This window comes from Peromyscus maniculatus, chromosome 21 (genome assembly GCF_049852395.1).
Source record: "Peromyscus maniculatus bairdii isolate BWxNUB_F1_BW_parent chromosome 21, HU_Pman_BW_mat_3.1, whole genome shotgun sequence".
Taxonomy (NCBI): domain Eukaryota; kingdom Metazoa; phylum Chordata; class Mammalia; order Rodentia; family Cricetidae; genus Peromyscus; species Peromyscus maniculatus.
This window is the reverse complement of record NC_134872.1, coordinates 31045632-31117720: the sequence shown is the minus strand read 5'-3', so window position 1 is coordinate 31117720 and position 72089 is coordinate 31045632. Positions and strand designations below refer to the sequence as shown.

The 72089-nt window shown below is 39.1% G+C and overlaps 1 protein-coding gene across 1 annotated transcript; it reads left to right on the top strand.

Moving 5' to 3' along the window:
• Positions 1-20865: 20865 nt before the first annotated feature.
• On the top strand, positions 20866-46654 carry Slc5a7 (solute carrier family 5 member 7). Its single transcript, XM_042265990.2, has 9 exons — positions 20866-21082; positions 22314-22547; positions 25659-25772; positions 26468-26623; positions 31426-31574; positions 34866-35009; positions 38442-38595; positions 40941-41158; positions 42869-46654. Exons 2-9 carry the CDS (start codon positions 22370-22372, stop codon positions 43496-43498), a joined length of 1743 nt encoding a protein of 580 aa, XP_042121924.1. The 5' UTR covers positions 20866-21082; positions 22314-22369; the 3' UTR covers positions 43499-46654.
• The last annotated feature ends 25435 nt before the right edge of the window (positions 46655-72089 follow it).

The window sequence follows — 72089 nt, the reverse complement described above, 5'->3', positions numbered from 1 at the left end:
ATGAAAGGAAAAGAAAAATGGAGGCATGATGCCGGGAAAGCAGACTTCTGGTCATTTTCTTGAGGACTTCCTTTTCTGATTTCCTGTGTCATTACTTAACAGCTAGTCTTCAAATGAAGCTGTAAATTTTTTCCTTAGCTTCAGTCTGCTTCTTCATAAGGGAGACTCTCCAGCCTCACCTTTATCAGTGTGCCAACCAATCCACAGTCACCTTGAGGATTACCACACTCTCCACACAGCTATCATTTATGGCTGTAAATTCTTAGAACAACAGCTAAGGCCATTGCCATTGTGACTTATGAATTGACTTCTCTCCAGTGAGCTCTTTCAGGCAGGATTAAGAAGTAGAAACCCATCATTTTGTGAATCCCCGGTGTGTATAATGAAGCCGTTGAAAGTTAGTGATGGTAAAGCCTGCTTGAAAAGACAGATGCTCACATTTTACAAAAAAAATCTGTCCCTAGCAGTGTTATAAATCCACCACTGGTAAAATTATTGCCTATGACTGATGTTCAAATAACAAGAGATGAATTGGTCTATTTTTCTGATGTAAGTGTTCCTCTCAACTAGATTGTACTTGTAACTCTTACCAGGGATTACTTTTCTCCAATAGAAATATATTTATCCTTAACAAATCAATTATTAAGACATTTAATTATCAACAGGTATTAGCTAATTGGCAGATATTTAAATGAAAAGAACTTTTGAACTGGAGGTCTTGTTTTTCGAGGGGAGGGGTTCATCAAAAATTAGTGTATTTTTGTACTAACAATTAGAGGATTGTGGTAAAGCCCATGATTGAAAAAACGTATTTAAATCATGTAAAATGTATTAAAAAACACGCAGCAAGAATTTGCAGGACCAAGTACCTTTTTCTAACAGTCTAATGTCTCCTTTGTTCTGATTCTCAGTTTCTGGTAAAATGCTGACAGCTTGCTACAGCAGCTCAACTGTGCTGAAGTTAACCAACAGAACACACACATGCACACACATTAACTTGAGCAAAATTTCCAAATGTAACAGATGTCACACATTTACACATGGGTGGAGTTCCATCAGATAATGGATTAAACAAGGTAGAAATGATAAAATGATTGATTCTTCTTGCCTTTTACTTTTCCAGTTTGATAGAGAAATTAATCTTCTCTTTCCTTCAGGTGTTATTTAAATACAAATGCCCCCCACGAGCTCATGTGTTTGAACATTTGGTCCTCAAGATGGCACTCACTTAGTAGGCTGAGGAACTTTCAGGAAACAGAGCCTAGATGAAAGAAGTGGGTCACTGAAGGACTAATGGCTAGAGCCTAGCCACAGTCTAATTGAGTACCCTCTTTTCTGCCCCCACTAGAAATGTTATGCTCACTCCTATAGCTGAAGACCACTCCCATAAATCCAATTTTCTGTCCATAATGGACGGTGTTCCCTGAGCACTGAGCTGAAATACATTTTTCTTCTCTAAAGCTGTCTTGTCAGTTATTATGTTAGAGAAGCAAGAAAACTATGGAAGTCACCAACTGACCCCACTCTATGGGTAAACAATGTAAAACTGAAGAGTACTATCTGCTCCCACCCTCAGCAATCAAGAGCAGGTGGTAAGGTCTACGGCCACACACAAGTGAGGCAGTGAGTACATAGTCTACCTCACCATTCACCCGTGGAAACGAACACCCATTCGGGCAAGCTTTGATATTTCCTCTTGTCAATTTGATCTTGATCTGCAGTCCTCTGAGCAACGAATCTTTGTGCAAGTCTGTGAGGGCATTTTTGGGAAGGATTTCCTGAGTAGCAAAGACTCTCTCCCAGAGGGGATGGTACCTTCTGGTGGGCTGCCATATGTAAAAAGGACCAAATGCATGTTACCAAACTGCATTCTAAATACTTACATTTATAACCACGGATTAGTGCTTCTATCAGCCTTCTTCAACGGAATTTCTTTTTTTGCAGTGGGCAATACCTTGTGCAGACAGTAACTGGCCAAAGTGCTGAGAGTTTGTGACTGTTACACTCAGTGCTAAATGGGAAAGGTGTAGCAACATCTCCTAAGCTCAAAGAAAGTTAGTGAGGAAAAGGGGAGGAAAGCATGTAAGAGCCAGAATCTGGGGAGGGGCACTGTGAGATGCTGTCTTCTGGACATGACATGGCCCTTGTGCTCGGAAACTCCCATCAGCTGTAGATGTCCACACAAAACCTGCACCACATCAAACTAGTCACTACTTTAGCTTGGATGGGGGAAGGACTCTTAAGAGTCCACCCCTAGCTGAGGAGCTATCGACAGCTGATGGCTGCTTGGGAAGTGTGCAGGATAGTTTTATGTCAACTTGAAACAAGCTAGAGTCATCTGAGAGGAAGGAACTACAATTAAAAATGCCTCCATAGTATCAGGCTGTAGGCAAGCCTGTAGGGAATTTTCTTAGTGTTTAATGGCGGGGGGGGGGGGGGGGGAGGGGGGAGCAGCCCTTTGTAGATGGTGCCATCCCTGGGCTGGTGGTCCTGGGTTCTATATGAAATCAGGCTCAACAAGCCATGGGGAGCAAGCCAGTAAGCAGCACCCCTCCACAGCCTCTGTATCAGCTCCTGCCTTCAGGTTCCTGCCCTGTTTTAGTTCCTGTCCTGACTTCTTTTCATGATATAGAGATGTAAGACAAACAAAACCTTTCCTCCCCACGTGTGTCATCATCCTCGTGGTGTTTCATCACAACAATAGTAATCCTATCTAAGATGGAGAGAGAGTGATTTTCCCTTACCGGTGTAGCTTAGGTTGCCCCTACTCCAGTAGACTGATGTACACTCATGGAAATCTGAGCAGCACCATTCAGGCTCTGTGGGTTATGGGGAAAATAAGAGGAGGGCATGAGTCTTGGAGTAAGATTTGAGGGCCAGAAAGAAAGGGGCAGTTTGGGGAATATGATCAAGACACATTGTATGTATGCATGTATGAAATTGTCAAGGAATAGGTGAAATATTCTAAAAAGGAGGCTAGAGAGACAGCTCCGATGGTAAAACAAAACAAAGCAAAAAACAAAAAACAAACAAAAAAAAACAATTGCTGCTATTATGAGAGGACACAACTTGGGTTCCTAAAACCCACATGGTGGCTTACAACTACCTGCAACTCCAGTTTGGGGCGGGGGCAGTGCTATGATGCCCTCTTCTAGCCTCTGTGAACCCCAGGCAGATATGAAGACAAAACACTCATATGTAAAAGTAAATATTTTAAGATATTCAAAAAAGCATTAAAAAGTTCTTCAAACAAAGCTCATTACTGTTTGCCTGGCTGCCTGCTCTACTTGCTGGTGAGTGCTGTAGCTGCTGCCAGAGCCACAGTCCTTCACTGACACCAGAATCCAGCTTCTGGGTTTTCCAGGATACAGGAAAGATGAATAGCTCTCCACAGGATTCCTCCAGGCCCTTAGCACCATACTGGGATTGCTGAGCCATTCAGCTTCATGAACTGAGAAACTACCAAGTTCATATTCTCTCCAATATGCAGATGGTCATTGCTAGCCTACACAAGACCCTGTAGCTGGTAAACCATTATAATGCATTCCCTTTGTTTGTGGTTGTGTGTGTGTGTGTGTGTGTGTGTGTGTGTGTGTGTGTGTGTTTTCTATCAGTTCTGTTTCTCTAGAGAACTCTAATATACCGTTGTTTCAACTTTCCTGAGAAATTGGAGGGTATAAGGTGTTTGGGTTTACCAGACTCATGACCTAAGCAAAATAGATCTGCACACTGGCTCTAGGCTATGGAATGTCACTTTACTTCCAAGAAAGCCAATGTTACAACATAGAGCAAGAATGAAATGGACACTTACTCGAAGCATGTCTCCTTAACTATAATTAATGATAACAAACAATACAAATTTATATTCCCATAATTAGCATAAATTATTGGTTTAGATATAGGGAAAAGGATCATATTTGTTCACCTGGAATTGCACACATAGAAGGAACTGCTTTTGAGAGGTGAACCAAAGACAAACAAAAATGTGGGGCACAATTGAGGCCTATATGGTGTTAATGACAGCCTGTCAATACAGAATATATAGACTTGAATAGTTACTGAATCATTTACTGTCCCAAACAAAAGTCCTTTCTATAAGTTATGTCATAATATCTTGTGGTTTTCTTTCTTTTTGTTTGTTGCTTTGTTTTTCTTTTATAGTCCTGAGGATTGAGTAGGGGCTTGTACATGATGGGCACTCTGGGCAAGCTCACTACCTTTGAACTATTTCCCCAATCCTGCCATGGATTGTTTTATTTTGACTGTAGTCCAGATGGGGCTTCAACTTTTGATTCTCTTGCCTCCACGTCCCCCCAAGTAGCTGGAACTACAGGTCTATGGCATCAAGCCCAATTCTGTTTTTATTTGAAATATATTCTCAAATTGGAAATTTTATGGGAAAGAAAAAGGTTCATTTATAATATTTGGCCAAGAATTAGAAACATACAGTTACTCTGATGGTCTGTACCCCATGTGTTACAGGAATAGAAAGCTCTGACTCTTTGTGGCAAAGTCAAGGGGAAAAAATTTAGTTTGCTCTCTCCTTACTGGGTTGACAACATGACATGAGAAACTGCTCATCCCTGAGTTATAGTTTTGTGATACAGTTTACATGACAAGTGAAAAAGTTAAAGCTATTACACACATCAGCCTACAGAGAGGTGAGCTCAACATGCATTTGTTGAGACAATAGATTACATCACCACATTTAGCTTGCGTTTTCCTGGGACAACTGTAAAAATGTTTCAGCATCCTTCTATCACTAAACTGGGGACACTATTTCTTTTAGGCCACCACAACAGTGAATAAGAAATTGGCCGATGTATTTTCTCCTAATTACCTCTTCCCTTCAAAAACTAATGATTCATTTGTACAAAATGTTAAAAATAAATCATGTTCCTTCTCATATAGTTATCTTAGCTTGATTTTAATTTCCTTAAGTGCAGAATATATGTCCCATGACTAGATAGAACAGAGATCTTTATCCTACTATAGAAAAATACTGAAGATTTAATAATGGCCCTGCCTTAAGATTACTTGGTTTGTTTTGAGAATTGATCTCAGGATTCTGAAATCATCACAAAGTCTTTTGGGACTGAATAAATAAGCTCTACTGCTAAAAAGGGGGAAATTGAGAGGTCTAATAATAATTTTACAGTGGATTAGCATTGTAGACAAAATTATAAATTCACGTTGTCTTCACATTCTTCTCTGATGGGAACTCTGATTAGTCATCAATCAGCAACATCAAGAACATTGAAAAGCTACAGTAGCTTGCTTAGTAATTCCATTTTCTACAAAAGCAAGAGTAGAATTTTATGTTTCATTCTACAAAACGGCAAGAGAATGAACATGATGAGCCTGAAATATCCACTTTTAGTAGAAGAAATGTTTAACAGTCAACAAAGCAAACAAAATGCTATAATAGTCAGTGGTACAAAATAGCCAAGTCTGAAAGCTCATAATTCTAGAGATATAATAATATAAGTAATTCAATTGGGATTCTGATAAAAAAAAGTGTAAAATCAATGTCTATGAAAATATTAATGTTAGTGAATTAATTCATTAATTAAGTAAATAAGTTGAGAGACATAAGCAAACCATCTCAACAAAAGAATTGCAAGTCATCTATATAGATACCCCATTTTTAAGAGGATGTATATCCCTTCAAGTAAGGATTGCATATATACCACACGGATACATGCTCAGCTATGATCATATCAGCATTATTTGTAATAGCCAGAACCTGGAAACAACCTAGATGTCCCTCAACTGAAGAATGGATAAAGAAAATGTGGTACACATACACAGTGGAGTACTACTCAGCAGAGAAAAACAATGACATCATTAGGTTTATAGGCAAACAGATGGAACTAGAAAAATATATCCTGAGTGAGGTAACCCAGACTCAGAAAGACAAACATGGTATGTACTCACTCATAAGTGAATACTAGATGTAAAGCAAAGGATAACCAGACTGCAACTCACAACTCCAGGGAGGCTACCTAGTAAAAAGGACCCTAAGAAAGACATAGGGATCGCCCAACAACAGAGAAATGGATGAGATCTACATGAGCAAATTGGGGGTGGGGGTTAATGGAGGGCAAGGTTGGGGGAAAGAGAGCTTAGGGGAGCAGGAGGTCCCAGATGGATCAGGAACAGAGTGGGAGGACAGGGAGGGAGATACCATGATGAAAGAAGACCCCAGGGGAATAGGAAGAAGCAGAGTGCTAGAGAGGTCCCCAGAAATCCACAAAGATATCTTCACTGTAGACTACTAGCAATGGTCGAGAGAGTGCCTGAGCTGACCTGCTCTGGTAATCAGATGGCCAAACACCCTGGCTGTCATGATAGAACTCTTATCCAGTGTCTGATGGAAGCAGATGCAGAGATCCACGGCTGAGCCCCATGTGGAGTTCCAGGAGTCCAATCAGTGAGAAAGAGGAGGGATTATATGAGCAAGAGATACTGAGACAATGATTGGAAAAAGCACAGGGACAAATAGCCAAACTAGTGGAAACGCTTGAACTGTGAATCAATGGCTGAGGAGCCCCCATGGAACTGGACCAGGCCCTCTGGATAAGTGAGACAGTTGATTAGCTTGAACTGTATGGGAGGCCCCCAGGCAGTGGAGCTGGGACCTGTCCTTGGTGCATGGGCTGGCTTTTTGGGCCTGAGGCCTATGCTGGGACACTTTGCTCAGCCTTGGTGTAGGGAGGAGGGGACTGGACCTGCCTTGGCTGAGTCTACCAGGCTGGGCTGACTCCCCAGGAGAGACCTTGCCTTGGAGGAGGTGGGATTGGGGAGTGGTGGTGGGTGAGAGGAGGGAGGATGTGGCAATTTGTGGCTGATATGTGAAATTAAGTTAATTATAAAATAAAATTTTTTTTTAAAAAAGGATTGCATATAGTGACTTTCTTGCAAAAGCAGCAGTATGAAAAGCAGGATATGAGAGTAAATTTTCAGTTGAGAAACATAAAAAACATTACCTCAGCCTAGTTCAGCTTAAACACGGATAAGTTGTATAGATGACAGCATATTCTTATGTTATTGTATTACACATTTTACCTCTCTTTAAAAGTATTTTTCTTCTTCGGACACCTGATCAGAGTCCAAACATGTGAAAATTATTAAACTCCCATTGAGAGACACTCCACAAAAAAACCTCACCATTATCCTCAAAACTGATGATGTCATCAAAAATAATAATAGACAATGAGTCTGTTGGTATAGACTAGTTCCAGCTACTCAGGAGGCTGAGACAGAGGGATTGCTAGTGGGAAGGCCTGCCTGAACTATTGAGTGATGGGTGATGTTGCTCTGTATGCTGTGAATATATTACTCTGATCGGTTGATAAATAAAATGCTGATTGGCCAGTAGCCAGGCAGGAAGTATGGTGGGATAAGTAGACAAGGAGAATTCTGGGAAGAGGAAGGCTGAGTCAGGAATTGCCAGCCAGACACAGAAGAAGCAAGATGTGAAGGCAGAATTGAGGAAAGCTACCAAGGCACATAGCTAAACATAAATAAGAATTATGGGTTAATTTAAATGTAAAAGCAAGTCAGTAATAAGCTTGAGCTAATGGCCATACAGTTTATAAATAATATAAGCCTCTGTGTATTTACTTGGGTCTGAGCAGCTGTGGGACTGGATGGTGAGAGAGATTTGTCCTGACCACAGACCAGGTGGGACACAGGGAAACTTCAGCTACAATTGAGTAAGTTCAAGTCTAGCCCAAGCAGTTAATTAGACTCTCTGTTTTTCTTTGCATTTAGTGTTTTGATGAGACATCATGATGAAGGTAACTTAGAAAAGAAAGCATATGTTGGGCTTAGGGTTGCAGAGGGTTAGATTTCATGATGGAGGAGCTAAGGCATGACAACAGGAGCAGCTGAGAATCACACATGGATCCATAAACAGGAGGCAGAGAAGACTACACTGAGAGTGGCATGAGGTCTTCAGAACCCCAAAGCCCACCCCCAGTAAATCTCTTCCTCCAATAAGGCCACATTTTCTAATCCTTCCCAAGCAGTTCCACCAACTGGGGACCAAGTGTTTAAACATTTGAGCCTAAGGGCCCATTCTCATTTAAAGTGCCACATTGTCAAACAAAGTAAAAAGTGGGTTGAGTTCAGTGGTAGAATGCTTGCTTAACACACACAAGGCCCTAGGTTCAATAGCCAGTACTGGGAGTATGAAGAACTGGTCAACACTTCTACAGTCTACAGGGTCTAAACAAATATGTTGACTCAATGCAATGCCATATCCTGGATGATATTATAGGGAAGAAAAAGAATGTTAGGGGAAAACTAAGGAAATGTGAAATATAGTATAGAATGAAGAGGAAATAACACATCCTTACATAATCAAGATGACCTTCATGTTCTTGACCTTCTATGTGTCAAGAGCTAACTGCCAAGCAGGTGTCCCCATGTCTGACTTAAAATATATTTACACAGGACAACTATTAAAGAAAAAAAAATCCAGAATAATTTTTAAATAGTTTCATCTAAATGAAATGAAAAGATAATCTACCTATAGTTGTGGGATGTCACATGCTTTTGATTGAAGAAAATAAATACATTAAAATATATAAAAGACTTAGAAAGCCAGGGAAGGGAAAGAAAAATAAGTCACAAGCAAGGTGGAAAAAAATGATCATAACAGAAATAAATGAAATTGAAAAGAAGAAATAAAGAGAGAAATTCAAAGTTGATTTTTTTTGGAGAGGGTAAAAAAAATCACACAGGCTAACCAAGAGAAAAGATGAAAGAACAAAATTTGTAACTCATAAATAAAACAATACACATAAGTGTAGAGCCTATAGACATAAGATAACAAGGAAAGCTGTAAATAACTTTATACAAAGATGGTAACCAAGATGAGATGAATTAGTTCTCTCAAATATGTTCTGCCAAAAACCATACAAGAGTAATAAACAATCTGAGAAGAACTATATATATTAAAGGAACTGAATTGACAGCTTATAACTTTCTATAACAAAACTCTAGGCCTGCATGAATTACTGAGAAATACTACCGATATTTAAAGAAGAGACTGGATCAATTTTCTTAATCTCTCTCCAAACAGGTATGTAGAATGAATATTTCCTAATTCATTCAAAAAGGCCATAAATTCTCCAATATCAAAATCAAATAAATATTTCTTAATGGTAAATTATGATTCAATAAATTTAATGGCATATATGCAAAAATCTTCAATAAAATATAGGCAAATTGAATAAAAATGTTAGAATAGTTTACAACCACTTACTGTAGGCTTTATACAAAATGATCAAGGCTGGTTCAACATCTGAATAATAACTGATGTAAGTCACATGATACTTTAATACAGAAAAGGTATTTGAGGAAAACCAATATTTGTTTTTAAAATAGCAAAAGCTCAGTTAACTGATAATAGAGGCAAACTTCTATAAAATAGCTATGGCTGTTCTCTGGTTAATATTAAACGCAGTGGTCAGAAGGGCCAAGGTTTCTATTTAAGACCAGAAAAACTGTGCTAATGTAGAAACTGAAGACAAATTATTCTTAGCAGAGTTTATTTGATCAAAGAGTGATTCATGAATCATGCAGTACCTTGACTCAGTAAAGATTCAAAGGGGTCCAGCCAACAGTATGGGCAGAAAGGATTTATAGAAAAGCAGATATAGAAACAAATTCATTAGTTATAGGCAGTCATGTTCTTTATTTGGAGATGGTGTTGGTGTCATTTATCTTAAACAGGAAGGTTCTGACCAGTTTGCAGTCTGCAATTAGTTGAAGCTTAATTTCTGTTGTAAGACACAGCTTTTTGTTATAAGACTATTAAGTTAGGTTGTAGCTTATTTACATCTACATTGGGCCATACTTCATTGCATACAAATTTAAAGAATTGAGGATGCTTTAAACCAAATTTAATGTAATTTATCAGAGGCAAGGAACTGCATTCTCACCATTGTGTTTTAGTATCATGCTAGAGGTCTTAGACGATGCAATAAGAAAAGTTATTAAACAATACACAGAGTGAAAAGCAAATCAAACTGTCTTTGATTCCAGAGGACACAGTAATATTTGTAAAATAATCTCAAAGTTTACCAAGAAAGCTCTTCAAACTAAAAATCAATTTTAGAAAAATTGAATGACACAAAGTTAATGTACAAAAGTTCAGTCTTTCTACATCAACAATGATGAGATAGAATTTGACATTTAAAACATAATAACATTTATATTCTCATCTAATAAATCTAAATACACACACACACACATATATATATATATATTTCACAAATACGTATAATAAAAATTACTACAATGTAAAAAAGAAATGAAAGAAGAAATTAACTAATGGGGGGGCAGATTCCATGCTCACAGACAGGAAGTCTCAGTATCACCAAGCTGCTAATTTGCTACCTAGTTTATCTATAAATTTAATGAGATAACAACCAAGTGGTCAATGCTGAAAATGTATATACAGGCAACATTATATGGACCCAACAAGTTATATTTATGATTATACAATGTATGTATGAATACAGATATGCATTCAATAACATTTGATGAAAAAAGAGGCCATGAATTTGAAGAAGACCAGAAAGGGATATGTGGGAGGCTATGGAGAAAGGAAAGAGAAGGAAAAATGTTGTGATTAAATTATAATCTTAAAAATAAACAAACAAAATCCATAGGTGTGATTGTGAATAATAACATCGTCTAAAGTTTTTCTTGGAAGGCAAAATATTCAGAATAGAAAACTCAGTGTTGAAGGACAAGACATTCACAGGCTTAATGTTTTCCAACTTTATGACCCAGTATAAAGTAAGTTATCAATATGGTGTGATGAGACGTGTTCCCAAGCCATGGAAAAACATGGAGAAATATCAAATATATATATAGTTAAGTGGTAGCAGCCAGTGCAAAAGTCTATGTGTGACAATGGAAACTATTTGATATTCTGTAGGGAAAACTAGAGCAACAATGAAGACATCAGGGCCTAAATAGTGGCTAAAAGGAAGTCATCACCAATAGGAAGCAGGTCTAGGACATTCAGAGCATTGAAACTGCTCCATATGGGACCAAAGACATCATTAAAGCTTCTTCTAAACACAAGAAAGCACACCACACCAAGAATGAATGCTAACATTGCTGTGAGGTTTAGATGATAATAAATCAACATAGTTTTGTCAGTTACAAGAAATGTACCACTCAGATGAAAGACATTGAACATAGGGAGGTGATAAATGGATGGAGCACAGAGAATATGGCAATTTGTGTGCTTTTCTGCCTTTTGTTTTTCTGTAAACTTGTTTGAAATACAAGCTCTTAAAAAATCCAATACCACAATCCTAACAATCCCAATCAATGCCATATTGTGTTCAGGCATCTCACTGGCTATTCTGTTTTAGCAATCACTTATTTAATTCTTTTGACAACTCATCCATTATGTATCGCAGAAAATTGTATTCTCTATAAATGAAATCTTACACAATCGATAAAAGACACATGCATAAATAACGAGTCTTTTACAAAAGCCTAATTTAAATTTAAGGGGGAGAGTGTTCCCAAAGACAGTCAAAGGGAAATACTATTCTACTTTTAACAAGTAAGAGCCTTCTCTCTTTAAAGTAACAGTCACACAATATAATTAAATATATTCACATATACTTGAGGAGAAACCAATATTCTTATAAACTATAAAAAGTCAATTTTATGCTTATATTTTAACTGAAAAAGAAAATAACAAATAATCTTTTACTATAAAAGCACCACGAAAATCCATTTTTGTAATAAGGGTAGAAATAGATTATGTAAGAAAAAGCTCTGGGTATTTATCCTAAACACTAAATAGCAAGCACATACTTTGTCCAACGTCCATCTTTTTTGATTTTTTTTTAAAAAAAAGCATTAAATAATTGTTAACAAAATACTCATATCTGTCATTATAGTGGGTGACTGAGCTATAGTTATGACATCTTGTGGGAGTATTCCTAAGAATGCTGTTAAGTGCTGAAACTGGTAATTGGGTACACTGGTCTCTGGTCCCTTGGAGCAGCCATAAATTCCTATACAACGTGTCCCTGGCCTCAAGGCTATGAGAAATGCCTGACTACTGAACCACTATCTCTCTGCTTCTGTACACAGGCTTACTTGCTGCAGGTGTTCCCAGCTGCCTTTTTGTCTCTGTCACATTTATAGATTTTGCCTTAACTACTCAAACAAACTGGAGGTCTCGGCTGCTTCCCACTATGCTGCCTGGAACAGCCCCAGGGGTGGTAAGTAAAGAGTCCATATCACTTAGCCAGGCATCCCAGGAGTTTTTATCATTTTTGCCTTAAATGAAGTAAAATAAACTGGAGCCCTTGTGCAAAACTTAAAACCAGTGAAAAGGTTTAGATATGCTATCCTGTGTTTGTCTGTGTCTGTGTCTCTGTGTGTGTTTGTTTGTGTCTGTGTTTGGGTGTCTGTGTCTGTGTTTTTATATGTCTGTGGGTGTATGTGTGTGTGTGCTCGTGTGTCTGTGTATGTACGTGTTTCTGTGTATATATGTGTATGTGTGTCTGTGTCTGAGTGTGTTTATATGTATGTTTGTGTATGTCTCCATGTTTGTCAGTGTGTTTATCTGTTTATGTATATGTGTGTAAGTGAATGTGTGTGTATTTGTGTTTGCATATATGTCAGTTTCTGTGTAGATATTTGTGTGTCCGTGTGTAGGTGTGTTTCTGTGTGACCATGTGCATCTGTATGTGTGCATGTGTCTGTGTACATGTGTGTCTGTTTGTATGTCTGTGTGTATTTGTGTGTATATGTGTATGTTGTGTCTACGTATGTGTGTGTATACATGAGTGTATTACCAAAAAGTGGGATATGTGCACTCTTGGGCTTTAACTCCAGAAGAAACTTTTTATATTAATCTTATATATAACTGGGGTGTGAGTATAACTGAGATATAGTTTACCATAGACAGCTCAAATGTTGCTCAGCCTTAATCAAAGAAGCATCTCTTCGGTGAACAGGAGTAATTACAGAAACTTATACCTGCATAAGATGTGAGAATAAGTGAAAGGTCAGCTTTTGTATGGATCCTCCAAGATTTAGCAAACACTGTGGAGGCAAAGAGAGGGATATAAGAGCTGGAAGATAGAGAGAAGAGCTCCAAATGCAGCTTCTGGGCAAGACAGCCTTTGCAATTACAAACTTAAAGAACTTCAGGTGCTTGTACTTGGTCTGCATAAAAATCAGCCATAGATGGAGGTGGGGTTCAGAGGGCCTACTCCTCACTGCTAAACTATTTGCTACTGATAGATTCAAGGAGAGAGGGAGTCATTGCCTTCAGTTTCTTTTGCACCAATGACCCCACCAGCTCTCAATTGATAGTTCCAATCCAAATGCTCTCCCAAATGTCCTTGGCTAAAGTTAATGAGTCACAAAACAAAACCAAAAGTCGTAACCCTGGGAAAGTGATTGGTAGAATTAGGGAAAGGAGTATTGGTGGAGGGAGGAAGGAAGAAGATAGGAGAGTATGGGGAGATAATGCAACCAGAATACATTAAACATATGGAGGAAATTGTTAAATAAATTGATTGTAAAATGAAAATATGCATTATATTTGTGTATTATGTCATAATGAAACTTACTGTATAATTAATATATGCATATAAAAACTTAAAGTATACAAGAATTTTCATAATAACTTTATAGCATGCTTGAACTAGAAATAGTCTAGATTTCTCTGAATGGACAAATGTATAAACCAACTATAACACATCAATTCCACAATAACATTGTAGTCAATATCGCAAAAAGTTATGGCTGAGAGAGTAGAGTGCTTGCTTAGCAAGCATCAGGCCTAGATTCAGTCTCCCTCATCCTCAAAAGAAGGAAATGATAATAAATGAAGCAAATTGGGTCAATTTCCAAGGATTTTTATAAGGAATGAAGCCAGTCCTTTAGGGTTTACTTGAAATATTTAATTTCTATCATACTTTTTCTTTTAGGTTTATTTATTTTTATGCATGAGTGTTTGCCTGCATATATAGCACATATATTGTCTTAATTAGCATTACTATTGCTGTGATGAAACACCATCACCAAAAGCACCTTAGGAGGAAAGGGTTTATTTGGTTTACATATCCTGATTCCCACTGAGGGAAGCCAAGGCAGGTACTAAAACCTGGTGGGTACCTGGAGGCAGAATCTGATGCAGAGGCCATGGTAGAGTGCTACAGTTACTGGCTTGCTTTTCATGGCTTGCTCAGCCTGTTTTATTATAGAAACTAGAACCACCAGTCCATAGTGGTACTACCCACAATGGGCTGGGTCCTCCCACATCAACTGCTTATTAAGAAAATGCCCCATAGATTTGCCCACAGTCTGATCCAATAGAAGCATTTTCTCAGTTGAAGTTCACTTCTCTCAGATGGCTATAACTTAAAGTTGACATAAAACTAAACAGCATAAATGTATACCAAGCGCACACCTGGTGCCCACAGAGGTCAGAAAAAAAAAAATGTCAGATTCCCCCAGAACCAAAATTAAAGATGTCTGTGAGCCACCATGTGGATGTTGGGAATTGAACTCATATCCTCTGCAAGGCCAAAAAGTACTCTTAACTGCTGAGTCAAATCCAGTGCCTTCCATTACATATTTCAGTAATAAAATTTTTGAAATGCAAACTGAGCAGTGATTGCCACAGCATGGCATGAGAAGAGTATACCAAGATAGCTGGTGCCCAAAGGCCACAGGAGGAATACTTGCAGAGAACATTCCCTTATCTTGATTCTGTTGATTAGTGTGCAGACCTTCACATGTGATAACATGGCCGATAAATGTGCACAAACACATGTGCACCAATAAACACATAGGTGAATGAGTAAGTCTGAGTGAGATTAGCAGGTTGTATTAGTATGCATAGATATGAACAAGTAGGGAGGGGAAGTCTGTGTAGGGTTACACCTTGACTGGTGTCACTGTCCTGATTCGGAGATGGTGGTACTGTAGTATATATCCTATTTTTCCCAGATGTGATCAGAGGAGTAAAACAGTAAAAAAAATAGGATCTTTGTATATCATACCCAATAACTGCGTGTGAATCTAAAATTGTCTTAATATGAATTTCAATGACAGTTATTAACTGGAAAATTTTTTTGAATATTTGAAGAGACATTTCAGCAGAGGCTTGAGGGTAAACCCATGAAAAGATGCTTTTTAAGTGTATCCTTTGAGCAATGCAATTTACAGTCTCACAGAAACTGTGAGTACTGATGTGGATATAATTCCAAAAAGACAAACAGCCAAAAGTGAGGCAAGGGCTTGTAGAAAATGTGGCTTTCATGAAATGTTAGCAGGGATGTAAAATGACCCCCCCCCCAAATAGTTTGGTATTATTTTAAAAGCTCTCAAAACCATAACATATAATGCAGTTTACCTCACATTTAGGTTTCTGTCCAAAGAAAATAGAAATATAGAAATAGGTTTCTGTATAGACAAATACATACATACATACATACATACATACATACATACATACATACGTATTCCAAATAATATTGACAACTAAAATGGCTTAAAAGTGGAAACAACTAAATGCCCATAAAAAGGTGAATGAATGAACAACACTAGATGTAAGCATACAATGGGAAACTATGAAGTAATGAAAATGATAGGGTGGGCTTTTTAGTGATGAAGTTCCTTTAGAATTACTTTTGTTCATAAAAGTAATCCTTCTATATTCCTTTTAGAGACTACTGTAAAAACTCATTGGTTCACCAAGCTGGACTTTGGAGCAATTATTACTTTGGTTTATAATAGGTTTCTTTCTCTGGTGAACGGGGTGTGTGTTATTTGCCTAGGAAATATTTCTAAACAATTGATATCTCTATTTTTGTTTTAGCTATTTTGCATTCAAGAAAACCTGTCAAACATTAGCTATCAGGGTTGGACAGATGACTCAGTCATCAAGGTGACTGCTGCAGAAACATGAGGACCTGAGTTTTCATGCCCAGAACCCAGAACCCAGTAAAGAGCTACACATAACAGTATGTACCTATAATCTCAGCATTGGGGAGACAAAAAGGGGGTCCCTCGGCTGCTGGTTAGCTAGTCTTCCAGAATGGGTGAGCTCCAGGTTCAGTGAGAGATCCTGTCCAAAACATTAGATGGAGAATGTCTGAGGAAGACACCTAGCATTGACCTCTGGTCTCCACACATACTGGTATATATACACACATGTTTACACACAGACACATATACACAAACATTAGCTAGCAGGCAAAACACAGCTCATGCCTTTACAATAATTAAATAAGGACATTTTTCAATTGAATTCACAATGATATTCTCAATGGTGTATATGTACATAGCTACTATAATGGCCACGTTTGCCTTTTCCAAACACCAGTTTTCTCATTTAGCTTCAGATTAAATACTTTTCTAGTTTTTCCCAAAAACTAGGTCTAACACTTTTCCTTCTGTTGAAAGGAAATGATTTGATTCTGCTAGTTTCTACTATTTTATTCCAGGTGTGGTACTAAGAGCCTAATATGTAAAGAATGAAACATACCCCCGCCCCCCGCCCCTTCATGACAAAATAATGGAAATGTGTTACTTCATGACCGAAGTACCATGGAGGGTAATGTAAAACACAGCCTGATATTGATGGAGCTCATAGAAGGTTCTCTTCCATGTTTAGAATGAGGCTGAAGCAAAGAGGAGAATTAGCTTCACAAGAAGTGGCTTACTCAACTGGAGATGAAACTTTCAGCAAAGACTGTCTTAGTTACTATTCTATTGCTGAGAAGAGACATCATGGCCGAGACAATTCTTATGAAAAGAAAGCATTAAATTGGGGGCTTGATTACGGTTTCAGAAGCTTAGCCCATGATCATCATGGCACTAGAGAAGTAGCTGAGAGCATTACATCCTGATCCACAGGCAGCAGGTGGAGGAAGACAGAATGGGCCTGACATGGGCTTTTCAGTGACACAGCTCCACCAACAAGGCCATGATACCTAAGGTATCCACCTTCTAATCCTTCTCAAAACAGTCTGACTCCAAGGTGACAAAGAAGTTCAATATTTGAGTTTATGGGGCCATTCTTATTCAAACCACTGGAGCCTGAGTGTCAGGCAGAGGAGGCAGAAGAGGTCAGACAGATGGAGCTGATGCTTTCTTCTACACACATCTTTCCCAAGCACATTATTTCTACTCTCCCTCCCAGCTGTACCTCCAATGACACAAAATAGATTTGCTGGCAATTGGTTGAGAGGACCCTGAAACACTATATATATATATCCATTAAGGAGGAAGGAGAATTTGTCTACCATGCATGCAATATAATAAGCTGCTCAAGGCTAAGGCATCATGAATTTAAACAAAAAAAAATCTAAGAACAATAAAAGGCTGCCAAAATGTCCTCTGCTTGATACATGTTATTGAGCACCAAAAGGAAAATATTCATTGCACTAAGTGCTTTTAAGTACTGGGCAGATAGCCTATGACTTACCTTGGAATTCTATCCTAGTAAACCCACTGGAAGTTGAAAATATCATAAATTTAAAGTGCCATGCACTTAACCCACTGCACATTGTAGCTGAACCTAATTAACCTTAAACATACTCAGAATCTAGTTGAGCCATGTCATCTAGCAGAAAGCCCATGTTATCATGGAGGGTTGAATATCCCACGTGGTTTAAAGAATACAAAGAACATAGTGTACTGGTTATCTGCACCTGTGACAGTGGAAGGCATTTCTCTCTCTGCTGCTGGCCATCAGGAAAGAATGTCTTGTGACGTATCAGTAGCCCATGGAAACATCCAAATATGAATATGAAATATGAATGCTTTCATGCCATTGTAAAACTTGAAAGTATTGAGTTGAGTCAGTACTAAAGCAGTAGCTGAGAGCTTATTAACCTGATTAACAAGTTGCAGGCAGAGAGAGAACAAGACCAGGCCAGGAGTGGGCTTTTGAAACCTAAAAACCAACTCCCAATGAAACCCCCTCCGACATAGCCACATCTCCCAATCCTTCCTATACAGTCTACCAACTGGGGACCAAGCATTCAAACATATGAGTCTATGGGGCCCATTCTCACTTAAACCACCACGCTGGGGAAGAATCACAAGGAAAAATTCTCCCAAACCTTCCTCTAGGACTTACAAAATCAGAATTATTACTGGTATATAATTTCTAAAGCTTTCTATGATTATACGATTCACTGTGGTTTAAAATGATTTGCCAATTGCAATTGAAAATGTAGCAAATTAAAACTTATAAAAGGGTCAAGCTAAAGATATGTGGAAAGCCCAGGAAGTTATGGACTTGTGGGAAAGGGGCACACAGAATCTCACTAATGCATCTAGATTAATATTCTCATCATGTTCAAATTTGCACTGCAAGTCATAGCCATCGATTCTAAAAAAAAGATTTTTTTAAAATATAAGTGCTTCTGATGCCTCTTAGCCATGAATGATGGTGTGGGTGGCAAGGCTACCTACTTGAAACTCACTGAGGACAAGGATCCAGCACCTCTCACAATCTTAGTACATAGCAGCCTCTGCTGTGTGAACAGTGTCCACTCCTCCAAGAACAATTTGTCAGTCATAAAGGCATGTCTGTGCTGCCCTTAAAATCTCTGTGTGGAGAGAAATGCTGTGTCCTCCTCAGCAATGAAAATGAGAGGCTAAATGGGGCATTTATCTGTATTCCTTTTATTTTCATGTTAAGGACAAGAAGGTTTTTAGGGCAGGGCACCATATTTCATTTGCTACATATATTCTCAGTTCTTAGAACACTGTTTGGAGTGCAAAAGGTACATAGGAAATGTATGGTAACTAAATAAATGATTTGCAATGCAAAACTGCTTTCCAGCTCCTAAATCTGGAATTGATCTCACAGGGGCATGTAATTCCCTTGTTCCAGGTATGCACACATACTCCCAGGAAAGTAGAGAAGAGGTATACAGTGAAAACAAAAGACAAGCGTGTGTCATGAAGAAAATGCTTCAACAGAAGTACATGTGCAACGTCACTCTCTGGTCAGACAATGGTGCTCACCAGACTGGGCAGATGAGGACATGTCTGCCCAGAGCTAGACTCAATACATCAGTAGTTGTCATTTTCAACTGGTGCTCTTCGTCATGAAGGACAGTTTCTCTTCCAGGCCTTTTTTTCTTTTTTTCCACTTTCAAGGTCACTGTCACTACTGAGATCTGCCAGTCAGTCTAGATCCTGGCATACTTGGCTTCTCAAAGTTAATTAGGTCCCCTAGCCCCACCTCCCCCAGAGTGTGAGCCCTGGCTGTACTCCGGATTCTTATCCCTAAGCCCTGGTGATGTTCTCTGCGGACAGCTACTTTTCCTGTCTCTCTGAGCCTGAGTCACACTCTCTGACCTTACGTCCCATGAACTGGCACAGAATTCCTGATGCCTGCCCTGCTGCAACTGAACTATTTGTGCCATTGCCTTAAAGAACATTCCAGAAGGAAAACTGTGGAATAATCTGTGGCCTAAGTCCAGAATCAGAAATTGATTTGTACATATCAAAAATAAAACAACAAATAAATGAATGGATCTCACGTAAAAACACAGTGGTTACATAAAATTGCACGTCTGTCTTCCGACAGTTCCTTTAAAATGCTTTAAAATGCCCTTCCTGAGCTCAAATGATGTCTGTTCCAGAAACTCAGTCAGCTGACCATAAACCTTAGCTATGACAACTGTTCACATAGGCCTCTGCCCTGCCCTCACTACAGTCTGGATTCCATTGAGCCTTCTCACCTAGGTAAGAGAGCTGGGGGAAGTTATTGTTTACACAGAGAACAAAGGAACAGGGGGTGTGTACATTTGAAAGACCTTCTCTAAATCCAGTCTAGGATGGGTGCTGATCTGCAGCTTGGCCTAGAGAGGTGGATAGCAGCTAAGTATTGAGTTCACCCCATTAGCTATCATATGCACTGTTTCACCGTTTAATAGACTGGCTTGGTGGCATGTAGAAAGAAGTGAGCATGTGGCCCCAGGGCTGAGACTTTGTGGCTTTCGGTGTTTTTTTTTTTTTTTTTTTTTTTTTTTTTTTTTTCTCATACCCTCTTCATGACAACCTTCCTGCAACACACATACACTTAAAATGATGTGCAGCTATCTCTGTCTACAATGTACAGCTATTGCAAGATAAAGCCATCTGCAGATAGGTACAACAGACATATAAGCCATCCAGTCACAAAATACCAGATATATAGGTGTGCACTAAAGCTGTAGATGTGTTTGAAGTGACAGGCTGAGTGCTTTTGTAAAACTAGAATAGAATATGTAAGGAAAGATGCAACTGTCTTCCTTGGCTAGAAACGATGTTTCCAGGGTATACACACCAACTTTGTTTTAAACAACTATGCAACTGTGAGACACTTTTGTTGTAACCCAATTTTTAAGTGAAGGGAGTATGGATATAAAAGAAAAGGGAAAGCGCTGACTAGTCTAAACCTTCTGAATAAATCCTCTACGTGAAGCCAATCAACAAGGGCTTGAAATCACCCCCACTGAGGCCCACAAAAGACAGTGGGGGGTCAACTGCCCAGACAGAGCTTTCATGGAGACACCTGAAGGCAGGTCTGTGAAACCTCCACTCTATCTCCAGGTGAAATCCTCTGAGTCCATCGCTGTCTTTTGCATCCCAGGGGGATAGAAAAAGTGGGCAATTAGACTTGGGAATGACCTTAGGGTCTGGAGCCCTCCATTCTAGAGGAGCAGGTGACTTGACTTGGGATGGGAACATGGACTTGGGCAAGTGCTGGCTCTGAGCCAGGCTTCTTCTCTCCTGCACCCGGCGCCACGCTAGGGCACAGTCCGCAGCTCCCGCCCAGCACCACTTTGCTCTGACGTCCGTCTCCAGAGCTCTGACGATCGCCCCCGCCCGCCACGCTTATATAGAGACTTTTCCCAATACTCCGATCGATCGCCTTGCCCCTCACAGCCCTCGCCGGGCTCCCTATCAACCCCCTCCACTCACCCTGAGCCTCCCTCCCTCGCTGTCCCACACAGCCGCGGGATCAGGGGGCGCCCGGACCCCCAGAGCAGCTCCGGGTGACGCCCAGGTAAGAGCCCAGAACAAGAGCTGTGGCCGCGCCCTCGGGGGCCTGAGAGGAGGGACGGACTCTGCCTGGTGGGGATGCACCCCTCTGCTCAGCTGAAAGGCACTTGTGGCTCTCGGGCTGCTAGCGGCTGCAGACTCTCCGGGTTCGGGAGACCCGGGGGGCGGGGGGCCAAGGCAGCTGAGCGCCAGGGAGTTTGGGTGGAGGGGGAATTTGGTGGCTCTGCGCTCACAAAGGCGGAGCCCTCGGGTCCCAGCTCCCTTGTATCCGGGAGGTGAGGGCTTGCTTGCATCCAGTGCCTCACCACCCACTTGCAAAGCGCAGACTCCCACAGAAACTTGAGCGTGTGAACTGGGTGCAGGAAATAGCCCAGGTAGTGCGCGGAATGAAAGAACAAGAATTCCATAAGATGAATCTTTAATTTAGAACTTGACACCAGTCCCTCTTCGTTTCGCTCTTCGCTCTTTGTATCTGTGACTGTGGTTTAGACATTACCTTATTTTAAATCCTTTTCTCATAGAGACCAGGAAGGGGCGGCCGGGGTAGGGGTTTGGGGTGGGGCATGATATGAACTAAGGACAAAGGAAGATTGACAGGGCCGAGGGTCATTCATTTAAACAACGAACACATACGTAGTAAATTAAACCATAGCTGATGCATTTTAAATAAATTTTCCTAGTACCACCCTGCCCCACTCCCAGCATATTGGGTTACTTTTGGACCTGTTTCCTGAAGTCGCCTGAAAGGATAAGAAGCGGATGAATAATGAACACACACACACACACACACACACACACACACACACACACACACACACGCATGTTTTTAGAGTATTCCTTTAGGATACATTTAAATTAATAAACACTTATGAAATATCGACTTAGTTTCAAAAGGCAAATAATCATCGCAAATGATCTCTTGACAAAAGGAGTTATAATACAAATCAGACTTAATTTTAACTTGGAAGAACTTATAAAATACAAAAATTATTATAATTGTATTTATGGTCATTCCTTTTTTTCCCCACCTGTTTCTTCAAAATTCAAAGCATTAACTTATTCAGTAGAAGCAGATCAGTGTAGTGGACACTTGTTGGCCATGACTAGTTTCACGGGAATTTCAATGCAGGCATTTTTTTTTTTTAAGGGATGTCTGGAGCCAGCTGCTTATTCTTGGCAGCCTGTGCAGGCATAGTGCTTGGCTGCTTAATAATGCATTGCTGTATTTTCTACAGAAGGTTTGATGAAGTAACCCACTGTGGAAGGACCTGCACATTACCTTAAATAAAAAATGGCTTTCCATGTAGAAGGACTGGTGGCCATCATCCTGTTCTACCTCCTTATATTTCTGGTTGGAATATGGGCTGCCTGGAAAACCAAAAACAGCGGCAATGCAGAAGAGCGCAGCGAAGCCATCATCGTCGGGGGTCGAGACATTGGTTTGTTGGTTGGTGGCTTTACCATGACAGGTAGGTGATCCCATGCTTGCTTCTCCTGCTGCCTTGTGCTCTGAGTGAGAAAGCAAACATTGCTCTTTGTCCTTTGGAGTTCTTTCAGCCCACGATGACTATAGTTTGAAGTAATTTTGTATTTAATTTCAAAGAAAAAAGTTTTAATCTCAATAGTACTTGACGAGAAATGAATCTGACAATAAATCACTGGACTAAATACTAGCGAAACAAACAGTCTCTTAACTGGTCAGTGGGTGGGAACTGTGAAAACAAAGGGGTGCAGGAATGCAGAGTCATAGTCTTTCAAGTTGTGAATCTGTGGTTTAACGCCATGGTGTCTCAATGCATCCATTAATACGAGCATGGGGTTGTGATTGAGTTCTCTTAAACGATAAATGAATACTAACTAGCTAAACTTTTTAGCCTGGGTAAATTATTTTAGAGGTACTACAATTCCAATCTAATTAATGCCTGTCAGATGCCTACCTTCTCACTTAATAACCATTTTCCTTAAAGGAAGCAGCCTACAACACTAAAAGGAAGCTTTCCTGGATCCTTGGTATAGAAAGGGAAAAGTCAGGGTGTGTCCCCAAAGAAATCCACAGGCCAGCATCTGCATTTCTCTTCCTTTATAATTTTCTTTGTGTTACGAGGGGCCTTGGTCTTTCTTCCTTTGAACTCAGAGTGAATTCTTTGTTTTTTCATATTTGTCTTGGTCACTGAAAATAATTCAGAAAACAATATAAACTTATGTTTTGTAGATGATTGGTAACCCTTAGGTCTGAGCCTTGCTTAGTGAATATTTAACACCTGTGACATAATCTACTCTAGCTGGAACTCTTGACATCTCATTAGAAAAATATCTTACTAGAAATCATAACCAAAGAGAATATCCATTTCTGTGCAGAAGACTATTTAAAGACAGTTTACACCGTGTGTCATCTAGGGACATAACTCTTCCATAAGGTGGTCTCCATGTTCTGAACGCTTTCATTTTGGATCTGAAATCTACAGTACCCTATATGGACTGTAGATTTTTATCTGTCAAGTATTCCCTTTGTGAATTGAGGCATTCACTCAACAACTATAGACGGATTCATGTGCTCTGTACAGCAGACCCTGTGAAAGGGTTTCAGAGTTAAGGGAATCTCCGGAGTTGATTAGTTAGCAAAGATCAGGGCCAAGCTGACTACACTCAAGATCTCTCCATGCTGTGCTGTGTGCAGCTCTCTCACTGGTGTACTATGTCTACTTAGAAAAGCACTTTGTTTCCAAAACATCATAAGAATAAATGAGCTGTTGAATGTCTAAGCATTTTATTCACTGCTGATTATTATACCATTCTACTATTCTGTAATAATCTATTTCATATAGTTACACATTGTTGCAGAATTTGTTCTTTCATCATATGCAATTTTTAAAAAATATGGCACACCATTAAAGTATGTGAAAATAGTCAAATGAGGCTGTTTCTTATAAAGTGCTATCATAGTCTAGCTAACATGTTAACAGTTCTTTCTCCAAGCTCAGAAGACTATTGATCAATATGACCACTCATTTAAAATTTGAACCTTATTATTTAAGCCTCACCAGATTTCAGGCTGCTTGCATGCATTTCATAAGAAATAGAGAGTGAATAGGTAGATTCTTTAAAAATATATAGTTTAAAAGAATTCGTGTTCTTGCTCTCTATTTGTCATAAATATATGCAAATGTGGGGAACAAATTATGGCTGAGAAATGACTAAACCAATAAAAAATGGCAAGACTTTAATTATGGTAAGTGACCAAGTTTCCAGTTCTATAGCACAATAAATGAAATCACTCAGGCACAGATTTGATTTTAGGAGAGGGACTGAGATGCCACACAGTGAAAAGCAATTGCTAACAAGCTTTGTGCTCCTAAGATCTTGGAGCCATCTTCATTCTGCGCCAAGGTATTGCTTTCAGCCATCTTAGCTTGAGAATGAAGTCTCACCTTGTAAACATAGATTTCTTCTGGTCCTTGTTGCATACTCTGTGTGCTGGACAGAGAAGAAAAATTTTAAAATGTCAGCAGGGTTTAGAATGAGAAGGTCAATGAATGGCAGCACATAGTTGTCTGCACACCAGGTGTGAAAGCTTGTGTGAAGATGGGCGAGGCGGCTACACATTCCCTGCTCCCTTCAGGATTTAGTACCTACATTTCACCTTACATGTGCTAAAATTTCTAATCAGGAAAGTCTTCTAAGTTAATGTTTTTTCTTTTATTTTTCAGATTTTAATACAATTATCCAATTATATCATTTCTCCCTTCCACTTTCCTCACTCTAAACATTCCCGTGCCCCCTTCCTTGTTCTCTTTCAAATGCATGGCCTCTTTTTCTCTTTTTTCTTTAATTGTTGTTATACACACACACACACACACACACACACACACACACACACACACACACACACACACACGTAATGTTGATCCCAGCACATTCTTCTTTGCCTGTTGAATTAAAAGAGGAACAAATTCTGTCATGAAAACAGCCAATCACATCCTAGTGGTATAGACAAGCTTTCTATACATAGAAATGTATTCTTTTATGTTGCATTCTTAATGGGATGATTCAGTCTCCTGTCTGATAAGAGTATTAAGAGCCTGGGACCTTCATCACCCCACATACATTGTGCAGATGGATCACTGTGAATCTTTCTGTTATACTCTTAGAAGTGCATAAACTACAAAACCTTAGAGGTCTGTTAACTTTGTTCTTTCCAGCAGGAGCAAAGTATTATGGGTCTGAGAAGCGTTAGGGGAGGGTATTTGGGGCTGAATATGATAAAAATTCATTATATGTAATTCTCAAAGAATTAATAAAATATAATAAAAAATGAATCAGATTTGTTATCATGGGGGAAAGTACTAGCTTGTCAGTCAGTTTTGGCTTGAGTTAGCTTAGGCAAAGCCTGTTTTCTTTGGGTCTTTAACTGCTTTCATTCAGTAATTGTGCTACAGAAGTTTTATATATCTGAAAAAAAACCTGCATCTAACGGAATAGTTTATGGACACATGAAGCCAGTTGCCACTGTGTTGGACAGTTAGGCTCGGGGCACAGCAGGTGAAGAGAGTGTTATGACCCCGCTGTTTGTTCCATTTCAGCCACCTGGGTTGGAGGAGGTTACATCAATGGGACAGCTGAAGCAGTTTATGGACCAGGCTGTGGTCTAGCATGGGCTCAGGCACCCATTGGCTATTCTCTGAGTCTGATTTTAGGTAAGTGGGTGTTGAGATCCCAGTGACTCATTCAGTACTCAGCATAAAGTACAAATAATAAGTCAAATGACATGAACAACTATTGTGGAGAAAATTTCTAAGTAGCAATTACCAGAAATTGTTATGTAGCAACACTGATGCTTAGTCTCCTGATGGTGGGAAAACTTCTTTGATCTTGTGGCCACTAGAACAGTGAATTTCTTAAACGACTGTGATTTATTTCTTTCAAAAGAGAGTATGGATAGGTCATTAAAACCTAATCAACCCCATCGCCCCGTTGTTCCTTTTGGTAAGTGAAACTATTTACAAGTTTAAATATTATATAAGAGAGTACCTCATTTTTCTATACAAAATGCTTTTATTGGATTTTGTCCTTACTCAAAGTGTCTAAATGTTGGATTGCGAGACACAAATGCCTCAAAGTATTTTAATGCACACTGACCTGGTCCATGTCTTTCAATTCACATGCTTCATTCATGTTATCCAGTTGCCCATTGGACACAGCAGTGTTGGATGTACTGTCCTCAGGTTTACATTAGGTTGCTAAATATGTCTTGGTAGGACATGTAAAACAGGATTCTTAGTGCATATGGATATCTTAAAGATTCACTTTCCTAGCGTGGGGGAGCGAGGGAGATACATAGTAAAAAGGTATCTCTTGCGACTTTGTTTTCACAAGAGCTTGTTGGTTTTAGGCGGTCTGTTCTTCGCAAAACCTATGCGTTCCAAGGGATACGTGACCATGCTAGACCCATTTCAGCAGATCTACGGAAAGCGCATGGGTGGGCTGCTCTTCATCCCTGCACTGATGGGAGAGATGTTCTGGGCGGCAGCAATTTTCTCTGCATTAGGTAAGGATTGAAGAAGATGGTCCTACTGGGGCTCCAATTCCTGAATGTAGAGTTTGCCTCTTAAAACAATCTTTAAAATCCTGTCCAGATCCACATTTATTCTTATAAACTCTCAATAGGAATTCTATACTTAGGAAAGCACGGCTATAGAGGTGAAACTAATCTCGGCTTCATTTGTCTTGAACCTGATTCCCATCATTACAGTGTGGCCATGAGTTATAAAGGTCAGGAGTTGCTTTTGTATGACACTTAGATTTAGAACACAATTAAGCACAACTTAATTAAGTTAATTAAGCACAATTAAAAAGGTACAGTTTGAAACAGAACTTTAAAAAAGAGAAATGTTCATGAGCCAAAGATTATGAGGAATCCTTGGCCTTAAATAAATTTAATAAATTTGTTTACCTTTATTCCCCCCAGTAACTATTTTCACTTCTGTGAGCACACTTTATCTCTTCCTGTTTTCCCTTCTAATGACTGTCATGCTAAAACTGATAAAGGTAGGCAAAACTAAATCCATTAAAGATTTTTTAAAGTAGTAATACTGTTCCATAAGATATTAAAAGCAGATACAAAACAATGTTAGAGTCCCAACAGTAAATAACATTTGCAGAGAAATGGAACCTCATGGCCTGTGGACAGAACTGAGAGGTATTCAAGCAGAGCCATCTAACTTGACATGTCAACAGAAATTTCTGTGGAAGTATAATACTATGGTCAATTAATGGTAAAACTGAGGATGATAGAATACAGCAAGGATTCTCTCACAAGTTTAAGAGCTTTTTGTTTAACTTATGAAGTTTTCAGTCCCCCGCTTCTCTTCCCCGCTGTCTACTCTTGGAGATGCAGAGTTAGAGGTGAAAACAACCATGGCTGGTTGCTAAAATGTGAACAGCCTAAGGCTGTTGAGGCAACTGGAGATGCAAATGCACTGGCTGGAGAAGCTGTGTGCTGCATTACTTGCATTCTGACAGTCTCACCTCAGCTCTTGGACCATTCTTGACTGCTCAGTCCCTCTCCTGGTTGTCAATCACCTTCCTCATCTCTGTCCACCTGTCCCTCTTCCCTGCCTCAGCCAGACCTTCCTGACTGGAGTCAGTGCAGAGATCTCCCTCCTTACAGTTCTGCTCTTCTCTGGTAGCCAACTCTTGAAATTCAGGCTTCATCACCCTCTTTTCTTTTAAAACCAAAATTTTCAACAGAATCTATAGACATGACAGAGCCTTTGCTTCTTCCTCATCATGCCCCTCTACAATTTCTCCTCCACAATGGTGACCCTTCCATCTTGCCTCTGACAATTTACAAATCCAGTTGCCAGGGCTTTGGATTCTCTCCTGTGTTTTCAGTGGGACTATGGAAGATCTTCAGTCTCAGTCCACTGCCTTTAGATCAAAGACAGGCCTGTCCCAACCCACTGAGTGTGGAGCTAGTGAGCAGCTGCAGAGTTGGACCCCCACAGTCCTCTTCAGTGGGCCAGGTGGCCACACCCAGGCGCTCTCCTACACAGGATTACCATCTCTTCTCCAGATGAAAGGGAAAGGCTTAAGTAAGTCTACAGCCAGGTGCTAGATGGTTAGAGCAAAAGGAAATTCCTTCTGTGTTACATATGCCAGACCGCAAATTTGTCTCCTGGTTCCAGTATTATCTTATGTAGCCTCTGTACTATCTAAGATTAGTTCACACCTACTTTGTCCTACAAAGAAGTAATAGTGAGAAAAGGAAGACAGTTTGCTAGTTCATAAAATATACCAATAACTTGGTGAAAAATGGCACTCCTCTCTGCTGGACAACTTAAAGTCTAATGACATAATGTATAAAAAGAACAGTCCCCACAACCTCACTCTCATTAGCTGAGAAACAAGGGGCTTTTGTTTGCCACAGGCTTTGGCATTAGACATTTCAGGTTTAAGAACAGCCTACCTGCTGAGCTATGACAGGAAGGAGTGGGCTAAATAACAGAACACAAAATGCTCAGGCTGGCTGAATGGAGGTCCTGAACAACAGTCCTGAAAGGTGAATAGAATTAGTAGGCTGGAGTTTCCATAGCATTTTACAAATACAAAACAACAGCAAATAAACTCTGTACTTAGATATAATTAGATAGATGTTTGTCTATGTCTGTATATATCTATATCTATATCTATATTTATATCTAGATATAGATATAGATATAGATATATATTTCAGGGTGTATGAAAACATGTTAACAGTCTCTCTATATAGACACACACATGAAGTAACAAATACACACACACACACACACACACACAAACACATGCACTATAAGCAACAAATATTCATAAGGTACTGCCCTTGGTGGAAATCTACATTCTAGCAGTGTATGTGTATTATAAAGTTATTGCCTCTGTTCTTTAGGTATAATTGCTGGCTATATTTCAAAAGTGGTGTTTGTAAGAAATAATCTTGGGACACTTAAGAACAAGTATAAACTCTATCTGTATTCATTTCCACCTCACTACGAATGGGCATGGGGAATGAAAACATAGGAGAATCTTTTCTCTGTAATTACAATAAACATTTATTTAAGGTAATACAACTATCAAAGAGATCATTCTCACTGTACATACCAGGTGTAAGTAGCTCCACAGAACCCCTTGAGGAAGGTTGCATTCACGGGTTTCACCGACATCATCCCTTCTTTGTCTGGTCTTCTCTCACTTTTCTTTCCTAAATAACCTCTTCCAGACATGACCCAAGCATTTATCCTTCTCATGTTTTATTTACTATATTAAGCAAGACTAGTGGCCTCATGGTACAGTGCAGCAGTCATTGGAAGGGTAACACAGACATTGTGAAAGTTCTCTGGATCATGTGTCTTCTGCTACATCTTCTTCCTTGATTATTGTGTCCTCTCATTTGATGTTAAATTGCTGAATCATACTCCACTGGGATACCAGCCAATACCAGTCAATATGAGCCTAGTGCTGCCAGGCTATGTCTGATTATAATTTGCTTGTTTGTTTTTTGAGACAGAGTTTCTCTGTGTAGTTTTGGTGCCTGTCCTGGATCTCACTCTGTAGACCAGGATGGCCTCGAACTCACAGAGATTCGCCTGCCTCTGCCTCCGGAGTGCTGGGATTAAAGGGGTGCGCCACCACCACCTGGCTCATCATAATTTTGAGTCAGGAATAAATTAAAACTGTCGATAACACCTTAGGATGCTTGAATAAAATGTGTGCTTATATTTCTAGTAGCTAAATCAATGATTTGTTTCGTAACTTTACACCAACAGGTTGGTAGATACAGTTTTTCTCACTACAATTAATGTAATCATATAGAAAATACTTTCAGGGAAAAAAATCAACCCAAATATAGTTGTGATAGAAAGTCAGATGACTGCTCTAAAGTCAATGAGTTGCAACAAAAGTAGCATCTCCAAAGACTAGCGCTGTGAACTTTGCCTGTGATTAAATTGCTTATAATTATGGCATTATAACTTGGAAATGTTATGAAAGCAGAAAACTTTACCAAAAGAATGACAGAGATTTGCAATAAAAATTCCAACATGGAAAACAAACTTCAGAAAAAGAAAAAACACCCTATTAAATGTCCATACAATATTTCCACCATTTGTTAAAAGCACTAATAAATAATTGACCTCTTTTGTACTTGAGTAATAGGTCTTTATTATATTGCTCGTTTTACTCAAGGAAATTGTTCTATTAACATAGTCAATTCTAAAAGTATTTTGTATTGTTGTTTGAGAACAGCCTGAGTTGCTCTTTAAATAATGCATGTTTCTCCCTGCTGCTTGGTATACACTATGAGCTTTCCTGTTAAGGAGTAGGAAGAGACAGCGGTGTTTCAAACTGCCCATTCATAAAATTCTCAGTGGAAAGACAGGTACCAACAAACAATGCCATAAGGCAAGAAAACAAAAATATTGAAGATGAAAGCTGCTTAAACTATGATTTTTCTCTTTTTTACTTTAGATTTATTTATTTTGTATGTTTGAATATTTTGCCTGAATGTATATATGTGTACTGTGTGCTGATGAAGGTCAGAAGGTAAGGGTGTCAGATTACCTGGACCTTTAGTTATGGATGGTTGCAAGCCACCATTTGGTTGCTGGGAACTGAGCCAGGGTCCTCTGAAAGAGTCATGTGTGCTCTTAACCACTGATCCATCTCTTCAGTCCCTACACTATGATTTTTCAAAGCTAAGACTCTCAGAATGTTCTGGGTAGAATCCACACATTTACCAACTAAACAATTTAAAGAGATCTCTGAAGACTTTGAGAGAGAAAGAAATTGATAACTCCATTTACCCATTTTATTATTTTCTCCTATAAATTTGACTGAGTTCTTTGGTACCTTGTAGGGTTTGCCTGTTATTGTGGGCTAGCAGAAGGCAAAGTAGAAATAAGAATTGATTATAAATTAGAGAAAGGGGTACTCATGCCTCTCAGAAAGACTTCTTATGGATGTAAGGAAGTCTGCCGTACAGGTTTAATTAAGTCAGAATTTCATACAGTCAAAGCATTACAAGTTCTGAGAATGGAGTTGTATTTATCCATATTTCAAATTGTTCTGTTGTCATGTGCTTTAGATATGTCTTACATAGATTATATAGCAAAACACCAACTTTAAGTGTATCCTGCTGTGTGTAGAGAGATACACTTAATTGACTAAGGCATACACATTTTAATACAGCAGTTCTTTTCCACTGATGTCATCCTGTACACCTTACAAGCCCCAGGGACATATCTGCTGTGACTTCACTTTGGAGGCAGAATCACATGTGTTCCTTGACCACTGAGATGCCTGGTCATTTTCTTCTAGGAGCCACCATCAGCGTGATCATTGATGTGGATGTGAATGCATCGGTCATAGTCTCTGCACTCATTGCCATTCTTTACACCCTAGTGGGTGGGCTCTACTCTGTGGCGTATACTGATGTTGTACAACTCTTCTGTATTTTTATAGGACTGGTAAGTGACATCACCCTCATATTTTATCTCCTTCCTCCCTCCCTCCTTCCCCCTCTCTCTCGCTCCCTCCCTCCCTCCCTTCTCTCCTCCCTTTCTTCCTCCCTTCTTCCTTTCCTCCCTCCCTCCTTCTCTCCCTCCCCGTGTGCCTTATTTTCTGCTAAAAAATAATATTTATTATAACTCAGAAAAAATCAGTGGATATATGATTTTCCATCATGAAAAATACACAGTAGATTTAATACTATTTGAAATACTAATTTTTTCTCTATGAACTGGCTAAATCAAAAGCCCTGGTTATTTTTGTTAGTGTTTGACAGAAAGGTATGTAACTCTAACTGCTACAAATATCTGCGTCCTGCTTTCCACCCCTATTAGTTTGGATCAAATTTGCTAGAGACCCTCTTTGGTATTCAATGGCACCACTTTCTTTTCATGAGCAAAATTAATCCAGTGGTAATGTGGACAAAACACTTCACCTCATCTTCTGTTAGTTACTACAGGGTGACTAGCAGGACATGGAAGCTATGGCAGGGATCTAAAAATGAGGGGCTTACTTACATAAGGGATTAGCAAGATTTACTCTTTCTGTTATTCCTAGATAAATCAGATCACACTCCTCTTAATAAGTAAAGAATACAATCACCATGAAGCATGAGTAATATCAGGACGACAGTGAAAGCACTCTGGGCATGTTAAATACATTCTAGTCTACTTTTGACACTTTGCATCCTCAAATCTTAAAATGCAAAATAACAGCTACATTTATGATAGTATACAAAACCTAATTCATATAGAAGAAGAATAAATACAAATGTGTGTTCTTTCTATGGCATGGGCTGATATGGGTCCATGTGCACAGTCTCATTAAATACAAGTATCATGTCAAGCTGTCCTTATGCAGAGCCACAGAGAAAGCATGTGTACTCACTTTCCCAATCAGGATCAAAATATCCCGATTTTCTTCTCTGTTATTTATTTTTCTTACAGTAAAAATCTCTACTATTTTAGTTTTTACCCTCCATGTTTGGAGATGAAAAAAATGACTCTCATAACTTCTTATTGCAACTTTGTATCATCAAAAACAATGTCCCAGAGGAATCCATTGACTGCAATCTGACTTACACAGTAAATATTAATTCCCATCTAGTCACAAAACCTGCATTTCTCATTCATCTCCTAGACACTGTTTGTGTTTGTGAAAGTGCCATTCACACATTGTAAAATTAAATTTGAGAAAATTTAATTTGCTCAGGAATTCCCACTCCTTATTTTTAAATTGCCCAAATTAAGTGGATGTGCAGAATTCTGGTTTTTACTCAGCATCATTATAAATATCCATAAACAAAGCAGAGAACACAAAACCGGTTCTCCGGGAGTGTCAGAGGCGAGGTCAGTGCGGTAATGGCAGCTCTCATAATTGATGCATTTGTTATCTCAAGAAGCCTAACCCCAGGGGATGAATCTATCTACCAATGATATATATCCTGCCTCATTGCTTTGCATGAGACCAGAATGAAAGCCATACAGACTCATGAGTCAAGTGTGTTGGTGTAGGTGTGGAAGGGCAAACCTATGTAGGGATATATGTTGGATTTTTTTGGGCAATAAGGCATAACTAAGTGGATAAGTTATAGGGGTTAACTATTTTTATTTCTTGGTTAAATAAGATCATGTCTTTTTATTTCTTGGTTAAATGATTGTGTGTGTGTGTGTGTGTGTGTGTGTGTGTGTGTGTGTGTGTGTGTGGTGTGTGTGATTCAGTAAAGAATACTACATACTTATGGGTTTCTTAATTAAAGCACTATAGAATTATCTGCCTAAATATAGTTTATTTTTCCAGCTTTAATTCCTATACAAGCATATATAATCAGTCTATACTTTAATCATACCTTCCCATACTGCATTATTCTGTGGGTTTTGTAATCATCCTTGGAGATCTGAAACCGAACACTTGGTTTGCTTAGTTTTCCCTTTCTAGCTTCTGTTCCCTGTTCTAACTCAGAGGCTGTTGACTCTACCTCCCTGTTCTTACTAACATCTTTCAGTTGCCAATGTCTCTGCTGGCCTTCAGACCTTTGTCAGGAGGTAGAAGAGACCACTTGTGGCACTCCTATTTGTTTATGTATTGAAACGCATTGTTAATATCTGTGACATTAGATCTAAATACTTGTCAAGCTTTAGAGAATGTCCTCGAGCTTCCAGTTACCTTGAGTCTATCTTTGTCTCTAATTTCCAGAAGCCACCCCTCTGCAAGCAAACCTTGTTGCCCAACAAATCTGAACACACACACACACACACACACACACACACACACACACACACACTTACACACACCATATGTAAATGAGACTTTCATTGAGATATTTCCATTTAGGATATTTGACAATGGTCCATAAGCCAAGCACACACACACACAAAAAAAAAACAAACCCTCTATTTGAAGTTTGAAATTACCTCTTTTCCTGCACTTGAAAAACTCAGCTCAACCCTCTCTGATTCTCATCAGTGAGAGACAACTGTTGTTCCAAGTCCACCACACAATCACACAGGGAAACAACCAACATATTTCAGTGTTCTTTGTTGCTGAACAGTAGTGTTTAGTAGGTCCTGTGGGTTAAAAGCATTTTTGGCTTACAGTGCTTTCATCCACATAGCCTGTCGTAAGTTGAATAGTGTCTGGCTGCTTCTTTTTGTCTCATTTCCCCCAATTCCTTCAGCTCTGTCCCTCTCTACCAATGTGTGGCACATCTTTCCATCACCTCTTTCCCTATCATATTAATGGATGTATATCCTTGACCAACTCACAGAAAACTAAAGTGTGTGTGTGTGTGTGTGATGGAATGCTTTTTTCCTTAAAGATTTAGCTGACTGCTTCTATGATTTATATGATCCAATATCATCAAACACATGAGTAGTCAATTTTTTTTTTTTTTTTTTTTTTTTTTTTGGTTTTTCGAGACAGGGTTTCTCTGCGTAGCTTTGCGCCTTTCCTGGAGCTCACTTGGTAGCCCAGGCTGGCCTCGAACTCACAGCGATCCGCCTGGCTCTGCCTCCCGAGTGCTGGGATTAAAGGCGTGCGCCACCACCGCCCGGCTGAGTAGTCAATTTTTTTATCTAAATCCCCATTTCATAGCATTTTATAGAGAACATAATTTTAGGTCCTTCTCTGTCTGAGAAAGAGAAACTATCAAGCTGCACCAGCTCTGAGAAAGATGAACTAGAAACATGACTCATGCATATCCAGAACAGTTAAGCTCATAGCCAATGCTCCAATATCACTCTTTGTTCCAGTGGATCAGTGTGCCCTTTGCCCTGTCACATCCTGCAGTCACCGACATTGGATTCACTGCTGTGCACACCAAATACCAGAGTCCCTGGCTGGGAACCATTGAACCAATTGAAGTCTACACCTGGCTTGATAATTTTCTGTTGTTGGTAAGTGACACTGTGATCTGAAAAAAAATGTGGTCTAATTGTTCATAAAATCAAAGGCATGTTCAAGATTTTTCACATGTATACTTAAAGCTTCACCTGCTGATTCATGGCCGTATCTGAATTGACTCCTGTCTCACAAGGCTGGAGCCTCATGTCTAGGCACTCAGTGCATGAGGTAAGTTTGGAACAACTAGGAGTTGTTCCAAAAGAGGAGTCCTCAAGAGGTAGAGGTGGCTTAAAACACACAGAATCCTGGTGACAGCCCTATCAGAGAAGGGCATAGGGGAAATCATGGCAGAGTGCAGGCTGAGGAAGGGGGAAGAACCATGCAAACTCTACCAGATTTTATGCCTCTGTTAACTAAGGAGACTATATATAAAAATAATACATGGCATCTGATTTCAAGGCAAGAAATTGGTTATTTCTTGTAACACAGTGAAGGAGAAATTGGTTATTTTTGTTTCTTCGTTAGAGAATGGATAATATTTTATGTATGCATTGTGTGACACTTTGCTGAGTATTAGCAGTTTCTCAACCCTCAGAGTGGGTGCATTTTTCCCAGTAAGAATTTCCCAATAAAAGGCAGAAAAACTTGGGGAAAAGTATGTTTCCAATAGTGGCTTCCCTCCTAAAAATTGTGAAGATAACCCCTTGGCTTTCTTTTTCCTGGTGTGCTTTATATTTATAAATGCAAAGAGTGAGATGTAAAGTGACACTGCCCACCAGTGTGTTTATAGTTACATGGAGATGATGAAAGGCAGAAGCTGGCATCTTGTTGACTATCAACCTTGTGCTGAGCTGGGAATTAAAGCAGAGCAATAGAATCTCCTGGTCCTTTCTCCCGTAACACATTGAAGTTCTCATAAGACTCATCCATAAAACAAAACATTATATCCAGTTCTTAGACTCATGATCCCAATTATTTGACAAGTAGAAATTAAATAGCATATATTGAGTGGAAGGAGAAAGTATAGAAATAAGCTTTGGGTTGTCATCCTGATGATCTTCGATCTGCTTATTTTTCCACACATCTCTATTTTAACATGCTTCCTAAGTCCTGCCAATGGCATTGGAGGCCTTTCTCAGCCCCAGCATCCCTAATTGGCTCTACATTGCACCTAAAGCCTCACTACCTTGGTTTTTCATTGTCATTCTTCTACACACATTCTCCAAATTACCCCCCTGTCTCCATCAATAGGGCTACCACAACCAAGTACCACTTACAGAAATTTATTTTTCCACACACTAGCAGTAGAGTCTGAGGTCAGGGAGCCAACATAGGTGGGTTCTGCCAAGGGTTCACCTCAGGTTCTAGGATGCTAACATCTGACTGTGCCCTCCCATGGTGTAAAAAATAAGTGCATAATTTAAAGGTCACCAATCCCTTTTGGAATAACTCCACTCTTATCATCTGATTATGTCCCCCAAAGCTCAATTCAGCTCCAAATACCATCAGATTGGGGTCAGGTTCTCAGCATGTAAACCTGTCTCTTTGAAAACATGGCCAGATTTTACTTTACTTAAAAACTAGGAATGTTCAGGATGGTTGTACCTAAAAGTGCATAAATTCACATCATTCATGGGCATGGGAGATATTAATGACATACCAATGTATGGGTTTAAAGAAAGAAAAATGTTTTTGGAAGATGATATATTTGAGGAATGGAATTATGGATTTTATAATTTATTTTTAACTATTTGTTTTTACTTTTGAATATGTGTGACCTGTACAGAAAGGGAAAGTACTCTGGATTCAGTATATCAGGTACTGTGCTTGGCAAGATGAAGTAAATATAAATAAGACAGCCACCCCAGAGTTAAATCCCTGAAGGAAAGACACAGGGCGACATAGCAAGCGCCTTCGTCTATTCCCTCATTTGTGTGCTACTTACTGAATACCAGCTTTCCATTCATCTGACAGCAGCAAAAGGGTCAGTACTTCAGGGGACAGTCAACAATCTTCCAAGCTTCTCTCTGACCACTACTCATACACTGAACTCTACTAATATCACATATGCAGTGGTCCCACAGCTGCCGGGGTATCATGATGATGTATGCAGTGGTCCCACGGCTGCCTGGGTATCATGATGATGTATGCAGTGGTCCCACAGCTGCCTGGGTATCATGATGATGTGTGCATTGGTCTCACAGTACCTGAGTATCATGGTGTTTTTACTTTTTTTCATATTAACATCTCTTCAAGGGACTCTCATCTTCCTAAAGATCCAACTCAGATGTCATTTCTGCAGGCTTTCCTGATCGATATGTAGGCATCCACTTATCTCCTTCTCTCTCAACCCCCAAATAATTGTTTCTCAGTTTTGTTTCCATGCAGATGTCTTGTAGCCAATTATACTGCAGTTCAATGCTACCGATCTTTTTGATTTTGTGTCTTCAGTGAAAATTTTCAGCATACTTCTGGTGTATCTATGAACATTTGCCAATTGTTTACATACTCTGTGCTAACATATATGTCATTTAATTGAAAAACCACATCACAGTAAGGTATTCTGTAAAAACGATTATGGACAAAAGTTCTGATACTCCCTTTAATGTGTCATTGAGCTTTGTGTCCACTCAATGTGTGCCACAGTGCATTGATTCTCCCAGAGAAGTGTGAAAACAGTGTCTTTCCATTCCACTCTCATGCCCACAACATGCTTAATGTCTGTAGACATTATTGGGTTACATGATTAGGATTTCATCACATATCTTCAGAATTTCAATTAATTTAAAAAATTTTTATGATGGTTGGAATTTCCATCGCAATATAAACTGAAGACTTCTGGGTAATTTTAAGGCACTAAGAGCAGATAAATTAAGGGGAAAAAAACACTGTCTAGCATAGTCACAACGGGAAACAATGCAAGGAATCCAGTGTTTAAAAAAAATTCACCATTGGCACGCCTTGACATTCTTTGGCTGTTTTAACAAGCTACCATTACGTGAATGGCTTAGAACCAACCAAAGTCCAGAATTGAGGCGATGGCAGGCTGTGTTTGGTGTGGACTGGCCCTTCATAGAGAACACATTTTTGCTGTGTCCTTACATGGTAGAAAAGACAATTAACCTCCCTTCACTTTTTTATTGCTCTTTTGTTTTATTAACAAGGATACTAACTAGATTCATGCTGACTCCATTTTCATGATACAATGGATTCACCCAGAGGCAATAATGACACGGATTCCTTCAACCAGAAGATCAGAATTTAACCTGAGAAATGTGGAAGTGACCAAAACTTCACAACTCAGCAAGCACAGTGGCAGCAGTTGGGATTTGTCATCTATGGAGTGTGTTCCATACTACACAACTCTATTAAAACTACTCTAAATGCAGTTGATTGATGCTGTATTACAAAGCTCCTAAAAAAGAACCCTTTCCTTTGCCTCCTCCTTCATTTGACTTACTCTGAATCCCTGGGTTCTCATGCAGATGCTGGGTGGAATCCCTTGGCAAGCCTACTTCCAGAGGGTTCTCTCTTCATCCTCAGCCACCTATGCTCAGGTCCTGTCCTTCCTCGCAGCATTTGGGTGCCTGGTGATGGCTCTACCTGCCATATGCATAGGAGCCATTGGAGCCTCCACAGGTAAGCCTCCTGCACCTTGTCACATTTTCAAGGTAGTGTCCCAAATCCCGAAAGGCAGTTCTTTCTATCTCGCATCCCATTTTCCCCCACACAGTAAATTAGTTTTTTCTGCATGACCCTACTATGCCTTTGTTACATCATTTAGCACTCAATGATGAAACATTTGGAAACACTCAACTTTGGTGTATCAGTAACTCCTTTCTGTCAAACCGGAGATCAACTGTGATCCACACAGTATATAACCTGAGGATGGAGAGGGGCTTAAAAATACCACTCCATTTTTGGCTATTGCATGGTGCGTCTGACTACAAATGGTAAAAATGGACACTGAAAACTTTCTACAGAACCCTGGTGAAACAAAGAAAAGCAGAAATTGCAAGCCACTGGCTTAGGAGACAATCCTGGTCACATTGTTTCCATGGACCATTGTGAACTTGAGATTTTAGCCTTCTATTTTCAATAGTTGGCTCACCAAGAGGAAAATTTATTTTCCCTGCAGAAACTAAGCAGTAAATATATTGGTAAAGATAAACTAAATTCTAAGACAACAGAAAAAGCAATATAAAATGTTTATTTCCCTGTTGGCTTCTATGAAACATTTCTGAAATCTTGTCTTTAATTTTCTTGAACTTAATCATTCCTGTCTCTCATGTTTCTCCCATGGTAGAAAAGGGAAGTAAGATTCCCTGTAAAGGCACTGGTCATGGCCAGGAGAGTTCTACCTTTGCATCTTAATCACCTCCCTACCTACTATCAATAACATTACCTTGAGGATTGGGGTTTCAAAGACCCAGGGGAGGGATAAACATAAGATCATAAAAGCATAATGACAGAGACTGAGATGTGTGATCAATAGAGCATTTTATGAACTACAGAACTATGTTACGGCTGTTTTAAGTGTGATTAGGAGGCAGTTTTCAGCATTGGAAATGAAAATATGTAATATTAACCCATATTGAGAAGCATTCTGCAAGTAGAGGTAACTAAAACTGATTTGAAAGAGTTCATCATCCACCCTATTGTCTCTTATAAAAATAACATTTATTGAATTATTTTGGTTTATTTTGATTTTAATTTTTAAAACGGAAGTCATGATTTGTAGCATAATCTTCCCCCTCCATGTTCATACATGACATAAAACAATAACTAAATGATAAAAACATTGGCAAAGGTCCTCATCAGTGTCTGTTTCTGTAAAAAGAAACTATGGTTTGCTTCTGCCACCCACTCTGTGTGTGCATGCAGGTGTAAGCAGAATAACAAAAGCAGCATACAGCCTACTGTTTTCTTGGATTTAGTGTACATTCTTGGTAATGCTCTTTAATAACTCCCTCAGTTGTAGCATTAGCCCTATTAGAATATGGCCATGGCTTTAATGATGACTGTAATGGGAAGTGGGGGAATGGCAGCATCCAAGGAACCCACTACTGCTTGGTCCTGGCATTACAACATCAAGGAAGATCACCAAGTATCAAAGAAGCTAACTAATGTACATATCCATGTCCCTTGTCTTTGTCAACACAGCCTGCCACCAAACCAGACAACACAGGGACAATGAGATGGCCCAAGGGTAAAGGCACTTGACATTGAACTTGATAAACCAAGTTCCATCCTTGGAACCAATGGTAGAAGGAGCGAACTGACTTCTACAGATTGTCTTTTGACCTCCATACTAGTATGCTATAGCTGACTTGAGTGCTGTACATGCATGGGCACACATGTACACACACACACACACACACACACACACACACACACACACACACACAAATAACAAAATGGAAGCAGTGTATTCAAATATAAACTGACATTTTTAAGTCATTTATTAGACCAAATTCAAAGACCTCCAAGAAACCTGAGCCTCATGAATGAAAAGAAGCTGCCCCCTTTCTATTAAAGAAAACCCTCTGTAAGATAGAATTGCTTGGGAGAAAATTAACTCAAAGGCAACTCCAAGGCTGTTGCATTTTCTTCAGAGGCTGTTACAGTATCTTCAGGAAAAGAGTGAGCGGGGTGGGGGGTGGGGTGGGGGGGAATCTGCTGTGATCTCTGTGTGTGCACAGGTCCGTGGGCCTCACAGAATGAACTGTAGGCATTCATTCAGTTCTAAGTGGTCTAAAGGAAATGTTTGGTTTAGGAAAGTTTGTTTTCTGTGATTCTAAGTATGCCCCACAGCACACAAAGAATATCTGTGTGCCAGGACCCAGCAGGTGTGACTAAGCCTGAATGCTATCACACACACAGGAGCCAGGCAGGTCAGACTCTTACATGACCAGCATATGGACTTCCCACCTCAGTAGATGACACAGAGACTCTCAGTTGTGACGGTTGTTTCTGCTCCACAGACTGGAACCAGACTGCATATGGGTTTCCAGATCCCAAGACCAAGGAGGAAGGAGACATGATTCTCCCGATTGTGCTGCAGTACCTCTGCCCTGTGTACATTTCCTTCTTTGGGCTTGGGGCTGTTTCTGCCGCTGTGATGTCCTCAGCTGACTCTTCCATCCTGTCTGCAAGCTCCATGTTTGCACGGAATATCTACCAGCTTTCCTTCAGACAAAATGTAAGACCAGCCTTCTAATCTGTCATTATTATTTTTTGTCATTACCACTGCATTTGCTGTTAATATATGTGTAATGTATATAATATAATATAATATAATATAATATAATATAATATAATATAATATAATATAATATAATATAATATAATATAATATAATATAATATATATAAACATATATAATATATATATATTTATATAAAACCATTGTAGGTTGAATTTCTATCAGCTGAAATGGCAAATTTGGAAAGCTCCAAAATCCCAAACATTTTGAAAATCAGCTAGATGTCACAAGTGGGAGGTCCCATACTATGAAACCTTGTCTCATTTACAAAATTACTAAACACAGTGTTACAAAATTACCTCATTCCATACCTACAAGGTATATATGAAATATAAATTGTTTTCTGTTTTAAACTTGACTTTCCTTCCTAATGCATCTCATTATGAGCATGCAAATATTACAAAATATAAAAATAAACCCCTCTGGATATAAAACACTTATGCTCTCAGGCATTTTGGATAAAGGATACTCAATCTGTGTATACACATTGAGTCTATATTGCAATCCAGCCCTTATATTTGATTGAACACACATATTTAAATGTAGTGAATTTATTTATCCTGCAAATGAATCATAGCAATGCATGCTATTTTTTATTTTCACACTAAAGGGAACATATTCGTGTAACTATTTCATAAGAGATTGGCATTTTACTTTATCTTAAACTTCTTGTCTTTCTGGTGAAAGAAAATACAGCTTCAAAAATTTTAGAAAATCATTTAATCTGATTATTATATTATTATGAATCATTTAATCTATTATAATCTAAATATGCTAGGGTCCTAGAGAGTTCTGATAGCCATAAGTCATGGTGAGCTGCTTCACACTATTTTTGTAACAACTGCTGTGGTCTTTGAATTCTGAAGGATACCTCTAACATACAGTAGCCTTTCAATTTGATTTTCTCTATGGAGCCAAATGGTTCTAGGACAGTTTGCTACTGTGGTCCTTGGGGGACAATGAATCCCTCTCATGAGTGTTTCTCTATCATATAAAGCTTGGCTTCTCACCGGGTTTTTTAGGTCATAGTCAGCAAAATAAGTCCACTGAAGCCAATGAGATGGCTCAGTAGGGAAAATATGATTGCCACCAAGCTTGGTGACCCAAGTTCTATCCCTGGAACCCACATAGTCAGAACTGACTCTTGTAAATTATCTTCTGACCTTCTCACAGACACCATAGCATGTGCCTTTACACACACGTGTTTACATACAAATGCAATTTAGAAAAAAAAATGGCCCATTGATGTTTTACCAAGGGTATTCCCTAGAAATACCTGGTTTAAGGCACCAAAAAAAGTAGTTATCTTTAAAAATGGCAGGACTCCTACAAAAGACAAGCCTTAAAGATGTTCATACTCCCAGTGCCTCATGTGGATAAGTGAGATCTTACTTTGCCATAGTTTATGTGTGACATCTGACCTTAGGTCATCTCAGTTTGTGCCCGTCCATTCAGAGAAAGGCTCCATAGTCTCCCTTCATTCATATGGTACAAGAAGCCCTCATACCCAAGTGTCATAGATTACACCATCTTTGAACATGGGGGACTGCATAAGATCAGTTTTTAAAGCATAGACATTTATCCTGTTCATCACTTAAAGAGCTAGCACATTGTTTGCAAAGCTGACCCTGCACTGATTCCTCACAGGCATCAGACAAAGAAATTGTGTGGGTCATGAGGATCACGGTGTTTGTGTTTGGAGCATCTGCAACAGCCATGGCCTTGCTGACGAAGACGGTGTATGGGCTCTGGTACCTGAGCTCTGACCTCGTCTACATCATCATCTTCCCACAGCTGCTCTGTGTCCTCTTCATCAAAGGAACCAACACTTACGGGGCTGTTGCAGGTTACATTTTTGGACTTTTCCTGAGAATTACTGGAGGAGAGCCATATCTGTACTTGCAGCCCCTAATCTTCTACCCTGGTTATTACTCTGACAAGAATGGTATATACAATCAGAGATTCCCCTTTAAAACTCTCTCCATGGTTACCTCATTCTTGACCAACATTTGCATTTCTTATCTAGCCAAATATCTATTTGAAAGTGGAACCTTGCCTCCGAAACTAGATGTATTCGATGCCGTCGTCTCGAGGCACAGTGAAGAGAACATGGACAAGACTATTCTAGTCAGAAATGAGAACATCAAATTAAATGAACTTGCACCTGTGAAGCCTCGACAGAGCCTAACTCTCAGCTCAACTTTCACCAATAAAGAGGCCCTCCTTGATGTTGATTCTAGTCCAGAGGGATCTGGAACTGAAGATAACTTACAATGACCCCATCTAAACCATACAGAACAGAACGTTGCTGTAGGATAGTCCTGGAAAGAAGGTTTGGAGCATATCTAACACATATTAAAATATAAATCTTTAGAGGGGAAATATTTGCAGGAATAAAGAAGTTATAATGGACGAGTTCAGAAAAAATAACAATTGCACAGTGAGAAGGAAGTGTGAAAGTAACAGCTTTGTTTCTCATCACAGCACTTTTAGTTTTAAATAGCTTTGTCAAGCATATAAAAGTGAGTAAAGCCCCAGCCAAAGAAAATGGCCAAATATTACTTACCTTTATTATGGAAAGAGGAAGTATCTATTAATGAGCCCATGGAAAGGAGACTGAATGGTTCTGATCATCTTTGCTGGCTAAGACAGCTCTGGACATCAGTTTAATTGCTACAATGCATAGGCTGCATTGATTTGCAACCACTGCTGTAAACGATGCAGTGAGTTAATCAATTTACTCCTCTCCATGTGTGGATTGGCCTGCTCTTCCATGATTTGAATGTGACATTTGCTCGATTTTCAGTGTGCACTCTCTTACTTACCCTTTCTTGCTCTTCTGCATGAACACACACACACTCTCTCTCTCTCCATCCATCCTTCCATCCAACCATCCCTCCTTCTCTCTGTCCCCTTCTCCATGTTTCTCTCTCCCTCTCTCCCCTCACTCTTCCCAAACTCTTCCTCTCTTTCTCTCTTCTGATTTTATTTTTGTGTGGTGCTGGTGATCTAACACAACAGGACCTTGCACATGCTAGGTAAGGGCTCGCCTACTGAGCTACACATCCAGCTCCACAATTTGTTGTATTTTTTTCCAGTGAGGCCATATATTATTCTAAGCACAAGCAACACAAACAATAATTTATTTAATAGAGACATTTTTATGTATAAATGATGGAAAATAGAGTCCATGTTGGGATGGGGAAAAAAAGCACTGAACTCTTTGACGACGTCCACAATTGCCATATGCTCAAAGAAAAATGCCCGAAGCAAAGCATGGAAGGTTATTGGGCAGCATTACAGCAATAAGTCTAGAAGAAAAATAAGAAAAGGGGAAGAGGAAAAAACATATTTCTATATCCAGCTCTAGTATATAAAGTATTGTCATTCCTTACAAATATAGTGTCTTGGCTTATTTTCCAAGTCAGTACTGGAGACAAAGTTGAGCCATATGTAAAGAAAGGCCATTGTCTAACACCTGTTGCAGGTGATGATTACTGCAACAGCTTGCATTCACTGCGTATTTATTACCAGCCGTTCCCAAACAACTCACAGAGAGACTGGACAACAAACCCCACTCATTTCTGGACATTCATTAATAGAATAGTTTAGTGTTAAGGATCTACTCCAGCCCTTTTACACATAAGCCACTTTTAGGGGCTGGAAAGATCCCCACAAGTGTATATACTGAATTTCAAAATGTAATAGAAACCAAAAAAGTAAAAACAAATCCTAAAGAGAAGAAGCCATCATTTTAATATCTGGTGTGCACATGACTTTCAAGAGGTCAATGGTTAAATGTAATTTTGTTCCTGTTTGTAGTATTCAGCATTAAGTACAAACCTTGTGCTCCAAGCCCTAGAACTCTTGTCTATAGGTTACCATTGAAACTGTCTCAAATCATGAACAGGCAGACCTCCTTTGTTTAAAACATGTGGCTTAAAATCCCAGTGTGATGTTCAAAATGTGAAGTTTAATGATTTTAGATATTGGAATGTTCTCTTTTTTAGTGTTATCTCAATACTTGAGCCTCTTCAGTGAATCATGTACACGCTTAAGGAATAGCGAATTCCCTCATCCACCAGTCTTGTACTTGCAAGTATGGAGTCTGAGATTCTCAGTGTGGGGTGAGAAAAGAGTCAAGAAAAACACAGACAAAAAAAGAGATAAAACTTAGCATAAAAAGGAATTAAGGACAGGGATGAAATTTCCAGTGAATATGGTATCTCAGACCCACCAGGTCTCCCATCACAGACAAAAGAGTGAATTTTGCCCACCTCATCATCACATGTCCTCCCTCAGATGGCTGAGGTATGTGCTTCCATTATGCATATCAACAATCCTCACTCATACTGTAGAGTCCACAGCGAAGTAGGCTCTTTTCACGGACATTACATTGTAATGCTCATAGTCAACAATTGTCCAAATAACCTTATTTAATTACAGTGAATAAATAATATTACTGGTAATTAGGAGAGAAACATTTGCCTTACCTCAGAATGCTAAAGCTAAATAGAGCATAAACTAATAAACAGTATATTTTTGTTTTGTTTTTGAAGCACTAGTACACACTATCAAAACAGTTATCAAAAATCACATGCCCATTAAATTTGCTAAAGAGAAGTAAGATGATATTTAAAGTATTAAAATACCAAAAGGTGGAATGAAGAATCCCAAGACATTCATCATACACTCTGGCATGAGTTCTCCCTGATTTCCAAGCAAGGGAATAAGCTTCAAGTTGCCTAAGGTCTGCTCTGTTTTGGCATGGAAACATCTGTAAGTTATTCCAGACTCATGAGTTGATCTCATTTTCAAATCCATCCCCAGTGAAATCAAAATAGACCAGGTGTTTCACTCTCACTTGGGAGGTAATAACCTTACATAGCAATGGAACAAGATAGGAGTTTCACTTCCATACTTTACCAACAATTGCACCATATTTATTAGGTAAATTGTATTCCCCGCCACATGTTCAGAACATCAAGCTTGAAGCTGGAGTGATATTTCAACAAGCTGTCAAATGCTCAGTGCCAAATCCAACTTCATTGCTACACTTAAAGTAATGAATTTTATGTGACTATCATATGAATGTAAGCTTGAAATGAGTGGATTTAATATAATGTGTATAGAAATTTTTATTTGTAAATAATGAATTAGCATTATATTTTAAACATTAAATCATCATTTCCTTTTTATCCTTCTACAAAATTTACTCTGATATCATGTATAATTTATTCTAAGTTTGCCATAATATATGTTTGCTACTGCATAGACAAATGCATATAATGGTTCCAAAACCTATATTTTTATCTGTCAAAATATTATACAGAATTATACTCAAAATAAGTAGATTTGCAAGTGTATATGTATGTGTTTAAATGTAATGATATTGTATTAAATTATGCTATTGTAATTCAGCATATCATGTCTATATTTGATGTTTTGGGGGCCTCTCTTTAGATATAAATGGTGCTTGAAGACAATTACACATTGAAAGTGAAATAAACAATGTATAGAAAGATATTTAAATGTCAAGTGGGAAAACTGCAGCTTGTAAAGTCTTGGAGTGACCCATACATCTTACCTCATAACAAGATTCATATTTTCTCAGATTAAACATTATATACAGGCCCTTCCTTTGAATTAAATAAATCAACAAACTGTCCATTCCATAAATATAAAAATACATATCTTAAAAAACAAGGCTGCCTGATCACTGTTGATGCAGGACATACAAACACAATGACAAACCAGTTCTCAGTATGCTCCAAGGACAGTTTCCTGTTTCTTGTCTAACACTTTCAGGGAGTCTTTAAAATCGAAATTGTATGTAGCCTCAGAAGAACTTTGACCTGTTAGGCTTTAAACATAAGTATTACATCTGTAGACACATAAAAGGAGGAGGAAGTTTATGGAAGAATGAAGTGTCTGACAGGGAAATATGGTGAATATCATATTCATCATCATTAGATGATATTCTTCCATATGTCCATAATTGGTATACAATTCTGCTTTATCTCAAACATGCTACAATTGGGAATTATTAGAAATGGAAATCCTGAAAGCATAAAAGCATAGTCAAACTGGTATCACAGGCCTGAAACCCCACCTTTTCAGGAATAAATTAGAAATACAAGGCCTGCCCAGGCTTCAGTGTGAGCCTAAGGCCACCCTGGGCAATTTAGTGAGTTGTTACTAATGCTGTGACCCTTTAACACAGTTCCTCGTGTTGTGGTGACCCTCAACTGTAAAATTATTTTCATTACTACTTCATATCTATATTTTGGCTACTGTTATGAGTCATAATGTGAATATTTATGTTTTCTGATGGTCTTTTTATCATTACAAGTGTTTGCTCAATAGCTCAGGCTTGTTACTTACTAGCTAACGCTTACATTTAAGTTAACCCATATTTCTATCTATGCTTTGCCACATGGTTTGGTACCTTTTCTCAGTACAGTATGCCTATCTTCTCTCTGCATCTGCTGGTAGCCCTTTTTTTCCCCAGAGTTCTCAGTTTGGCTCTCCCACCTAACTTTATCCTGTTCAGATAGTGGCCAGTCAGCTTCTTTATTAAACCAACCACAGTGACATATATTCACACAGTGTAAAGGAGTATTCCACATTTCCCACTTTTTCTCTAATTAAAAAAGAATGTTTTGGCTGGGCGGTGGTGGCGCACCCCTTTAATCCCAGCACTTGGGAGTCAGAGGCAGGCCTGGGCTACCGAGTGAGTTCCAGGAAAGGCGCAAAGCTACACAGAGAAACCCTGTCTCGAAAAACCAATATGTATATATATATAAAATAAAAAATTAAAAAAAAAGAAAGTTTTAACTTTAACATAGTAAAATTATATACAACCAAAACAGTTAATAAGTAAGAATTACAGTGATAATACTAGTCCATTTGTGTTGGGCAAAACTAGAGAAAATATTCTACTATCTATTTTACCTTTGTGAATCTGAAGTTTTATACCTAATTTACCTCTTATTATAACTAAGGAAAACTTTAAATCTAATTATTTAGTCTTTAACTCCAACAAAGACTCCAGAAGGGTGAAATATTATCTAATAACAGGAACATCTGCCTACCTGGACAGTTATCCTAAGTTCTTCTGTAATGTTGGGGCATCCATCTTTGCCCTACAGGCCTAGTATATCTGACAGACTTTTTTTGAGAAGCAGGGAATTTTGAAGGACTGTCCTACCTTCTCTTGGCAAGTTCTGGAAGTTGCTTTCTTTTGAGTCCTGCCGGTCCAGTTTGGACAGTATACTGTCAGCAGTTGAGGCAAGGGCAGTTTTTTGTTCAAATGGCTAGATTTTACTATAAGGAAAGCAAACTCCATATGGAGTTTCTTTGATGCCCATTATCTTCTCTGAAGAAAATTGGTGCTGTCCTGAGCAGACTTGTCTCGCTGTCATGAAAAGCCTTATGTTATTAAACATATTAAGTGCCATATTCTGTAGGTCTTTGAAGTGTTTGAAGACCATCTACCTATCTAAATATATCTGTTTAACCTTGAAAAAATACCTAAAAGCAACCCCTGCAAAAGGGTCATTTGATCCCCAAAGGGGTCGTGACTCACAGATTGAGAACTGCTGATCGACAAGAGGAAGATTTTAAAAAACTGGGGGGGATATAGTTCACTGGGTAGCATGCTTGCCTAGTCTGTGTGAAATCCCAGGTTTAATCATTATTATTGGGGATGGCAGTGGAAATTCTAAAGAAACCTAGGAAGCTAGAGGAAAATGATACCCCTCCCAAGAGTGTACCATCAGCAAATGAAGTCCCACACAGCTCAGTGAAAATAGCCATGCTGTCTTATGTTATTCGTAGTCTCTCAAATAAGATTCAGATTCTCCAAAATAAATAATAAATCATGATGATTCTGTTTTGATTTTTAGTTGGAAAACTATAGTGACCTATGTTTAAAAGTTACCATGTTGTGTGTCTTGGAGCCAAGCTTGAGTGTTGATTTAACCATTTGTTATCTGAAAGCAATAAAACACATAAACCAAGGAGGATTTGGATTTAAAGACAGAATTTGGAGTAGAGGGTACAGCAAAAGAACTAACTGCAAACAGGCTTTAATAGCACAGGATGCAGCTGAATTAACCCATCGGATAGAAGATCTAGGAATCATGCTTATTGTCACAGGAAGATTTTCAGAATTATCGAAACTATAGAGGTCTGTTTCAGCTATGCAGTGCTTTTGATTTGAACATCTTTGTGCTCTAGAAGGCTCACTCTAATTTGGTTATATCCTGTTCAGTTGGGTACAGCATAACTTGATAGCAGCTAAGGCTGGCACAACAGAGGAAGGCACATGTATTGACAGCTGTATGTCCTTTACCACTTACACACTTGTGTGGGTCTCAGTCTTGTTGATAAGGATGGCATGTACCTCTTATTAGTAAGTATAAGATATATACAAGTTCATATGGTAGGCAGGAAGATATAGAACCATAAACTCTGTTCTCCATGTGACAAAATGTGACCTCTAGCTACTTTATCATCATTGTCATTATGGAATCTACATAATGGATGAAGATGCAAAAGTCCTGTTTTAGTGTGCACTGTCTTACAGATCATAGTTGCTTCACAGACACAGATGAACAGAGTTTTCAGGCTGCCCCATGTGCATGCAAATTGAACTCTATGTATAACAATGACCTTAACTAAGAAGGCTGAATTTACCTCACTGTGTATGTTGGATTTTTGATAAATATATCTGCCAAGCCAAGAGTTCTTTAGGTGCAAAGGAAGAAATAAAAACTGAAAAAGGCCTTTGGAGCCTTGGAAATGGCCGTGAAAAGGTTTAGCTTAGTTGCCATATGTGCTGCTGATTATTTGAATGAGAGCATATAATGTTTTAAACTTTCATTTTATTTGGGACATGGGTCTCACATAGCCCAGGCTGACCTCAAATTCACTATGTAGCTAAGGATGACCTCATGCTTCTACCTTCCAAGTACTAGGATTATAGGTATGCATCACCATATCCTACTTAAAGAATCTTACAGAGTTGTAAAAGTGCTATGATATTGATATTGTAAAATTTAAAATTTGGTAACTAACTAACCAAATCTGGCCTTTAAAAAGCACATGAGTGACAGGGAGGGGTGGGGCCAAGTGCTAATGGCAACCAAACAATATTACTTGAAATTAAAAAATAACATCAAGAAAATATTGCAAATTGTCTAATTCTATGTAGGTTAAAATGTCCCAGACATAGATAGCCATCGGCATCAACTGTGAGCTGTGACTAAGTGCAGCAAACAATGGGGGCTGAGCCAATGAGAGAATGTTGCTGTGCTAAGCCATTTGTTTGTGTTCACAGAGCCACAGTGCACAGTGGATACCATGTGTCTGAAGCAATGTCAAGTTCACATTCAGCCCTTAGGAGAAACCTAACCTATATAGGGTCCATTTTACAGCAGAGTTCTTGTCATTTTACTCCAACTCACATAGTTAAATGTTTAGCAAAGGTTTTTTTTTTTCCCACATTTTACTTTTTGGAGAGAACACCAAAATATCCTGAATGTTCACTTGTAAAACTCGAGATTTAAGAATGTATCAGGAAGGGAAAAGCACAGTTGGGACCCTCTCATCTTTTTAAAAAACTTTTATTTATTCTTTTGTGTCTTTCATATCATACCTCCCGATCCCACCCATCTCCCTCCCCCCTTCCCCTCCAAAAATAAAACTAAATAAAATTTAAGGGAAAAAATAACCGTGGAAAAAAAAAGGAAGAAGGGGAAAAGTCTCATCATGGAAGCTGCAATGTGACACAGAGTCACACAGTATACCCCTTTATCCATACATATTCACTTTGCCAGTTGTGGTAGCACACGCTGGTAGGATTTACAGAAGGAGGTATAGGCAGGAGTACCACAAATTTGAGGCCAGTCAAGACTCTCTCAACTTTGGCCTAACCTCTTACTCATTTTTTGTCTATTACATGCAAAACAATTCTGATATCACAGTTATTCAGAAACATGGCTATCCAAGAGAAAAAACTAAAATCCATAATTTGAATGAATTCTACTTCCTAATTCAAGCTTTAAAAGTTAAAAGCCTTAAAAACAAGATCCAATATGGAAGTAGGCTTTATCAATCACCTGACTAACCCACTAGCAAATTCTGAAGAGACTAATTCTGTTATTTTATCTCCTGTGTTAGGAGATATTGCTCTCAGTTCTGCTTTGTCTCTTAACTACTTGATATTGATGGTGAATTGATGCATCTTGATTTCAAATAATTTTCTGTAAATGTTATAAATAATCTTTAAGATGTTTGTGACTTGAAATTTAACAAATGCACTGATCAATATCTCTCCATGTCTGCCCAGACACACATTGTTATTCATACTGGAACAAATTGAATTATTCTGAAATCTCACATTGACTATTGCTATGATTTTAAGTGTTCTCATGCTCATCCCTTTTATAAGTAAGGATCCATTACTCCACCTTGGAGAAGAGAGGGACATCACTAGGAAAATAAAACCTACCCCTTCTTTCCACACCCTACCCTCCCATCATTGGAGATGAATAGTCTGTCTGTTTATGTGTTCAGACTATCTGCAGATGATAGCAACATATATATAAGACTTTCCATAACCACACCTTCATCATACTTAGTCAGTTTTCCAAAATGTCAAGTATTGAACAATTTGATGTTATACAACTGGTGGTCTTTCCAGTTTGCTGGCATAGTCTAGTCAACTCTGAAACATTTGGCCCCCAGGCTAAATTGAACTAAGATTCACAAATCCTTGAAAAGCTACATCAGTTTCTATGTAAGTTTTTCTACTTATTTGTTCAACAGTTTTTATTAAATATCAGCCATGTGTTGTTCCAGGATCTGAAGATACACAAATAAATGGATACTTGTCTTCATGAAGTTTATATTTTTGTTAGGAGCAAAAAATGTGGGCTAAGGAGAGAAGGACAGTGAGACAATAATAACAAGTTAAAATCCAGAAATGATAATTATTAATGAATAAAGTGTATGAGGCATCATAGATGATTATGTAGAAGGCAAAAGGCTACTTTGCATCAGATGAACTCTGCAGGCCCCAAGAAGCAGAACTTGAAATAGAACAGCAAAAATACCTTGGAAAGTGCACAGAACAGTGAGTCAGTGGAGGACTGGGAAGAGGATGACCTCAGGAGAAAAACAGGAAGCTATGTCCTTAGAAATCCAATGGTCCAGACATTTCATGTTCTCATTCTCGCAACCAGTTTCTTCTCTGTGCTGGTGAGCCCTAGCTAATAAAAATAGGAATCTCACAATAAATTTTTGAGTTACCAAACCTTTTCTTAACTGCTGAATGTAACCTGTGATTATAATCAGGCTACAGCCTACTCCCAGGCTTACCACCATCTTTCTTGTTCAGTCATAATGTGGTCTTAGCTACTCCATGTGTCAGGTAGCAAAATTCGAGAAATTGCATGAAATGGTGGAATAAAGAAGAAGAAATTAAAACAGGAATCTTTATTGGAAACAGGCATAAAAGGGATAAGAGATAAAGGAGCATCAGCTAAACTAGGGCACAGGCCTTGTGCAGGCAAAAGATAGAATGAAAACGAGAGACAAGAAGCAGATTCTCAAAAGAGGGGAAAAAAAGGAACAGGATGGCTCAGCTGGTCAAGGTGCTTGCTGCCAAGTCTGATGACCTGAATTCGATCTCTGAGATCCACAGGGTGGAAGGAGAGAACCCACTCCCCTAAATTGTCCTTTGACCTCAACACATGCACCATAGCATGTGTGAGCCCTCACACTTACACAGGTACACAGTCAAATAAATAAATGTAAAATTAAAAAGAAAACAACAGATCATCTATGAGGCTCAGGAGACTGATTTAAACCTATTGGGATGAACATAGTAGCTGATGGAGAAGGCATATAGTTGTCCCTTGGTGTCTATGAGGAATTGGGTCTCAGGCTCCTTATGTTGACCACTTTATGTCTACAGAAATCCATGACACTCCAGGCCTTTGTGTAAAATGTTATGATGTTTGCAGATAGCCTATGTATACTCTTTCTTAATTAGACCAGTTCCATATTACAACAGCCAATGCCAGGAAAATGCTATAGAAATAATTGCTACACTCTGATGTTTATGAAACAATGACAAAAGATTCTTCTTATTGAGTGCAGATAAAGTATTTCCATTCACAGTCAATTGAACTTGAAGAATCAGAGAGCTGACTACATTCAGTTTGAACTGCTTATGTTGGTTCCTTCCTGGTTGTAGACTCTAGTGACCATTAGGATCTGTGATTCATGTGCTTAAGGCCACTTGAGACTGCTTACTTATGAAATGAGTCTCGTTAAGGTTTCTATTGCTGTGGTAAAACAGTATGGCCAAGGCAACTTTGGAAAGAAGGGGTTTGTTTAAGCTGACAACACTCCGGTCACACTTCATCACTCAGGGAAGTCAGGGCAGGAACTGAAACAAAGGGCAGGAAGGAGTGTTGCCTATGGCCTTAGTCATTGTCACCTAAATCCTACAGACCTTATGCTGAGCTCTGAGCACTAAATGGCTTTTTCAGCCAGCCTGAAGTTCAAAAGTGTTTCCATACCCTCTCCCTAATTAATCTGTCACAGGGATGCTCTAATTCTGGTACCAATTTCTGTCTAAGTCAGAGGTTTTTTTTTTTTTTTGCTATGACAAAATACCATGACTAAAAGTGACTTGTGAAAGAAAGGTTTTGTTTTTGTTTGTTTGTTTGTTTGTTTTTCAGCTAATAGGTCTGCATCAAAGTCCATCACTGAGAAAAGTCAGGGCAGGAACTCAAACAGGGAAGGAATTGGAAGGCAGGCCACAGATAAGTGCTGCATACGGGTTTGATCCTTCTGGCTCACTAGTTTGCTTTCTTATAGACCCCAGGACCACCTTTCTAAGAATGTCCCCTTCCACAATGGACTGGGGCCTCTTCTTCCCCATCAACCATTAATGAAGAAAATGTCCCATAGGCTTGCCTACATACCAAACTGGTGGGGCATTTTCTCAGTTGAAGTTCCCTCTTCCCAAATGATTCTAGCTACCGACAAGTTGACAAAATGTCCAAGTAATCCACAGGAAGGGAGAGACACTAGAACACCCGAGAACTGGTAGTACAACAGAAACTGGTGTGCTGGTGTGCCATACTTTGACTGTAGTTATAGTCATTCATATTTTACATCTGCTCTGATCAGACAGGACTCAGGAAAAGACACCCTATCCTTAACTGTCTACTTCAAGTGGCTATTACAGATTTGTTCTCTGAGGACTCTGAATGCTACAACCATATTGGTAACCATTTGTCTGGCTATCTGATTGATCAAGAAGTGTAATAAACTTCTCTCACATAGAACTCAGGAAAGGACCCCCTTAGCCCACCCACCCACCCAAACACCTGTTACAGATTTGTTCTCTGAGGACTCTGAATGCTACAACCATCTTCATGGCCATTTGTCTAGGTATGTGATTGACCAAGAAGTATAACAAACTTCTCTCTGTCACTGGAGGGCTTCTCTCCAGGTTCCCCAAGCCCTGCAGTCCCACAATCCACTTATAAAATATCACTCAGACGCTTATATCACTTATAAACTGTATGGCCGTGGCAGGCTTCTTGCTAACTGTTCTTTTATTTTAAATTAACCCATTTTTATAAATCTATACCTTGCCACGTGGCTGGTGGCTTACCAGCATCTTCACATGCTGCTTGTCCTGGCGGTGGCTGCAGTGTCTCTCCCCTCAGCCTTCTGCTTCCCCGAATTCTCCCCTCTCCTTGTCCCACCTACTTCCTGCCTGGCAACCTACTTCCTGCCTGGTAACTGGCCATCAGTGTTTTATTTATATAGAATGATATCCACAGCATTTCCTCTTTTTTTCTTTTTTTAAAAAGGAAGGTTTTAACTTTAACATGGTAAAATTACATATAACAAAACAATTATCGAGCAAGAATTACAGTTACAATATTAAAGAAGATGTCCTATCTATCTTATATTTGTGAATTTAAGGTTTTATATCTAACTTATCTTTTATCATAACTGAGGAAATTACAACTATCTAGCCAACCACATCAAAGACCTGAGAAGGAACATAATGGTACCTGAGAAATGGTAGATGGATGCAAGCAACTTTCGGGAATCTTGCAAGAGTAGACCAAGACAACTGGCAGCCTGGACAGTCACCTAATGTTTTTTAGCATTGTTGGTGCATTTAAATTGGCTACAGGCCTATAGAGTATCTGACAGACCATTTTCAGAAGCAGGATTTCTGAAAGACCATCTTACCCTGTCTTGGCAGAGTACAGTGGTCGCTTTCCTTGTGTCCCGCTTGTCCAGAAAGGACAGCATTGTATTTGTACTGTCAGCCATCAAGGCAAGGGCAGTTCTTTGCCCAGTAGGCCATTTTGTGCCAAAAAGACAAACTTCCAAATGGAAATGTCTTAGAAGCCCAACATTCTCTCGGGATCAATTGGTGTAGCCAGGAGCAATTGTGCCTCACGTCAACAGAATTTTAAGCTATTTAAATGCCATATTCTCTAGGTCTATGAAGTGTTTGAAGATTACCTATCTATCTGAAATATATCTATGTATACCTAGAAAACTTAACTAACATGGCTACAGATACGATTATCATAGATGACTAATTATTAATCTACTATTTAATTATCCATTAAAATTTTAAATGAGTTACATAAACATAATACCTCAAACAAGAATAGAAATATATATACATATATACATATATATATATACAGTATAACAAAATTAACTTCAAGTTTGTATCAATAAACTAAAATTTATACCAATGTAAAACATTTTAAACATAAACTAAAATCTTTACCAATGTAAAACATTTTAAACAAGTTGTTCTTTAAAAGTAGGTTCATTAATCTACCCTTTTATCTTATCATCTCCATATCTTCCTATATATCTATATCATATCCCCTTTTCTCTTTTAGAAAGAGATCACATTTATAATCAACCTGTTTTAAATAAAAATATTGTTTTTTCTCTGTCCCACACCAGAGGGCTCTTCTGATTTGGGATACAAGAATCTCTTAACCATTTTTTTTAAAGCAATATGTCTGGGTTTAAAGGGGGAGTGAGCCAATTCCACCTCTAAAGCCAGCTTGGTATATTTGGGAATTTGGGCGTAGCATCTCTTACTACTTCCTGCTGGAGGGGGGCGCTGTATCTTATGGGGAAGCAAAGAAAATTTTAAGCCTATGGGGTAGTACTTGAGGCTGTATTGTGTGAACCAGTTGCCTTGAAACCGCTCTGGATGTTGGATCATCTGGGCCATGGTGTCATCGGAGACCTTTCAGGGGGTCTTGGCTGGTGAAACCTGATGTATCTTAATCTGGAACAAATCCACAGTCTCTGGCTTTCTGTGGAAACAAAAGCAAAACCTCTTTTCCAAAGTAACATATCCTTATATCCAAATTTTGAAGTCAAGGTACCTTTAAAATATACATTTTGGCATAATTCAACAGCTTTTGCAATCAAATGTTTTTCTTCAGTTACAAATATCAAAGACAACATAATCCAGATTCTCTGTGTGGTAGCCATCTTTACGTGGCTTATGTTTTATATTACCTTGAGCCTATTGCTTTAAACTGCACCATTCTAAGACTGAAAAGGCGCTGTGGCTGCTGGCTCCGCCCACTTCAGCTTCCCAACATGGCAGTGGTACGTTTTCTGCCAGCTCTGGGAGTCATCAAGTCTCAGAAATAGTGGGTCTAAGCTTTTATCAAAGCAGCGTGTAGCCCAGAAACCTCTTTTTTTAAAAAAAAAAAAAAATACTAGTAAAGACTAAATCTACCACACAGTGTACTGTGCCGCTGGCAGACGCCTCATTTCTGCCATACTGCTGGTCAAACGCACACACCAGAAACCCGCCAGTGTTCAAACCTGCGTTTTGCGGCGTCTAGCTGCCTGTATGAGACAAGAAGCAGGAACCTGTTTTTGGCTCTGTTTAGAATTGGTTATTAAATATTGTCAGGTTTAAGGTGGAAACTCGAGCCGTTGGGCGCCATTTGTTGCTGGAGGGCTTCTCTCCAGGTTCCCCAAGCCCTGCAGTCCCACAATCTACTTATAAAATATCACTCAGACGCTTATATCACTTATAAACTGTATGGCCGTGGCAGGCTTCTTGCTAACTGTTCTTTTATCTTAAATTAACCCATTTTTATAAATCTATACCTTGCCACGTGGCTGGTGGCTTACCAGCGTCTTCACATGCTGCTTGTCCTGGCGGTGGCTGCAGTGTCTCTCCCCTCAGCCTTCTGCTTCCCCGAATTCTCCTCTCTCCTTGTCCCACCTACTTCCTGCCTGGCAACCTACTTCCTGCCTGGTCACTGGCCATCAGTGTTTTATTTATATAGAATGATATCCACAGCATCTCTCACATAGGACTCAGGGAAAGAACCCACCCTCACCCCCACCCCTCACCCAAACACCAGTTACAGACCGGTTCTCTGAGGACTAAGCACTACAACCAGCTCTGTGACCATTTGTCTAGCTATCTGATCTGACCCAGAGATGTAATAAAACTTCTCTCACGTGGCTTAGAGTGCCAGATGACCACAGCCCACTTTAGAGTTCTGGTCTATCATGGGCAGTAGAAGATTACTGCTTACTCAATATTTCAGGTAAAATGAAACCCCACAGCTCTGCATCATTTCTAGGTCATAAATGCCAAGACATACAGGCTGTCTGAATTTTATATTTTATTCAAATATCAAAAAGGTTCAAACTATTTCTACCCCCATGACCTTTCCAAGGAGACTCAGGAGGTGAGGAGACAATTGTCTTCCCTTCCATAAACAAATGAATCATTCTTCTTGGCTTTGCACCTGGGCATGCTAGATCTGTACACCTCCCCAAGACTTTCAACAAGTCACGTTCCCTCTATGGCTACTCTATCTTGGGGATTCTTACAGTCAAATTGCAATAACTTTGTAATGTGCATATCTTTTGTCTTCCCATGGTTGAGGTGTCTTGGTTCAGATGCTACTCTTTAGGGTCCAGTCATACCAAGTGGTTACCAGTGATTCCCATTACCATCTATTTGATACTGCTGGAAGCTCTCCACTGCACCTTCTCTGTAGCTCTGACCAATAGTAAACCCTCTGGACCTTTCAATGACACATCATGTGATACTTTTCCAGCACCATTAGTATCCCTATTTCTCCAAGTTCACCTCCCAGAATGTTGTATTTCTTCACCCCTTCATAACATGGCAACTCTGACATTGCTACTTCTTTTAGTTAAGTCAAAACATTTCCATGTTTCTAGCAGCCACTCGAGTGGTGAGCTTATACCATCTTCAAGGATCCTTTGCCAAATTGTGAAATTCTGTGTCTTGGGCATTGTTTCCGTATGAATGCTAAGAGAATGCAAAGACTAAGTCAATAAGATGCCAGCCATGCCCAGTCATCAGCCACTATCATGAGTAAAGAGCAAGAAGTGGCTATGTGGTAGGAGCAAACATATAAGTTCCTTCTTAGCCAGGCTAATATAAATACTACTGCCTAGTCTCATCTGTCTGTGAGAAAGAACTGAGTCCTGACAATGACCTTACTCTCTGAGGGAACCATGAGCCACTATATGGCAAGTCTATTCAATTAGACCCTTCCACTCACAAAGAGAGTCTAATTCTTATTGTGATAAGACATAGACTCTGGCCATGTTCTGGCTTTCTTAGCAGCATCACCATACAATGTCTCATTATAAAGCGCAGTTCTGGTAATACTAGACCTCATCAACCTACTAAATGTTCCACTTTTCAACAGAGGAGATGTGAGAGTAGCCCATGACATGGGGTGCAGCCTGTCATAGTATAGAAGTGGGTTACTGGAAGGAGAGATGAAGAACACTTCAGATCATCACTTAACAGGGCATGTGATACTCTCTAGAACACAGTATATAACTAAGCCAAGTGATTTTATATTGTCTTGTGTCATGAGAGGCAAAAATGAATGGATCTGGGATGCAAGGGATGAGGAAGCAGGTGTGGGCCTAGTGACCATTCCTCCTACTGATGCAATGGGTATCTATGCTCCTTATCCCTGAAGCTCTGAGCTCTACAGAGTAGGAAATCCCAGTTCCCAGAGCAGAAGCAATTCTGCAAGTGCATACAGCAGGAACCCTATTGAGAAAAAAAGCCACATTTGCTAGCTGAGCATTTTAGGCTCCTTTTCAGACCCTCCATGAAAGGCAAAGTCATCATTCCAACTGACATTATTGGCCCTGGTTGTCAAAAGGATATATGTCTGGTGTCTTGTGGAAGCTGTCTAGTGCCTCTTCATTCTCCCTTCTTTCCTTGTAAGGATACATGGGCAACTGTGGTGAACTAAGCTGGTAAGGATGGATGGATGGTCCATATGTGAATAATATATTTACTAGCTAAGAGTGAAGGGAATATAGAATGGAGAGCAAAGAATAAGGGTTTTTCTAGCCCTTACATGGAGGCTGTGTTGGCATCTCCAGTTTATCTCATTCACTTCTCTCTTCAAAGAATGACTGGAACATTGAAAAATCATTTAAAACCATTAAGTAACTGCTGAGAAGATTGGTTCATATTACTTTCCCATTACCTCAGTCATGACCTAACAGCATCTTAGATATCTAACAGTGTTAAACACAGGTAAAGTACTATTTATTTTTGTAAACAAATTGGAATTTCTTATTAAAATTTTAAGTTACTACAATGGGTAGCTTGAAATGTTTCTTGTTGGAAAAAAAAATAACTTTTTATTAGTATTCATGAGGCATCCAAGGTAAGATAAGGCATCAAAAGCAACATAAAGATTAGCACTTATGACTATCTTTTTTTTCACAAAATAACCAGAGATGAGTAATTAAAAACATATCATTATGCTGTAACACATTAAGATGATATGTAAACTCTAAGATGTCTATGAGCATCAAAGTTAGTTTCAAAATGATAATTTAAAAATAATTAGATTTTTCTCTTACATAGGTCTGGCTAAAATAAGGATTTTGAAAAACCTGTTTATTTTTAAAGAGGCAGTAGTGGTCAAAAATATTCTTAAAATGTTTGTATTTATATATATTCATATGCATACACAACATAGACGTAAGTTGTTCTCTTAATCTTTTCAATAAAGAGGTTAGTATCTGAGGGAGGGGAATTGTCTAATGGGAAATATATATTTAAAGTAAGAGTAATTGTTTCTTAAAGTTAATTTATACCCAGAGCAATAGGGACCATATTGTAAGACCAAAACTGGAATAAGGATCAAGGACATGACACCTTGACCACAATTGTATAATTATACATATCCTGTCCTTTAAAGCAGTTTTAAAACTTTTAAATTTAAAAATTCATATTATTTGTTTTGAAGAGATTTAGGATCATTACCCATCCTTATTTGTTTTACTCACGTAGTCACGCTTATTAAATATATGTTTTTGTCTTGTATCATGTTTCTTGAAATTTTAATTTTACTATGAACAGAATGAAGTTGGTATAAATTTAGCTTATATGAGCATTTACTTATATTCAATTTACTTATATTACATGATGGACAACAAACCATAATCACAAGTGTACAGGTAGTATATATATATATATATATATATATATATATATATATATATATATAATTATACATATGATATGTTTTTAATAAGCCAAGATTTTGAACTTGATTTTTGTTGGAATTATATTTTTATAATTTTCATTGTGAAAAGGAAACTTAGCAAAAATACTGCTAGATCTGGCAAGATGAAAGTGGACACATGTGGAACAATGGAGTATTGAGGTGGGGGTGGTGAGACCATTTCATCTCAGTTAGAGGAAAATGAGCCTGGAGATATCAGGAAGAAATATCAGGCATCAAGACAGAGCAGAGCCTGCCATCACAGCTCTTCACTGACAGCAACTTGTCTAGCATCAGGCAATTTATCCTTTGAGACTCCATTAGTGATAACTGCCGGCTGAAGGGCCACACTTTTCAGCCTACCTTGAAGACTATGGAAGTCATTTGCACTCATTTCACTCCTATAAGGAACCACTTCCCATCTTCCTCTGTGGGCTTTTTGACCAACCACACATGCGGGTGACATGATGGCCCCTTGCCGAGAATAAACATGGCACTGCCAAAGATCAGACCAAGCCTCTCTTTCTTTTTGCCTTCCACATCTCTACAGCTGTCTCCTTTAAAAAAAAAAAAAAATCTAACATATGGTGCTCAAACCTGGAATGGGAAATCTGAGCCTTCCAGAAACCTCCCTGCCTTTCATATGCTCCTCTGCCCTGGTCAGAGAGAGACAGGCAATGTTACCTGTCTCTCTCAGGCAGTCTTTTCACTCTCTGCCTCTGCCCTTTCTCTCTCTTACCTTATTGCCATGACATAGTCTGACTTAGGTAGGTGGCCATGCTGTATTCAACCAGAACATACATGTAACATAGCAAAACTCAGGGACAAGGCAATCTGTTGAACCTAACTCAGATGTTCCCTTGTTAGGTGTTAGAGGTTCACGCAGGCTTAGATCACTGGAGTTTTTGGCCCCCTCACGCTCATTTGAAGTCACTAGAGACTTTGCACTAACTGAGACCACTCCTTCAGCCAAAAACTCTTAACAACCTTCTACTGACCCTGGAGCTCCTTATCTCTGGAATTGTATAGGTTGGATGTCCCTTATGTTTCAGGTACATTTGGCCATTTTTAGATGTAGAGGATTGTCCTAGTTAGGGTTTCTATTTGCTGAGAAGAGACACCATGACCATAGCAACTCTTTTAAATGAAAACATTTAATTTGGGTTGACTTACAGTTTCAGAGGATTAGTCCATTATCATTATGGTGGCGAATATGGTGGCTATGGATCCAGATAGGCAGCTGAGAGTTCCACATCTGGATCCACAGGCAGCAGGAGGAAAGCTTGAGCCACTGGGTCTGGCTTGAACTTCTGAAACCTCAAAGCCCACCCCCAGTGACACACTTCTTCCAACAAGACCACACTTCCTCCAACAAGGCCATACTTTCTAATAGTGTCAATCCCTATGAGTCTATGAGACTGTTTTCACTCAAACCACCACAAGGATGCTCAAAACAACTGGACATTGACCCCTGTCTGTACCTTTGTCCTGGGCCAAGTTATGGATTCCAAATTTTCTGTACCAAAAGATTGGCCTGTTTGAGAGCTAATTTAGAGGAGCTCTAATTAGGAGAATTGAAGCAAGCAACTCTCCTTAGTATTTCAATACAAATCTGGACTCAATATACATTGGACAAATGTCTACAGCTGGCCCACATTTGGAAATGTTGATTTCTAATACCTAAATTGATTAAGATAACTACATAAAATGAAATGACAGCATGGCCCAAGGCCCCTCTGCACTGTAAAGCTCTTAACTCACTTAAATCTTTCTCAAGGCTCTCACTTAGAACCACATCCACAGCCAGAAGGCCCACCAATTCTACTGGGCCTCTGAACTTGTATCTTCATAGAACTCTTTTGCCTGATGTCTCTTTTCCTTATGCTTTTGGCCTACTTGTCCTTCTGCCTCTTCTAGCATAGAAAAACCCTGCTTGTACCTCTAAAGGTACTTAGCTGTTGACAAACAGCTAAGAGGTAAAAGCATTCCAGGTTGTCTCCTTTCACCTGGAGACACACACACAAACTCATTATGGATATGTAGATCACTGAGTTCAGTCTTACGGAGATTTAAATGTCGTTTAAGTATGGATAATATTGAAATATTGTTCCACGCTGTTCTACTCTACTGAGAAGGCTGGCTCCAGGATTGGATTTTGGCCCATCTGGCCCAGCCCCAAGCATGTTTATTTAAAAGTTTCTCCAAAGTCTCTGTCCTGAGTTAGGACATCCACCTGACTCTGTAACAGGGACAAGAGAAAAATAGAACAGACTAGAAAAAGACACTCTGCCCTTGAGGACAGCTAAGAAGTAAACTATTTCCCATAGAGGTTACAAATGTTAAGGTGCGTAACACTCTGAGTCCCTGCTGCCCTTTTCTCCCTTGGTTTTGATTACTACCGTTAAAGTTTTGTTGAAACATTAGCTTTCTGTATTTTAGAATTTGTAAATTCATTGAGTGTGATTTAAAAAGAATGTATAGATAATCTTCATTGGACATGGCATATCCTGTATGTAACTTGGATTCAACTCTTGTTTAGGAAAAGGGTGTATGCCTGATGGGCTCACTTTGGAGTACCATGTGGCTTGCCACCATCTTGGCTCATGACCTAAGCTCCCCCTTTGAGTAAATAATAACCATGTGGCTTGCTACACTCTCAGCAGCCATGTGACTCAGCCACCATCTTTACTAAGGTTAGAAAGGTCATGCCATGTGACTGCACTACCTACCGTCTTGGTTAAGGTGACCATGTGGTTTAAACCAACTAAGATAGTACCCCCCCCCAAAAAAAAAACAGCTAGACTCACTTAGCCCTCTGTTTACTAGACTGAAGAGGCAAAACCAGCTCCAAGACAGTTTGTTTTGGAACTGAGTCATATGAAAACCTGGCATTTTGTATAAGCACATTATAAAAGGATCAGGAAAATGAAGTTCCAGTCTCTCTGTGGACTGTATTTATGATTTAAAGTTTATTTTAACACTAAAAAATCTTTAATTCAAGAATTCTAATTTTTAATGCTCCAACTTACCAGGGATAAAATTATAAAATCCTAATCTTATAAAATAGTTACTAGTTTATTGTAAATTGTTAAAGATAATTAAGATACAAGCTAATGGTCAGCCATGCTAAGTTCAAATATAATTTATTTGCAAAGAGAAATTTAGAAGGAGAGACCAATTTACAACTCCCATTATATAGCTTTCTGTATATGTTGTCAAAGGTAAAACTGAAACAAGTAAGTCAAAACAAGTTTAAAGTTAACTTTGTTTACCGTAAAATAACATTCAAATTCAGGTATATTAAAAATTGGATATAAAAGAGTAAATACTTGCCGGGCGGTGGTGGCACACGCCTTTAATCCCAGCACTCGGGAGGCAGAGCCAGGAGGATCTCTGTGAGTTCGAGGCCAGCCTGGGCTACCAAGTGAGCTCCAGGAAAGGCGCAAAGCTACGCAGAGAAACCCTGTCTCGAAAAACCAAAAAAAAAAAAAAAAAAAGAGAGTAAATACTGGAGTAAAATGGGTTAAATCTACAATATACTTGCATGGTAAGACACCCCCAGACTCAAGTAGTTCCATTGAATGGAGCACAAATTCCCTCGAACGGAACACCATCCCACCAGAGTAAGTTATATTACAGGACAAGAGTGCATGGGAAATTAGCCCTGCTAAGAGTCTACTACTTCTGTCTCCAGCTGCATAGACCTGGCCAGCTTTGGTCATGTAGGCAAAGACAGAAAGCAAACAAACAAACAACAACAACAACAAAAACCTCCTCGTCTAAACAGGAACTACCCTCTTGTCTCACATGACAGGAATGGATTGCCTTGCTAAATGGAGGATCTCTAGTTTAGGATCCACATCCTAAATACCTTAAACAACAGAGGGGCAAATAGCAATTACTCTGCCCTCAATTTATCCCAAATTGGCTTATGAGGATGCTATGATTAGGGGAACCTTGTACATAAGCCTAACACCCCACTGGGATGGAACCTTCTTGCTAGCTCAATTGGTCATTATTTTTTCTCTGCTTTCTTTTCTTTCTCTTAGCAAAAGTCAATTTCAGGGTCCACACCAGAACTACCTATGTTCCTTGGTTAAAGAAGGATGACAGATCCTCTATCATCAAACTCATATTTTTGTAAAGTTGTTCAGAATATCCAAGCAGTCTTTGACAGCTTTATAACTGTAGACTTGACAAATTATTCTATTAAGTGGTAATCCAAGCTTTTAGATTCTTCAGCAAGGGGTGACATAGATAAAGAAGACTGTCACCAACCTGGGCTCACTTCTGGTGCTTTGAGAATAAACTATAGTCTCTACCCAGATACAGAGTTCCTGAGACAGTGCCTTGAAGCCTACAAGGAGGGTCAGGATTTGGCAGTGATGCCAATGTCTGCTCAAGCTCATTTAATTTGATGTCTTGCTTTACAAATTATGCCTCTAAACAATGAATCTCTTTTTAAATAGAATAAGACATGTATTTACTGCTGTCCATATGTGGCAACCTAGAAATTTGTCCATCAACAAAAGGAGTAGAGTTGGTTTTAGCCTTCTTTGTTCACTCAGCCTATGATGTAAACTATTTATTACGTATTTGACATGACCATTGATTGAGTGTAATGAAGGAATGAAAATGTAGAGGTTCTTTTTTATTTAAAAAAAAATTTTATTCATTTTACATATTAGCCACAGATCCTGCTCTCATTGCTCCTCCCTCACTCCCACCCCCGCCTAATCCAAAGGTTCTGTTAATAGGGTGAATTTTAGAAAACTTTTACAAAGTCTTATCATAGCCCCTTGGAAGGACCTTCTTTTGCTACCTCTAACTACTATTTCTTCCTTCATGGCCCTTTTGTTAGCCTCGAAGCAGTTACTGAGAGATCAATACCACCAAACCTATAGAAACATGCTTGGGGATATCCTTATACTGTGAATATATGTTGTTCCTCTTGGTTAATAAATAAGCTGTTTTGGCCTATGGCAAGGCAGCTTAGAGGCAGGTAGGTAATCCAAGGAGAGAGACAGGAAAGAGAAAGGCAGAGTGGGGGAGACACCAGACTACCATTCTAGGAACAGCATGTAATGGGATGCAGGTAAAGCCACGGAACACGTGGCAATAAATAGATTGATAGTTATGGATTGAGTTAAACTATAAGAGCTAGCTAGCAAGAAGCCTGCCATAGGTCATACAGTTGGTAATTAATATCAAGCCTCTGAATGATTATTTCATAAGTGACTGAGGGACTGCAGGGCCTGGCAGGACCTCAGAAAACTTCCGGCTACAGTTCAAGTGACCTCTAAAGGGGACTAATGGGCCATGGGCCATCCAACTCATCCTTCTTCTTGCCACTTTTGACTTAGAACTAAAACAGCTGGACTAAAGCCTTCTTTGCATCCATGAACCTCTATCTCACCACCTCAGGTCAGTTGGACATCTTTCAAAAGCAGTTCCACTCCATGGCTGCTGCAGTGTTCACAATTAAAAAGGACTAGTGCTAAGGATGGGATTTGTCTTCTCCACAAACTTGCTGCTTCCACACCAACAAATCCTAACTGGTTTGGAGTAGGGCCTAAAGACAGGGACCAGAAAAAAATTTAACCTCATACTTCCTCCTATGTATGGGCTTTTGGTTCCCACACACTCTGGCTCATTTTTTTCCTCCTTATCATCCTCATACTTATGTTTCTACCCTGTTTTTAAAATCTTTTACTTACTTAACTGTACCCTATACTAAAACAAAATGTTCCACACAAGCTTTCCCAATAGCTCTCACCCTACAACTCTATTTGAAAAAAGATCTTTTAGATGCTGTGGAGAAAATCTGGATAAAAATGACCTTCATCTCTTTATCCCAGGCCATATACAGTTCTTTACATTAATCCTCTATTTTCTCCTGTTCCCTTTCTTTTATGATCTGTAGCTCCCTGCTGCTTCTGCTGGCTTGGAGCACTGCATTAATCCTGGCATTGGGACTGGCCACTCTCATCCTGAACACTATGCCCACCTTGTCTCCCCAGCCTACTTCATTTCTCCTGCTTCTATTCCACCCTGTTCCTCAACCTTCCTGAGAAATATCTGCTTTACTCTAATATATCATCTGCTTACAGCCATCTAGTAATTATTATCCATGTCTCTTCAGGAATACAAGACAGCAATCGCTTGACCCACTTCAGTGAATCATTAAGACTCTTCCTCTGCTACATGACTACAGGACACCCCGCTTCAGTGAACCTATAATTACACCCTCTGACAATGACCCTTTTCAGAAAAAAAAATTTAAGGCAGTTATAACACCCTGCTCTGCGTTTTAAAAATATCCTCTCAGAATTAGGAACAATAGTTTCTTCCTGAAGGGTTCCCAGCTTCCCTTGTGAATGAACAAATGAAATTAAAGAAGGAGGCCATGACTCCTCCTAAAGTGTGGAGATTTTAATTAAAGATATAAAGGAGAAAGCAGGCAGAGAGAAGACTCTAGACTGAATATGGCTGGCAGGCTAAACCAGACCATGAGAGGAAAAAAGGGGAAGGAGAGGAAGAGAGGAGATATGGACCAAGCGAGGTGGCCAGGGACAAGAGGCCAAGAGACCCGTGTAGCCAGTAGCCAAAATAGCTGGCTTATATAGAGATCTGCCTAGGGGAAGGGAAGCAGAAAGCTGACCTGTGGGAGGGAGAAGTTTAGGGTAGAGGGTGGGGTAAGAAGTGCTGTGAGAAGCCACAGGTACTGAATGATCTTGGGAGAGCTGGCCAGCATTGCTTCGATATGCTAATAGGCATCACAGTTATCCATTTGTCCTGGGTTTCTGAGACTTAACGCCCTGCAGTCTACTGAATTCATTTCCACCTCTATGAAGGGCCACCTCCCATCTAACTCTGTAGGCATTTCAGCCATCTGCACAAGTGTGTGACAAAATCCCCCCTCACCATGAATAGACGTAGTCCCACTTAAGGTCAGACCAAGTCTCTTTCTCTGCCTTCAATCTCTACAATTACTTCTTTTTTAATTAGTTTAACACCAGGCACCTGTAAACCTTCAAGGGTTAGCTTCGTTCATAAGTCTGCCAGTGTTGGAGACACTTGGCTAAAAAAACTTTTAGGTCTTAGAAGGTAGTAAATGTATCATGTAAAAACTGCACCCAAGGCCGGGCAGTGGTGGCGCACACCTTTAATCCCAGCACTCGGGAGGCAGAGCCAGGCGGATCTCTGTGAGTTTGAGGCCAGCTACCAAGTGAGCTCCAGGAAAGGCCCAAAGCTACGCAGAGAAACCCTGTATCGGAAAAAAAAAAAAAAAAAAAACTGCACCCACATGAAAACAAAACAAAACATTAAAATTAAATATTAAACACTTGGAGGTCTGATTTTTTTTAGTTAAATATAACTAAATACAGTTAAATATAACTAAATATAGTTTAATATTTAATTATTAATTACTTAGTTAAATATAAAAGGGGTTTGATGATGCCCAGTATCAGTGGGAATATGAAATTTTATTGGGTGCCAACATTTTGGCTTGTACCATCTGGTGACATTACCAAGATGGTAGTGAAGCCACATGATATTTGTCAGCCTTCTTTTTGATATAGTTAGCAAAGAAGATAGCCAGGTCACATGGTTGCTTCCATTTCAATGGCCTCCCTTAGCCAAGATGGCAGGAAACCACATTGATGTATTCTGCTCAAGGTGAACTCAGCCCCACAGTGAGTCCATCTCCTCCATTCAGGAATTCCAAATCCATGTGTAATCTGCTATTTTGTAGATCAAATGTGGATTGCTACACTCTTTTCTTTAAAAGACATTAGTTAGGTAAAAGTTTATATGAATATAGAAGGAGAGGGTACCTATTGCCTAAGCAGGTAGTCCTAAAATAGCAAAATAAAGGAGAGGAATTTCATGGTCTTAAATTAAGGAAGACAAGTCTATTTGTAATTGATTCAGTAGTTAGAGTCACAGCAGGAAGTTTCCCTCAGAGTTGCAGAAGAATAACTTCTTGAGGGATGTTACCAGCCCAATTCCAAGGTGAGCAGAGAATTGCACTATTTTGTTCTCTTTTATCCAGTCAGAGTCACAGGGCCAGCCTGACCCAGAACAGGGATTTGGAGGACAAACATATTATTCTGGAATAGGAAGGCTAAATCCCATCTAGACACAGTATCTCTACTTGAACAGCACAGACAATTTTGATAATATAACTTAATATGTTCTGCTTTTGATAGGGAGGAGCTGTGTCAGCCAGATTGGCATCTGGGAGAGTTTATGGAATTAGGTTTAGAAGTTTGAGGTAGTTGGTGAACTAGCCTGCTTCCATTTTAGACTTAAAAGCCATCTTATAGTAAAGACAACCTGAGCTCATTCCTGTTTATGATTAAACCTTAACTACAAATGGTTCTGAATTGTCTTTCCAGGAAATGACAACCATGTCTTTATTTCAAAACCATCTTGCAACCCTTCCTTTGTTTCAAAAGGTTGTTATGACTACCTTGTTTTGATTACCTGCTGCTATGACTACCTTATTATGACTACCTTGCAATCATGTCTTTGTTTCAGGAAGTCATTATGACTAATTTGTTATGCTTACGTTCTACTCTTATAACCCTAATTTTGCTCACCAAATTCCCCATTTGGAAAGCCCCTACTCCATATATATATATATATATATATATATATATATATATATATATATATATATATATATATATATATATTTGTCTTTCTCATGTCCAATGCTGATCTCTTGAATCCACCTTTTAGGGAGAAACAGCCCATGTGCAGGAATAAAAAAATTGCTTTAATTAATTTGGCCATGATGACTTGTGTGGGTGGTCTTTCTCCTCAATCTTTGGGATTAACATGGTAAAATCTGAAGTGCTGAAATGGAGGAACACAAGACAGGACAACAGTGAAAATAGAAAAAAGATTTAAAGGTGCAGACTTCAGACCTTTTGCTGTTTTAACTAGTCAGTTTATCTAAGTTAGTGAGGATTTGAAAACACCAAATTCAGGGCAGGTGTGTGGCCATTGCCTAATTGACAACGGAGACAGATCTGAATAGAGATCCTTCTGCTTCCAGGGATGCCTATCTTTCTTTTATTTCCATGACACACCATTAATTTCAATCTAAGAAAAGGCTCCTACACAAATATTGTAATTTTCATATTTCAGTACAAGGACTCTTGCTTTCTAAACCTATTGGTAGTTAAGAGTATTGCATGAATTTCGTCTTTAAAATTTTAGCATGGAAAGTCCTTCAAAGAGATAAGGGTTGGAAAGTTTACAAATGTCCTTAAATGAAAAGTCCTGTTTGTTTGTGGCTTACTCAGAGGACTGAAGGTTACCCCAAATCATTTGCTTTGTTCTAATATTCCAGTGATTTTTGTCATTCAGTGACATTTACAGAGTTGTCACACTACCTTCACTATGCAATCACAGGTCATTCCTATCATCTTAAAAAGCAACCTTAACACCCTGACTGGCTGTCTTTACCAGTCTCAAAACTTCCCTCCAGGTCTTTCTGCCATCACAAAAATGGTATTGTGGAAAACTCTACTTCCTGCGAGTGATGAATTACTTACTGCTGTTTGTTCTAGGTGTTCCTAAAACACTTGCTAGAAAATGAAAACTAAAATAAAATATCTATAGCTATGAGATAGCAGGTTTTTCTCGGAACTTTTAATATTTTAAAAACTATTTGATGTTTCTTACAATTTATTTCAATTATGTCTTTTGGCCGGGAGTATATGTACAGAGTACCACTGGGCCCATTTGTTTCCACTAGCTATAAAATGTGACATTGTAAGGATAAAATGTTTCAAATAAGGAGTTCCACCAAGTACAAAGAGCCAAGGAGGCTGAAGTTCTTTTGTTGTATCTCTATTTTTTCTCCTGTTCAAGAAAAATGGATTTTAAACCGTGCTGCTGTAATGGGCAGATAGAGCAAACTGGAAAGCAGAAACTGGTGGATGCACACCCATTTATATTAAGGGGTTATACCCCAGGCCTGTCACAGCACTGCCACCCAAGACACTGTGACTCAACACCAACTGCTCCAACACAAGGAAAAGTTGTCTAGGTAAACTGAGATCAACTTTATGTGCCACACTCAGGCTTTTCTTTTCCTTCATGAATCTAACTTACAGATATCAACTGCATATTTACTGTATTAAACAGTTCTGGCCCTACTGTTGAGCCCTAGGAATGTGGATATATTTAAGAATTATCTTGGTTGATTCCAGGTTATTGGGAAAATTCAAAGCATGGTACCCAGTTCTGCTTAAAACGTTATTTACCAATTCTAATAATTATACTATTCAAAGGAAATATACATACTATAACATATGTTAAACTTAATGTTTTTACATAATTGAAAATTTTATGTGTGTAAAAATATGGATAAATAAATATGCTTATATGTGTGTTTATCCACACATATATGTCTAGAATGATAATTTCATGAAAGAATATTCTACTAACTTAATCTGAAGGATCTAATACCAGTGGTTCTACCCTGACATGCATGTTAAAATTGTGCAAGTGGTTTTTTAAAATACACAGGCCCAGGTTGCTTCCCAGACTTCCCTAATCAGAGTGTCCTATCCTGGGTCCAAGCATCAGGATTCCTTGGTCTCAAGTATTTTCATTAACACAATTACTCATCTTTGCTAAATTTGTCAACTAGATTTGAGTTTTCCTATCAACAAACCTGCTTCAGGAACCAGGAAAGAATTTTCTTCAGAGAAATATTTACTAATAAAACCCTTTTCATGTAGATATATTCTCTGCCTGCAGCCATGAGTGACACAGAGCAGCTCTGGGTAAATTCTGAATGACATGTTTACTCCTAGAATAGCCAACCTCAGATGAACTACTCTGCAGGTCCCTCATGCTGGGCAAGGAAAGAGTATGAAGAAGCGTGAAGCAGGGCATGGCCTTTAGTCAGGGAACAGGCACAACAAATACTCTCCAGAAGACACACTTTCCTGTTTGTCATATGATAGAAGAAGAAAGGAGAAATCACAGTGAAAAGCAAGACAAGGAAGGAGCTCTAAAACCAGGTGAGAAGTAGTTTGAATATTAAATTCCTGCAGGATGGTAACACTACACAGGAAGGTAGACTGTCCACATCTGCCCTTGACTGCAGACCTCCAGAACAGACAGCATACTGAGCTGAGACTCCTAATGCAGCTCAGCAGGTTATCAGACTCTGGTCTTCTGCCCTTTGAACTAAGGATATGCTGTCC

What these genes read in the sequence shown, in the direction of transcription:
- Slc5a7 (XM_042265990.2), top strand. Translation starts at nt 22,370, where the DNA reads ATGGCTTTCCATGTAGAAGGACTGGTGGCCATCATCCTGTTCTACCTC. An exon ending in TTCTCTGAGTCTGATTTTAG is followed by an intron (nt 25,773 to 26,467) that starts GTAAGTGGGTGT and finishes TGTTGGTTTTAG; the next exon opens with GCGGTCTGTTCTTCGCAAAA. An exon ending in TCTGTATTTTTATAGGACTG is followed by an intron (nt 31,575 to 34,865) that starts GTAAGTGACATC and finishes TCTTTGTTCCAG; the next exon opens with TGGATCAGTGTGCCCTTTGC.